This window comes from Rhinolophus hipposideros (assembly GCF_964194185.1).
Source record: "Rhinolophus hipposideros genome assembly, chromosome: 13".
NCBI classification, from domain to species: Eukaryota; Metazoa; Chordata; class Mammalia; order Chiroptera; family Rhinolophidae; genus Rhinolophus; species Rhinolophus hipposideros.
Genome location: NC_138059.1, coordinates 72,317,466 through 72,389,554, shown reverse-complemented (window position 1 = coordinate 72,389,554; position 72,089 = coordinate 72,317,466).

Here is a 72,089-nt window from a genome sequence, read left to right as displayed (position 1 = left end):
GGAACAGCCTCGCTTACACCACGTTACCCACCAACTGGACTGGACTTTGTGTCTCAGCTAGTCTCCTCCCTGATATCTCTATTATCCCAGGAGACACACCTGTCCCTCTCCCCAGCCTAGAATTTGCCACCGGGCGCCACAAGCGTGCTATTACAGCCATTCCCTTACTCGTAGGGCTAGGAATTACTGCTGGAATAGCCTCGGGTACCGCGGGAGTAGGTGTTGCAGTCCAGTCCTACAATAAACTATCACGCCAGCTGATAGATGATGTCCAAACACTTTCTGGGACCATCAATGATCTCCAAGATCAGATTGACTCTTTAGCTGAAGTAGTCTTACAAAACCGTCGAGGCCTAGATCTTCTCACTGCAGAACAGGGAGGTATCTGCTTAGCTTTACAGGAACGCTGCTGCTTCTATGCTAACAAGTCTGGGATCGTCCGAGACAAGATCAAAAAACTACAAGAGGACCTAGTAAAAAGACGCAAAGAACTCTTCGAAAACCCACTCTGGACGGGTCTCAACGGACTTCTCCCCTACCTGCTCCCCACCCTTGGCCCCCTCCTATGCATCCTTCTCTTAATAGCCTTCGGGCCATGGGCTTTTAGGCGCATTACTGACCTCATTAAAAACCAAATCGATGCTGTTTTGGCCAAACCAATCCAAATCCATTATCAGCGGCTAGCAACAGGGGACGGCCTCGAAGAAGGCTATCTTGGCTTCCTCCCCACGGGGACGACATAATACTAAGGGTATGTCTACTCCCCCCACGAGTTGGGGAGGGGTATGGGCACCGAGGTGAGTGCAAAGCAAAGCATTTGCAAGGAAAGGGCTCGACTCACAACGGTCGGCTCCCTTTAACTTTCCTGAGAACATACCTGGTTTGCATAGAGGTTGGTATCAAAAAATCTCTACCTCTCCTCCACAAAAGATACCCAAAACCATCCAATAACGAGCTCTGCTCGTTGGAGGAACCAGGCCTCTGTTCCCTCACTCGGTCAAGGCCCACCTCCTTAAAACAAACAAAAAGGGAGGAGATGTCGGAAGCCATAGAAATCCCCAGGCCTTGCCTAGGCAGAACTTCCTGGTCACAAAACCCAAAGCCCGCGCGCGCCAAACCCAGAGCCCGCGCGCGCCAAACCCAGAGCCCGCGCGCGCCAAACCCAGAGCCTGCCCATTTCCTTGTACCTCATATGGCATCGCCCTGTCCTAGCCTATCAGCCCGCGACAAGTACCTCGCCACCCTATGACATAGCATATCCCACCCCCATCTGACATAGCTATATATATAACCCGCCATCTTAATAAAATTTTGAGGCTTGATCAGATCCCTGTCTTGCCTCCATTCTTCGCGTCTCCTGTCTCCCCTTTTTTTTTCATCCTCAACAGGTTTCTTCCCCTCGTCCCACGTTGCATTGTCCTGCCGGTCGGGACAGGTATCTATATTCGAAGTGCATCTAGAAAAAGCGTGGAAGGACACCCACTCTTAACATGGTTGCCTCTTGGGTGTTGCACTAGGTTAATGGAGAAAGAAGACCTGAGTGGCTTCCTCCCTTTCCACAGGAATACTTCTCAATGGTGTCTGAATTACTCAGGCAAATATATATTACTTTGTAATTTAAAAGATATGTACTAGCAACATCCATAGCAAGACAATACAAATGACACCACAATCATCTAATCTATGTCACATTCCTTCAAGGTAAAGCTTGAATGATGGGAGTCCATTCATTATAGGACAGAACCAAATGTTTGACCAGAATTCCTTATACTAACAGAATATGTATGTTGAAGAAATAACAGATGATCAAATCATACCCCAGTTATAAGAAAACGAACAATTACATTATGTTTAGAAATGCATGTCTTTAAAAAAGTTAACATCCATTAATTTACATATAAAAGCAATTACTGACCACACAGGCATTGTACTCAGTCCCAGGAAGGCACTGACAATTCCAGATCTTTAAGCGAGGAGTAATTTCTTGGGGCGGAAGATGAACAGAAATACAGAGTCACAACCCAGTGCCATCACCCCACCGAAGCTGCACTGGTGTTATAGACACATACACGTGAGAACAACTAGCTCCGACCAGGGTCCCAGCTGGCTCTGCAGAGGAGCTTGTGCTGAACCCAGCCCTAACAGGTGCTGTGGCCATCTCCCCAAGGCCCATCCAGAGGGAACGGCCAGCAATGCCCATTTCTGTCCTGAAAGAAGTGTGCACACTTCTGAGCTGCTGCCCAAAGGCCCAGCGTCTGATGTAACCTACTCCCTACTCCCGCCAGGGGCTGGCTGCAATTCTTCCCAGACATGGGGGAGCTGGGAAGGGGGCACTGGGGCCATGCTCTCCCACTGGCTCACTCCTACAGCAAAGCGAGATCACTGGTCTCTTTGGGAGGACCTTCTACACTCCTGTGGTGCCCCAGCTCCTGGGCTGCCCCCGAGGGATGGGCACCCAGTCACCTGGCTCTGACAGTCAGGGGGCTTTCATTTGCAAGTCCCACACACTGGCAGCAAATGAAGCTGTAACTCTTAACGGGCACGCACAGGAGAGCAGTGGCTGTGGCTGCCCCCAGGGCTCAGGCGCAGCAGCAAACACCGACTGTCCCTCAGTATTTCCCTGACAGTCAGCGAGGTGTCTTCTGAATGCTATTGCCTGAGGTCAGGCTTCTCACTCAGCTCACATCCGCGCACTTTTACACGCCAGCCTAAAACCCTTTCCTGAAGACCCACTATGTGCTCACAAAGTATGTACCCGTCATATCTCCTATTAAGTCTTTGTGTATCTGCCACCACCTCTGGGCTGAAGTCAAGGACTCTCTGCATTCTTGGACCTGGCACAGCGGCACAAAGTTCTCCACAAATAGTGGTGGATTGAACAAATAAGCACTTCCCCGTTGGACGGCAAAACCTGATGGAATAAGGAGGCAAAGGACAGTGACATCTGAGGTGGTCCATGGTCTGAAATCTCACAGCCAGCACAAGCTCATTTCTCCTCCCACAATGTGAGAGCGACTTTTTCATAATCTTAGTTCCTTCCAGGACACTGATCACTTGGGAGACATTGTAAATCAAATAACATCGACTTAAAAAAAAAATTGGTTTCCTTTAATTTTCTAAGTATTTGTAAAAGGAAAGCATTGGACCTTCCGGTCAGATATATTTATTAGATTTCAGGGTGAATTCTCAAGCACAGTAAGAAAGGAGTCCATTCTAAATCATGAGGAGTCCTCCATTCCATGGCAATTGCGACAGTGTAGGTAGGTAGGTGTTACTTTGGTTAATGACCTCTGCTCTCCATGTTGGAGACTACAAAAAAATCATACTCTGCCTGTGTTTCAGTCACAGACCCATGGTGATTTTCTCATTTCTTGTGTACCAAATCAAAGGGTTTCCTGAACTATATAGTAGGGAAACAAATGGAAGTGATGGGAACATGGAGAGAGAATGGAAAAGAAAAGGAAAAACAAACAAGGGGGAAAAAGTGGGAAAAAGTAGGAGAGAAAGATGATATGGAAAAGAAGCAAAGGAAACAAAATACAATCAATAGAATAAAAGAGCACACTGGAAACAAAATATGGCAAAAAGTAAAGAAAGCCCTACAGAACTCATATCATATACGGTCTTGTTAAACCTACCCATCACTTGAACTTACTACTTTTTTTTCTTTTTTAAACCACTAAGCAGTATAGCATCACTGGATATAATTTTACTGTTTCTTATAAGCAATATATTGATCTCTGAATAGTCATTAATGTGGTCTAAAATAGAATAGAATACGCACTGATTTCCTCATTCAAAAATGTAAAACTGTTTGAAAACATATCAGTAAATGACCATCTTACTATGTCAGCAGTGATGATTATACTATTTTTTTGTGGTTGAAGAAACTGAGACTGAGACTGAGAGCAATGCTAACTTACTGTATTAATCGGGGTGGGCTACACACCTGTAAAATAGACTCTGAAAACATAGTCACTAAAAAGGATAGAATTTTACCACTTGCCCACATAACAACAGTTCAGGACACTCACTGCAGGTTTGCTTGTACCTCTGCTCCATATGGTGATTCAGAGACCTGGCTTCTTCCATTTTGGGCCAGTCAGACCTCTGGGACCGTGTCACCTTTTGCACTATATTTAAGAACAACAAGAGTGTGGCTGAGACATAGGAGTTCTCTTTAAAGCTGTGTCCTAGAAATTACTCATGTCCCTTGTGAAGAACGTAGCTAAATGGACACACCATTTTCTGTTTGTATTCTATTCACCCACTAGGGTCTCACTGTCATTTGTGTCTAGGAGGCAGAAGAGGAAGGAAGCACAAAGAAGACATATGCTCTCTCTTAAAGTCTTTGGCCTAGAAATGATTCCCAACAGATGTGCTCACGTTGTAATGAAGAGAACCAGGTCCACATCTACTGCATGGGAGGCGTGGGCAGTCTGTCCATCGAGCTACTACTACCCCATGAAATAGAAGAGGAAAACACGAGTTTTAGTAGAGAGCCAGCCATCACTGCCACCATGATCAATTAGAGTCCTGATTCTTAGACATTAAGAAGAAATACAAATCCAATGTCTTACTTTCCGTACTTGTAATAGTTTTGCTTAAAATAAGCATAGCACGAAATTCTAAATTTATAAAGCAAATGGACAAATAACTAAAATGTCAATCAGAGAGAAACTATAGAATAAGTTTAGGTATTGAAGTTCTCAGGAGGCAAATAGGCTAAAAATTATACTATTAAATTACCTCTTAAACTATCATCTTAAGAGTTATGGTAATAATTTGGAAACCATAGGAAGAAGGATGGGAACTAAATCCCAATTTTAATAATACATTGACTCAGAAATTAAAATAATTTAAAACATTCTGATAGGTGGATTTTCCATTTGTGGACTACAGTAGGCTACCTCTAATAACAAATTATGTTCACAGAAAACTGAGTGGTTCTTAAGACTCCCATAAATTATTGGTACTATATAATTTGTTTTCTAAATATGAACATGTAAGCTAGAGTCAAATAATACCTCCTTTTTAATTTAAAGAATTTTTCTTAGGCACAAAGTGGGTCGATTTGGGATATAAATAGAACTCAAGAAGTTTATGCTATTTTTCCCTTGTGTAGAGAGGAGACATTTCATTAGATCAAATGGAGAAAAGTAAATGTAAATGTATTTTATATCACTGCTACAGTGAGACTCTAGATGAGATTCTCTTCTATAAAGAATCCTCAGTGAAAATGTACGTATCGTTGAAAATCAGGCCTTCTGATGGAGGAAATGATGAAGCTATAATCACATCAGTGAACCCACGTTGTATTGAAGTTTGCAGGTTCATCTAACTTCATTAAGTTTCCCCCCCTTATTATTGCTGAAACAGAAAGATGGCAGGTGAATGTAGACATTAATCCATTAGAGTGAACATGTTTGCATTTCAAAGGATGTTAATTTCATTTCTACTTTGTCAGCTTTAATTTGTCACTGAACCTAAAATGGGATAATTGTGCCAGCGCTTAAGTTCTCATACGTAGTCAAGGTTTTTCTCAGTTTTATGAAATTACATTTAGATTCTGCTGACACTGCCTGATGTATTACAAGGTAACGTGTTGAGACTTGGCTCCCAACGTGCCAAGTTAAAGCAAAATATGAATACATTCAATGGCAACTCTGTGTTGATATTTGTTCATTATACTGTGAACAGGTAATATGTGGAATCCCTGCAATTTGACCTAAGATTATACAAAGTACCTTAATCATAAAAGCATCATTTGTTTTTAATACCTTGGATGTTCACTGTACCAAACCACAAGTACAGGATGCTTTATTTTTTGGAGAGGGGAGGGATAGCTATGCACAAATAGAGAAACAAAGACACCTGCTAAGTAGCAGGACTAATTTCAAGGATTCTGTCTTCTGCTAACTCACTTAGAACAGTCAAGATTGAATGAAACTGCTTTCACAATTAAGAGCATAGAAATGTTAATACTCAAAATATCTACTTTTCTTATAGCTCGATTTCTAAGTTGTTTCAACAAAAGACCCTTATTCTCATGAAGGATCTTTTTTCATCAGTCACACTTTAGTGTAAATGAATATATCTCACAGATAAAGCAGATTGTTATGATAAGCAGGAAAAGAAGGGAAATGAAACCAGAAGTGCTGTGATTGGAACACATAGATGTCTTTATAGAGAATGAATGAATGACAAGAAGAGTAAATAAATGCTAAGAGTTCAGAGTCCTATTCACCCTTTTCCCCTCCTATTATGTCATCCATCATATTAAACCATTTACTTAGAATAATTTAGTAATTACTTTCCATTAAAGAATATCATTGACCCCTCCCCCCAAACGCCAAGCCATTACCGAATTTAGGGGAAAAGAATCATCTACTTAATATCTAACAACAACAACAACAAATCTCTTGAAAATATTTTACACTATATAAATTTTTAGGGTATTTGCTTAAAACACATTTTAATGCACCTACTGTGTTTATATCCATGACTATAATTAAATACTAAATGTCTATAACATTCTATGGATCTTTATTTTCTTTCTAAATAGCTCATCAAAATAATACAAACTAATTAGATTTCCTTTATTACAGCTGTTACAATAAATTAGTACATTTTATTGACACTGATGTGTAAAATTTCAAGGTTATTGGAAAAAAGTATTCTTCTTCTAAATACATGTTTAGTTTCTCATACATGTACAGTTCTTCCCCTTTTTCATCCCTTGTAACAATTTATTTGTGACTTTCTTCTCATGCTTATTATTTTCCTTGATTAATTTGAGCTGGTTGTGTGTTTTATATTAGTTGTTTTAAAGATACAACTTTTGTTTTGATGTATTCATTTTACAGTATGTCTGCTTTCAATCTCATTAATGTTTGTCGATTATTTCAATTATTTTATAGTTTTTACTTTGGCTGTTGTTCTTTTTCTTACTCTTAAATTAAAGGCTTGGCTTATTATTTTTCAACCCTCATTTTTAATATGGCGATTCAATGTTATACATTTTCCCTAAAAATCACTTTGCTAGCAACACCCATATTTGATATGTGGTATTTTAACAATTGTCTACATTAACATCTTCTAATATAAGTTGTATTGTTTATCTCAAATTATTTTAAAAAGTTTTTTTTTTTCTCCAAATCATTTTCTTGTACTTTGTTTACTGTGGATTTCTAAATAAATTATTTTAAGCTCAGGAAATCTGAAATCTGTTAAAGCTAGCTTAATGATTTGGAATGTGTTCAGTTTTAATGAGAAGTGCCATGAGTGATTACATCAAATGAGAATTCTCCTAATTTTGACTGCAATGGTCTTTATGTGTCTATTATAAATACAAGCACAATTATTCATAAATGAAGATAAATTAACCTTTTTCTCACCAATTCATTATTTTTGAGTTCTTTCTCACCTGCAGATTAAAACAACCCTAATAAATGTAATCACAAAGTGATGATAATGGAAAAATAAAAAGGTATCTTTCTCTGTGGGTGGCACCAGAATTAATGATTCTACAATTTTACATAATATACAAGGTCTGACAATTCAGTCTGGAAACTTGTTGCAACCATGTTGCTAACCTTTTTTGATATCAGAGGGATTATTCATTATGAATGTGTACCAACTGGACAAACAGTTAACCAATAGTAACCAATATAATAGTAACCAAGGTTACTATTTAGAAGTGCTGAAAAGGCTGCATGAAAAAGTTAGATGCCCTGAACTTTTGGCCAACAATTCATGGCTCTTGCATCATGACAATGCACCAGCTCACAGGGCACTGTCTGTGATGGAGTTTTTAGCCAGTAAACAAATTACTGTGTTGGAACACCCTCCCAACTCACCTAATCTGGCCCCCAATGACTTCTTTCTTTACCAAAGATAAAGGAAATATTGAAAGGGAGACATTTTGATGACATGCAGGACAACAAGGATAATACGACAACAGGTCTGACGGCCATTCCAGAAGGAGAGTTCCAAAATTGCTTTGAAGGGTGGACTAGGTGCTGGCATTGGTGCACAGCTTCCCAAGGGGATTGCTTTGAAGGTGACTAGTGATATTCAGCAATGAGGTATGTAGTACTTTTCCTAGGATGAGTTCACGAATTTAACTGTCCTACCGTGTATAGTAAGAACCCTTCGTGTCAAAATTTTTCTATTGAGTTTCATTCTCTGCATATTTAAAATATTTTTATACTTCACTTAGGTCCAAAAGAGCAACTGTGTGTCAAGTTAAATGACAGCTGACATCTTTAAGATAAAATATGTGCTTCTCAAAACATGTCAGCTTTGTTAAACAAATGTGTTTAGCTAATATCAGTGACTGTTATTTTTTTATCATAATATTCTACTAGAAACACAGAGCTAGCATCCAAAGCCAAGTGTAATATTTGTAGAAATTATTCAAATACCTCTCATAAATTCATTTACACTTTGAGAACATTTGTTACCAAAACTGGTTTAAGTATTTGAAATGTATCGTATATTAAGTCTAACTCATGTTAGTTTCACTTTGAGTAGATACTATTACTAGAGATCAAATGGGTAACTACAAATACTTGTAATAGCAGAGTCCTCATAGAATGATTCGCACCATTTCTGTTACTGGTCAGTATTGTAGTTCGTTATGGTATGTAATCTACTGGATACTCAGTAAATAGCAATTATTCTCTTCATTCTGTTTACCAGACAGGCTAGTGATCAGGAAACCATGGTCCAAACAATTCAGAGTAATCATCTGTCATTACATACGAATTTATCAAAGGTCAAGAAAATTCACCTATGACTCCCATTTCTATATGGGCTTAGTCTTCACATGCTCACCAATGTTACAAGTGAAATCGACATAAAAAAATAAACAGGTTTGTTGGAACAATAGGAATAACTCATTTTGACAAGCCACTTTTTTTTCTTGTACATCTTATTGTGTATGACATACATGAGTCTCTCTGTGAGGGAAGGCAGAGAATAAGAGAAGCTGATTTTAATTAGATCATACAGAGCGACTATAAGGAATGGAGGCATATCATCTGGGACAAAGGTATTATTCTTGTAATTGTCACATGTATCAAAAAAGGCAGGGAATTCACAAAGAAATGTACTAGAAACAACTGGATATATTTTGTTAAGATTTTTCCCCACCTAAAGGAAACTACGTGTGCCATATACTATGCTGAGAAACTAAATATTGTAGCTCTTTCTCTGGTCTGTGTGTTTAACACACATGCATTTATATAACTCTCCCAGTGCACCTGGATTAGTTTTAAGCTCAGTTAATGTAGTAGATTGTATTATTTTTCAAAATATCTTCTACCTACTCTTGAGCTCTGGAAGTCAGTTTGGATGAAGTGAGTTTTCTAGGACAATAAAAGTGAATGGCATTTGTGAGTGTGTTCCCAGGAAACACTTTAGAAGTCATTGTGTGTCCATCGCACCCTTTACTCTTTCTTCTCAAGCTCAACCATGCCCAGGTAGAGACCAATCTATCTGCCTGAGTCCCAGAGGGAAAACTCACATTGCTGAGCTGCAGCTGGACCTCACTGGCTATGTAACCAGGAGGTGCGGGCAAGGCTCCTGCCATTCTTCCCTGTTTTAAAAGGAATATTTATTGCAGTTCCCCTTTCCCATTCAACATCATAAATTGAGTGCGTGGGTGACATAACTTGTCATTTTAGTTCAGAAATTTCTAGGTCAGGGCAATGAACATTGAAGACCAACGCAAAGCTCCTCCTGAGAACCTGGGCTTTACGTCTGGTGCTGTGATGGGTGAGACTTTGAAGTTATCACTCTCAGGAAGAAAGTATGGGTGTTTTGTATGCAGAAGGAAGGTAAAGGAATATAAATGATGTCAGGAATGAACTGAGGAAGGATACATTATTGTTCAATTTTACTAAACGTTGTCACCCCAATATATTTTAATAAAAAAATATGTATTTACTGTCCTTTCCTAGTGAAGGATCGATCACAGATTTGCTTCAGTCCCTGAAATGCGCACAAGTACACACACCACTTGCAAACAGAAGGGCAGACATCCATCACACAGTCCCATCATGCTCTCTGCTACTTCTGCCACAACAAGCATACTATCCCCCTTGGAGACTGATCCGTCAGCTCAGGGCCAGGAGAGAAGACATGTGTGGATGCCTGCATGACAGGTAGCGTGAGATCAAAACGTAACATGAGGGAAAAAGAAAGGTTTGCTGTTGGAAGCCATTAAGATTCGGGGGTCATTTATTATTTGCAGCACATTTTAAACTACGCTGAAGTGTGAGTACATGAAGTAATAAAAACCAGTGTTCTGGGAGGGAATACCCCTTGCTGGTGGAAACTGAGGGCTCAGCGTCAGGAAGAACACAGATAAGAATGTGAAGACGCTACAAAAAAAGTGACTGGTGAAAATCAGTTTTCACTAATCAGCAGCCATTTTTTAGTAGATACCTAAAAAGAGATTTCCTTGATGAATGTGTTTTTTGCTAACCTACGACTGGAATCCATTTAAACATAGTAACAGCATAGTTCCTAGAGGGATAATTTTAGGCTATCTTAATCAGCTAACACAGAGTAAGCTTCTAACAATCAGTAATGTTTACCTGTTAACCTAATTTATCCTAGTACATGACGATAGAGTTACATGTATGTCAGAAAATCACTTTTCATAAAAAGTCAGTGTTTACTACAGTTCTCTAAGTGTATAAATTATGGGGGGGGGAAGGTAAAATGCATTCTCCAGAGATTTCTTTTATTTCTCTCATCAAAAACTAGATTGTGAATTTAGGTTGTGTGGGACCCACCACTGTTAGAGGATCGAAATGGGAAGAGGCATAAGATACATTCTATTCTTAAGGAATCCTTCTGGTGGGTAAGACAAAGCATCTTCTAAGGGGAAAAACAAAGTTACAGCCTAACATCTGAACAGATTAAATGCCGAGTAAGTGGTGTGGATAGAAAGTTCTACAGATTTCAGAAGAGCAAAAAGTACAGCCGGAGCGAGTAGAGAGTTTTGGAGGAAATGGGATCAAGCTCTATTTGAAGACTGGGTAGGATGGAGGCAATGGAGTGAAGAGATAACAGTTTTTGTGAAAGAAAAACAAAATAGTAATAAAAGGACCCATGTTAGCCGTGACCAAGCATCTGTGAAGGGGAAGAATGAAAAATAAGGAGCCACCAACGGTTTTTTTTTAAAAGGGATGGCATCTAAAACAATGTGCCGACTAGATTAAAGGGTCGGGGAGCCTTATTTTGAAGATATTACAAAGGTGGGGTCAAGACGGATTGGAGACTGAAAGAAGGTACACTCGTTGATCACCCCCAGAGTGTAGTTTTTCCTCAACAGTAGTAAAATAATTACATAACAGGACTAATTTAAGAGGGTCAGTAGATTGGTGCAATGGAACTGGTGGAGGAAGAATGGTTATGAGTTCACGACAGTTTGAGTTTCAGGTTCTAGTGAATTGTTTAAATAAAAGTGTACTGCACAGTTTTGTATGTAGAGTAACTGGATAAGAGATCAGACTTTAAATATAGATTTGGGCATTACTATATAAAGTTGTGCTTCCGTAACAGCACCCCGGGAGGAGTGCATGGAAAGACAGAGTGCTGGGACCTGAAATGAAGACCAAGAGAGCCCATTAAAGAGACGGAAAAGAGACTGTGAAAAGGGGTAAGAGGAATGAGGAGACATCCTGACAAGAACATAAGGGAACACAATTTCCAAGAGTGAGTCATCCACAGCATCAGCACATTCTACCATTGCAGAGCAGGCAGGGGTAAAGACAAAAAAACGGCAATTGAGTGATGATGTACTTAGCAAATCAGTAACAGCTAGAAATCTGATGAGTAAGGTGCAGCCGGGATGATGGGTGGACTAAATAAACTGAGTATGAAGCTCCTTAGATTTGAAAGATTGCAAAATGGTTAGACGGTCCGTTATTCCCAATGGTAGTGGCCATCTGGCTATCATCAAAAAATACAGTGGAGCGCTGCTACCCTAATAAATTCCGTAACTGCAGAGTGTACATCTAAATTTATATTTGGAGCTTGTATCTGTTTATTAAACTAATTTATGAACTTGATTATGTAAAAACCAAATACGATTGTTAAAACTCAAATATAACATGATCCTGCCTCAAGCCTCCCCACACCGACCTCTTATAACTGCTTCTCTAGGTGATTACTCTCATATTTTTAAATAACATATTTATGTTGCTATTTCTTCCGTCATCATCTTAGTAAACGAGGTTGGATTATTTCGGTTCTGATGTATTCAAACAAACCCACTTTATAGCTTTTAGCTTCAACATTGTCCCACCACAAACTTCAGATGTTCTATCAACTTAGCTTTGGTACATTTAAATAATAGTACATATTGTTATTGTTTTGTATTTCTTACTCCACAACATAGATACAGTTGTACTGACATGAAATATTAAAACATCAGGTTATGGATATTATTACCCTTCTGATTTTCTTTCTTTTTTCTCTCTTCACTAATTCTGTCATGTATACTTTTACAGCCATATTGTCAAGATTGAGGCCATCAGTTCGGCAAAATTAGGCTCCCTGCTCTTTAACTGTAAATTGACTTTAAAATTTGAAAGAATGCATTTTTTATGTTATTAGGAGTATCAAAATATTGATTCCTGTCATGTTGAGAATTCTCCTATTATAATTCAATTCTTAGAAGGTTTCTTTCTGTTTTGTTTGTTTGTTGTTGTGGTTTTTTCTTGAAGTTTAATTGTCCCTAAGAAAAACTTAATCTATTTGCTTTTCCCATGGACACAGTATTTTCAAACTTATGCTATCAAAATCTATGGAGACCATTTTCCTGAGAATTTTCCTTTCTTCCCCAATCTTAACATTAAACCTATGTACCAGTTTCATTCTGGACTTGCTGTCATTGCTTTAATAATTTAAATCCACTTTTTTAGTTTTGTTTAATCCTTCATCTTGCTAAAGGACCTCTTAAAACTGCATGCTAAGATAGATTGCCTGATCAGTATGCATGCGGATTTCCTCTGACCCTCTCTGTTTCCCAGTCTCTGTGCTTTTCTCTGTAGGGCCTTACATCATGGTGAGTATCTGCTTATGTGTACCCCAGCCTCCCCTTTTAGACTATAAGACAGTGGGTCTAATAGGAGATGCATATTAAAATCAACTGCAGAGCTTGTAACAATTAAGCAAATCACCATCTCCTGGGATGGGCCCAGTATGATTTGAAAGCCCCCCAAGGGAGTTAGTGTGCACACAGGGTGGAAAACCCCTGCTGTCAGACCTCAAGGAGAGGAACAGATTTCCCTGGCCTTTGAAACTTCTGTCCCCAATACAGCCTAACACAGAGAGATTAAGATAGGAAAAGGAGAAATAGCAGCGCAACAAATTTCATTAATCACAAGTTAATGACTTCAAAGTATACTTTAAACTTCTAATATTGCAAAACATAGAAAATGAACATTATATTTTATCAAACAACTTGGGTTCATATTTGGAGAATACTTCTAAAGATTATTTAATAATGATCCACATAAGTTAATTCATGGAGAAAACATTATATGAAAATAAGTATACCTAAGTTCATATGCGTATATTGCTTTATGGGTAACTCTCGATACACAAAAACCAGACACACACACACACACACACACACACACACACACACACACACACACTGATAGAGCTAGAGGGGATATCACATTCTGGTATTTTGGGTTCTCAGTAATCAGGGACTAAAGTGATTTTCAGAAATTAAATAGGGCTGCCGTGAAACATAATTTTTAAAAAAGCTGATGGAAACTAAGTCGCTATTAGAGCATGCTGTCATCAGGGGATTAGTTATCTTTTTCCATCACATTGTTAAAATAAAAATATTGAAAAGGAGAGAAGAGAGACAGAAAGGAAATAAGTACCAAACAAAGTAAATCTCATCCTGCATTTAAAGCTAGAGAATAGCACTGCAGGTAGAAAAAGGTTTTGCCAAAGAAACCATTTAGATTCTATGCCTGACGCTGGCTTTGAAAGGAAAATACATCTGGGTAAACTGATGGACTGATAGCTTTATTTCATACAGAAAGCCACCTCCAGGAATAGATTCTAATTCAAAAAAAATGGGAAAGTGTTGTATTTCGTTTTTGTTGTTGCTGTCAGCACCCATTTCAAAGCTGTCTGGATAATAGAGATCATTATAAAATGTTTTAGGCTGTAAGATAAGCCTCTAGCACCCTAGCATATAGAATATTTTGTAAAAGTCCATTTGTAGTATATTTAGTCACAAATTCCATTTTAGAAAAAAAATGTATATATATAGATAGATAGATAGATAGATAGATAGATAGATAGATATAGATATATATATTTAATGTCGGTAAGCGCAGCATGACTCACTCACCTTAGCCCTCAGTACGATAACTTGACTGTGACAACAGTTTGTGACATAACCTAAGTGTCACGCGTGTGCACCCTCCTTTTAAAAAGGCAGCGATGTTTGTCCCCACCCACGTCTTCATAATGACACCTTGTTATGTGCTAGTTTAGCCAAGGGAAGACCCACTCTGTGTGTCCCGTTAAAAACAACAAAAGTCCTCAGAGGTGGCCCCTCCCACATCTGGGATGGGAGAGTAGCTTGGATCGGCTCATCTATAGGCTATTGTTACAACTGCAGCTCCCTCTGATCTTGTAGGGAAAAGAGGCATTTGGAAGTGTTTATAATATCAGGTATGCACATGCCATTTGCCAGCATGTAGGGCTATCTGGGCATGAGACGTGTCCAAGAAGAATTGCCCTGGAGAGCATTGAACAGACGGAATACGCCATTCAACATTATGGTGAGAAGGGAGAGAGACTGACTCGGTGCCACTGACATCAGACAGGAGGCCTTTTCAGCACTGGGTGAGCTAAAGTAAAGGCAGTGGGGATGGTTTCCTGGAGGCTGCTCATGGGATCAGACCAGCTGTGTTCATGAACTGTCCCTTCTCAGGGGCTCCTCCCTTCTCATGGAACCTGGGCAACGAGGGTGCTCGCTCCTTCAGTGACTACACTGCAAAGGGCTGCCAGGTGGTTGGGAAGCAAAGGACTGGATGGAGACTGACATCACAGAGGGGAGGGGAAAGACCGTGTCACTGAATCTTTTTTTTTCTTTTCTTTTTTTTCCTTTTTTTACTAAAATCAGTGCTCTAAGAAAAGGGAGGTCAGGGGCCTGCCGTCAGGAAGCAACTGTCTGAAGCTCAGTCAGGCTGAGGGGACCTTACAGGCCATCTTGGTTAGACTTGGTTGGCAGAAAGATTAGCTCTCAGGGTGCTGAGGGGTCTGTCATGGTCACGTACCATAAACAAGCATTTGCACTGTGACTCCACCACGTGTGGGGACTGCCTGGATTCAGTCGTTTGATCCTGTGAGAGCACGGGGGAAAATAAATAGATAAATAAATGAAAGGACAGATGGGCAGCATTTTTCTCCAAGGGAGAGCCTTGCGTTACTAAAACCAAGTGACTTGATGGATGATTAGAGATGGTAGATAAAGGCCAAGGTGGGCAGACGTTAACAAGAACCAATCGAAAACAAACATAGTTTGTATAATGAAATAAGACACATAGGATGTCTCCTTCACAGGACAGAGGGTGGGAGCAAAGTCCTGAAAGGGGGGAAAAGAAGCTAAATGGGTGGGAGATGGAGGCAGGTCCAGAGCCCCAGCAGGAGCCTGGAGCCTCAGAGAACTGAGCTCAGTGAGGGGGTGCTGGGCAAAGAGGACAGGGGACCCGAAGTCCAGGTAGGTCTCTCAGTGACCTTGAAACTGTTTGCAGGGCAGGAAGGAACCTCTTCTTAGCCTCTCCCTGGAGCCTACAGGAAATACCTGCTATTCACAGCTGTCCTATGAGGCGAGGCTTTGCGGAAAGCAGTGAGATGGAGGTAAAGAATGATCAGACTACAGGAAAGGAAAGAGAGAGGAAATTCAGTCCCAGTGGGGGTTTGGGAGCACAGGTGTCCTGATACCAACACAGCCCCCGCCCTCCCGGAAATACTGGAGACTGGAAATGATAAAATGGGATGTGAAGGCATAAAATTGACAATTAACTCAAAGGCAATAGCGAAAAGACAGTCGGGCGGTTGATGCGAGTTAGATGGAGACAGTAGCGGAATCTACAGGACAGGATTAATAGACAGTTTTATAAAGGTGATGCAGCAATATGACCCATCACTGCTATTACTAGCTACAGTAAGTGTGTAATTGGTGGAAACAAAGCAGGACCCATTCACGAGCTAGCTAGTCAAGATGGGGAATGCAAGCTCTTGAAGTAAAATCAGAAACGGGGTTTTTGTACATTTCTACAAAAGTTGGCAGTAGACATTTGAATTCCAATAGGACTCATGGAGGAATAGGCTAAGACTTTTGTAGACACACATGCACAGTGCAGTTTCTACCCTGGTAAGTAGATGTCGAAAGTCAATTCTTTACTCTCACTTTTTGTGAGAGTAACACATTAGGATAACACGTTAGGATATGTTCCAGTCAACGGCCAATATTCAGGAGTCACATATGTTATTATACCATAGTTCCTGCAGAGACAAAAGGAGCTCGGGCTCACTCCCGATTCTTCCTTTTGAACATTTTGGACTCTTGATTTTGCAGATGTTTTCAGCTGCCCTTAATGTAAGTAATGAGTACGGTACAGTTTATAGATTTCTTCATAATAAGCATTATGGGTACATCTACACATGTAATTTTGGATTAATTTACTCATCATCTCAATAAATAATTATTGAGAACTAACTGTATTAAATGGGGGCCGGGGGAGATAATATCAATCCTCAAGAAGTCTGTATTAGCAGGAAAAACTATCAAACAAATGATGTTTTTAAAATAGCATTTACTGTCTTTTGGGAAATATATATTTGTTTAGCTGTTTGTTTCCGAGGAAAATGTAAAATGCCTCTAGCTTTTCTCTCAGGAAGGCATCGATTCATATCTTGTTGCTGCTTCTGTCTTGAGAGAGTTTACCACTCTTTCTGGATTTTAAGGAACACTTCTCTCTCAGAGTAAGAGAACTCTTATGAACAACGTGGATACGTATTTTCAGGCCATAAAAATGAGTTACAAAAGCCATCATTTCACCCCATGAAATTCACTGTTGAGATCATTTAAAAGGCAAGCATTTTAGAAAAGATGAGGTGCCAGTTCCAAGAAGGTCCCAGCTAGTCAAGGAATAATTACGTACTTCCTGGTTTCCTCTGATTGATGGCCCACTACAATCTAAATTGACGAGGAAGTTCTGTACTGCTGAACTCCAGTAATTTTAATTTAGTGATAGTCATCGAACAAAATGAACACAAGGGGGCCCATATTTCAATTAAATGTTCACTGAAGACAGGGCCACTCCTCACTCCAGTGTGTGCCTTCTATTTGTTCTTATCTCAAGGTTCTGAACATAGGAGGTCTTGAATATTAATTTCTGTGAGTGAATACACACACACATGTAAGTGAGAAAGTTAATATTTTGCATACCAATTAGAGAGGTATTTTCCTTGCGAGGGAAAAAAAATTAAGTTTCTTTTTTGGACCTCTTGGTGAACGTCTGCGTTTGTTCAAGATGTCGTTAAATGAGTTGCCCTGTTTCTTGTGGCCTCTAGCTACTTGCCAGTGTTTGAGGAGAGAGTGTGTTTTAAGCTAAGCCCTGTTTCTTGTGGCCTCTAGCTACTTGCCAGTGTTTGAGGAGAGAGTGTGTTTTAAGCTAAATAGCACTAAGGTTAGCAGAGAATATGCTAAGGAAAGTGAATGCAGGAACACAGAAAAGCCATAAGGTGCAGAAGTGAAGATAAAACAGCTATCTCTTTCTGGGAAGAAAGGAAAAAAAAAAAAAAGGCAAACTAATTGAAAGGAGGACTAGGAGGGAGTAGAAACAGCAATCTCCAGATTAAAAATGAAGTGAATCGTGCATATAAATGTGTGGATAAAAGGGGGATGGCAGGACTCCCGAATGCTCCATCCTCAGAAACAGTGAAAAGGAAATGAAATGTTAAAAGGGAAGGAATAAGATAGTTTGCTTTATATCACTTAGTCATTTAAATTATCTGCTGGCTGTGTTCTCCAGCTCCAGGTTTTCTCGGGATATTACCTCTTTAAAAAATTATGAGGTCTCTAGCTCAGTCTGTTGTCCAGGATTTCCAGCATTTTTGAGAAAAGTTGCGAGACGGTTGAATCGAATTTTTTTGTTTGTTTTAATTATAGATATAGGCACATGAGTATGTGTGTGTTGAGGGTTTGTGTATGATAAGTTTCAAATTGCCCCGAAGAGACTCATTCTGAAGTATTTATACTTTTTAATTTTTAAAACAACTCTGTAAGACAGGTGCTTGTCTGCCTATTTTAAAAATTAAAAATCTCAGGAAGAGAACCATCAAGTAAATTGGTCAAGTTCAACAGCCAGCAGTTCACATCCAGGGACTGTCATCTGAATGCACATGTTCTGACTTCAGAACACCCCCTCTCTCATTCCTGCCTAAACAGACTCAAAGAAAAGACCAACAACAGTCTCTGCAAATCATTTTCAACATATGCATGGCTTGTCAATTTTATTGGATATTAAAACTTCAGTTAAATATTTTAAGTATTTTTCTCTCTTGCGAGATTCCTAAAAACATTTGCATGTTACTACTCCATTTTTTTGGTTAAAAGAAGCATTATTTCAAGAGTGCTTTACTCTATGTCAAAATATAATTAATATTGCAAATAATACATCAATGCTCCCTGCGTTCTATATAATCTCAGCAAAGGAATGTGAGAGTTTAAAATAGCTGTAAAATTCCAGTCACAGAATTGTCAATGTTCATATCTGAAGACACTTACGATCTCTTGAGATATAAAACTGAATTCATTACTCTGTGGACTATGAAATAATTTCTTATGATAATGAAACAGATTATCTCTTCATTGGAACCCATCAATAAAGCGAAACCTGGGCACTGACCCCTAAAGAGATTAAATCGTTAACTATAGAAAAATAAATTCGCTATGAAAAAAGAAATTGTATGCACTAGTGCAAATTGATAGCAATGCTTACATCCTGTTTAAAGCAAATATTCTTACTGAGAAACTTTGTTTCCCCTGGTGTTCATCATTCACTCAAAAGGGTACATCATTCATTCATAACAGGTGATTTGTAGCTGAAATGACTTTACTGAGAATGTGTTTTTTGGAGGGTACTGAGAAAGTACCCACATTTTGGAGACCCTTTGAAATGGCAAACTATAGCTAAAAGCGGAAAATATAAGTTTAGACTTTATCATGGGAAAAGAATATTCCAGGAAACAGCACACAACATGCAGTTAGTCAACCGCAGCCCATTACATCGGATATGAAATACACTGTTACTAAACAAGAAACGGGTGGTTTTAAATTCAGGGCTGACAACAATTGTGTCCAGTGGAAATTCAGTATTTTCTCTCCTTAAACTGAAACCCCACAAAGGACCATATATTTCTAATTCGATTCCGCATCTTACGTAATAAGAGGAAAACTATCGATGCTTTCTATATGCTAGGAACTGTGCACACGTATTATCTTATTCAGCCCTCAAAGAAATCCCATAAGGTAGGTGTTTTCAACATTACCCTTAAAAGAAGACTTGAACTTGTAGAGATATTATGCAACACAAACAAAAGCACTCAAGGGTGGGGGGGTGTAAATTACAGAGCTAGAGGTACAGCCTTGCGGAAAAGTCTGGCTCAGCCAAGATCAATTAGCATTGGGAAGTCAGTGGGTCCAGAGACACACTAACACCATCCATCCTAGTAAATGGTGGGAAATGTGTTCCTCAGGGTCCCTTAGACCTTTTACTAATTCTCTTTAGCGACCCTGATTTCTTAGACAGCACGGTCATTCCTGGTAAGACGATTAGCTTTACTGGAGGGTCGCTAAAGTACAGGGAGAATCTTGGTTTTGCTGAAATAATGAGGTAGTAGGTTCACTCATAAAACTCATCACAGATTGCTGGTGCGGGTCCACGTGGCAAACAGAGGGTATGGGTAAGCCTGTTGAATGTAATTATGCTCTGAGGTGTGCATGCCTCTTACTCATGGGGCATGTTATTGGCGCCCATTCTATTATGGGTAATGCCCATGGAACAAAAAATGGCACAGAGAACTTTCCTTCCATAAGTGGTGTGGTTTTGTTTTCAAATAAGAAAATCATAAGAGGAGCGTGAAAGGAAGATGTCTCCACTTCAAATTAGGAATCACATATTGCCCTTAAAAAGGAGGGTATAAAAACTGGTCTTTCATACTGAAAATTGGTTTATTTCTGGCCCAAAAATATGAAGTTGTTTGTGAGATTGTAGGATGTTTCACACAGTAAACAGAAGATTGTTTTTTGTTTCCTACTTTGTGACCTATGTGCCAATTGTAAAGGATTAACATTTTCAAATTTTACTGACATGCTTTAATTCTTTGTGACTCTCAAAGGAAAAGTCTGTTCAATAAATCGTAAATGACAGAAATGTTATGTGGTTACGAAAAAGAACACCGAAAACGAGTTAAGTATGTGTAAAATGGAAAGTATAATAGGAATTTTGTCTGAATAAAAACAATATAAATTCCATTACCTGTTACATTTAAGGATATGAAAAGATGCACTGTGATAAAAGAAATACAATTTAATTGTGCAGTGAGGTAGCAGAGTTTCTTCGTATGTAGTCAAATAGACAAATCAATAATAAAAAGCTGCTTAGGTCCTAAGGAATTAATCGGTAACTGATGAGAATGAAACCAGAGCATCTGTGCACAGTAGGACCACTGAATGAGTGTTGCAAGATTCTTTATAACCAAAAGGGCTGCTATTTCCTTAAATAAGCTTTACAAAGTGGGCAAGCAGAATCAAGCAGTACATGAAAACAGAGGAAATAAACAGATGCTGCCTCTAGGATTACTACAAATGGATAAGGCACTAGAGGAACAAGAGTCCATGTAAGCCATGGACTTACCTTTGGGATTTCACTTCATTTGAATACAGCATTGTCAGTCAGTGATTCCTACAAAGACAAGAAATAAAACACATCAAACATTAAAAAGAGAGGATGACACTCTACGTCAGCAGGGCCAGCCAATAACAGAGACAGGACTTACTTCCCAGGGGTGCATATAATAAATCAGTCTAAGGCGTTTTATCTTAAAATGAAACTTCTTCTAAAAATTGCCACTTAGATTTCATTAAGAGTGTTAAGCAACATAATGCAATTCTTTATAGTGTTACAATGCAACACATTATTTTTTCCAAGTAGGGAGACAGCAACTTGAGAACTGAGAACTACTTAAAATTATTAGCTTGTTAATATTTATCCGAATGTAAAATATACTTTGGCGTCATTTTATTGGTTTCTGTCACTAGGTAAGGACCCTTAGGGGGACAAGTGCCTTACTAATTAAGTCATAGTTTCTCAATTTTCCTTTTTATTGGAGCTTATTCCTAACATATTTTTCATCTGAAGAAAGGTAAAAGGTATTGCGTTTTAATTGGAAAAGAAATTCAGCTCATATAGAGTCAGCAGCTGAATGGTTTTACAAGTTACGGTTCTCTCCTCCTTAAGAAAATCGGTTATGGTTAAGCTTAAAGATAAAAAAAAAAAAAGAATCATATGAGACTGTTAAATAAAAGTTACAGGAAACGGGTCAGTTCAGTAGAAAAGTGATACCACCTCATTCAGTAAGTACACATTGTTTGCACTTTAGGAAAAAGAATCAAACTAACAATAAATATGTCATGTCATAGTGTTAATGACTGTACATATTGTTATAACCAAATTTGCAGCAGCCGAAATCATCAGCCAACTGAAACGACAGCTTGACAAATGTAAGCATCTGCACTAGGAAAAAACAAACCAAAAAAAATCATGGAAGCCAACCTTTTTCACAAGGTGGTTCAGTTTGAAGCAGAGCATGTGAGCTGCGGTGGAAAGCTCAGAGGCTGTGATGTTTTTCCTCGCTGGTGCAGTGAGCACAAAAACCGTCCAACAGCCATGGGAACAAGTGACAGCTCGCAGATTAGGAGGGAGTCTGCAACAGCTGGCTCATTTTACCTTCGGCTGCACTTGACTTCATGAGGTTTGGATTCAGAATAATATATTTTTATTAAATATTCTCCTTGTGGAAATGACTGTCATCCTAAAAGCTGAAGAAACGAATAAAAGGAAGATAGGATTTTGCCCTTCAAAAACTGTCAGGGTTTTAGAAGCACAGTGGTATCTGAGCAGGCAGAGTCAAAGTGAAAGTTAAGAAAACTGAAGGGAAACGGAAACATTCCAACAAGAATGAATTAGACTAAATGTCTCTATTGTCCAGAGAGATACATCTCCTCACACCTGGTAAATATAGGGTTTATTAGCCTTATTATATTTAATACACGTCCCATTAAAATTAAAACTTAAATGGTGCTCCAGATGTTTCAGTCACGCCTCCACATTAGACACATCATTTATTTTTCAGTAGTAGAAACAAGGTTTGGGGAAGCGCTTTTGAGGATTATTTTGGTACTAGTTGCCTATCCATGTGAGCAGAAATCTGAATACTGGGCTTTAGAACGTCAAGCTCTGGCCTCTCTCATACATGATGGGAAGATGGTATGAGGGGTTCCTGGAGGATGGTGCAGCAAAGTGGAACACCGCTCTGGTGAAACCAAAACAGTCGCCATGTGCTGCCATGCTGGTGCTTGCTACAGGTTTGCCCCCATGCAGGGGTGGCGCTAACTGGAAACAATCTTAGGCCTCAGTGTCCCGTGAATGATGAGTCTACTTTCAACACAAGAACAGCACAATGGGTTTCCTTCTTATACTCAGCTCGCACATCAACATTGCAAAGAGCCTATTTTATTCTCTGGTAAAGAATAGTCACTTGACGGATAGCAGAAATTAATAGAATTGTCTCACTTGTTTTTCTTCCCCACTGCACCATATTGGAACAGTAAGTTCCATTGCATGGACCGTGGTAAATGCTTAATAAGTATTCTTATGTAAAAGAGTGGTAACTGTGTTTGTTTTTTGTTTATATGACAAAGAAAATGAAGGAAGGGAGGATGGGAAGGAGGGAGGGAGGGTGATGGAGGTGGAGACGGGCATGGAGATAGAACGGGAAAAAAGGAAGGAAGGAGAGAAGGAAGGAAGGAAAGAAGGAAGGAAGGAAGGAAGTAAAGAAGGCAAGAAGGAAGGAAAGAAGAAACAAGGAAGGTAGGAAGGTTCACTTCCCAAAATACTAGTACTGTACACTGTCTGTGTAGTAAAGCTTATTCAAGTGGACAAGCGTAACAGCACTATGCTCAGGACTATACACGTGCTTCTCTTAAGGAAAAGACTTAGCTCCTCGCCCACAGAGCAGCTCCGCAGTGTACCAGAGTAATTACAGCAGCAAGGAGCAAAGTGTACAATTGCTCTGGGAGTCACGGGTGCCATCAGTGGGTTTAAACCTTCCAAACAAGAGGGGCTTAGCCTGATCTCGCTGGTCCCTCTGGGTCTAGCTGGAGGTGGGCTTTTTGTCTTTGGCACCATCTCTCTACTAGAGCAGAAGGATGTTAAATTAATTTTGTAGAGTAAATGTCATTTAGAGTGAATTGGTTTGCATGTGTGCCCTCAAAGGATTTCAGAGAAGGAACTTGTTTAATAAGTAGAAGTATAAGGAAATAAAATGAACAATTTCATTTCCACCCTTCAGCTAAGAATTTATACATCTGTCCCTAACTAGCCACAGAAATGAAATAATTAGCTCATTAATGAAGTACTGTGGTAACATAGATAAATTATAGATTAAGATAAGGTCCAATTACAACCATGTGGAAGCTTAATATTTAAAGCAATATGCATTAAATGTGTAAAAGACCCTGTACATTTCTGAAATTAACCAACATGTCATGAGTTATCCAAAGTAGGCCATTCGCCTGGGTCCTAAATGCACAGACATTTGAATAACACATACATAGATCAAAGTTAAAATAATATCTTATAAATTATTATTAATTGGATAACACCTTGAATTTTCAATATTCAAAATTATCATAATTTTCCTATGAACACTAGGTAAAACTACATCAAAGTTCCACGTTTTTATTTTAGCGTTATTAAATAAATACTTGTTTCAACAATGCTCTTAGTAATGTTGTTTGGAAACACACTGCAGTCACTGAAAAAAGATTTGAGTTGGCTGGATTTTTACCAGAAGTGAATATGCAAGCATTCTTTTTAAATGTAATTATACATTCTAAAGTGCAAAATAATAGCAACCAACCAAAAGCATACGAAGGCAAGTTTTTATTTAAACCTAAAGGGAAATTAACCGGAGCTTGTTCTGAGCCAAATTAAACAGAAACAAGGATTAGTGTGACCGAGAGTGGTTCGAAGGCTCAGAGCCATGAGATGGGTGTACAACCCAGTGACTGGTTGTCCCACCTCGGGGACAGAGGTCCGCGTGGGAGACGTGCTGCAGGAAGCTAAAGGGAGCTAGAAACAGGATCCTGCAACCTGGAACAAGAAAAACACTGGTCTTACAGAGGGAAGAAAAAGAAATGTTTTCTTTCTCTCTATTATAGATCTAGTAACACATATAGTCACCACCCCACCAATACTTTCACCTCATCCAAGTGGTGGTAACAAACAATTAACAGACAAAATCAGCTCTTCGCATTTTCCCAGTGGGTCAGGTTTAGTGGCTTAATTCCTCCAGTCTACAAATGACAATCAGTCAAAATTTCAGAACAATTCCCAATGTCCATTTCTCAAACCTAGTGAAATGCCAGTTTAGCTGGTCGGCCATACGTGTTCCCATCCCGACAGTTTGCTTCATAATAAACTTCTTGACAGTACAGCGTATTTTGAAAACACTTGATATTCCTTCAGTGAGTAGGATGAAAATCCCAGCACAACTGCATGACTTTAATGTAACCTTTTATTGATGAGTGTGCCTATTTTCTTTTCCTTACACATGCAAGTGACACCAGCATGACTCTGGAAACTTTAGGACAAATAAAGTAAAACATGCCTTTCCTTCCGGGGCAATGTAAGCCCCCATTTCTTTATCCATTCAGTTTCCCGTTAGGATACACTCAGCAGCTCCCAGCCTCACCCCAGGAGAACCTGAGACTAAAGGTAAAGGAGAGCAGAGGAAGGAGCCCCAGGAACCCTCAGTGTACAATGTCACACCCTCCTTTCTAGGCCCGTGACCTCACTCCCCGCAGCACGACTCCCCACTGAGCAAATTACATGTTTCTTTTTCATATTCCAGGCCTGTCAAAAATATGTAAGAGGTTGTTTTTTTTCTCTGAAATGTTATTAACTATGAGTCAAATGTGTGTGTACTAAATATGTATATACTATTCATACGTTGCTCATATTTTTTCAAAAGTGTAAAAACTGAAAAAACAAACGAGAGGGGGCCAGGTAAGAGGCCTTTATACTATTCCTCATTGTGGGTCACTCTTTCAAAATTTGCAAAGGCTGTGAGTTGGTGGGGTCAGGAGGGCAGGTGACACAGTGTGTGATGACCATAGCAGGGAAGGAAGAAGGCACAGCCAGAGCCAGTAAGCTCTACCTACCGGAAAGGTTATTGCCATAAAACGTTCACCTAGGAAAAGGTGTGCAAGCCAGCATGTATAGCACCTGAGCTCAATGGGAAGAAAAGCTGTTTGTCAGTCAATTAAATGTGAAATAGGAAACACTGAAGTCGCAGAAATTCCTGTGGCAGAAGCAGGACTCACCACTGAAGTACTGTCCCATGGGGCCTGCAGTGCCACTATGACGTCATTCAGAAAGCTGAGTCAGCTCTGCACGTAAAGGGACAAGTTTGTACAAACGTGCTCAGAAGCAGGCACAGATAAGAATGGATTGGAGCAGGAGGTGGCGTGTCCAGTGCAAAATTAAAACCGAGATGTCGATTGTAAAAATAACCAGTAGCCAAACAACAGGGAAATCAAGCAGAGACACAAATAGTCCAGAATCAGAGATCACAACTAAGATCATCTATCATTTTGCCACTAAGTAAACTGTTGACTAAGTTCTACAGAAAGGTGCACCTATGTTTCATTTATTATGATTTTTCTGAAACGTAACACAAGGCTGGGAACTCAGCAGGTGTTCAAGAGACGGGTCTTGGGTTGAAATCCCAAAGACAGTGAAATGGAGACGAATGCAGAAGTAGGAATAGCTGTGAGGACTAGAAATGCAGGTCCTGACAAGCCAGGGGCTCGGGAACGAAGCTGTAGGAACGGGATCTGAAGCTCACTACAAATATCAGAGCTGTCCCCAGGAAGGCCTTCCCAGCACTTCCTCACCATGCGTCCGACCTTCCTGATTTTCAGTGGAGCAGACTTTTCCAAGACTCTGTCATGACATTATTGTCCATGTGTGTCTCTGCACATCTTTTCTTCCAGGCTATCATTTCAAAGACGTTTGTGTAGCAACAAGCCTTGGAAAACAGAGATAAGCTTTCATTCTGGGCAATGGGCATATTTGTTTCCCAACCTGCTAATATAAATAATGTCATCCTCTGGGACAGAATTTGGGCAGATTTTCCAGGAGACCCTTCGTACGACCGGGGTTTCCCACGCACAGGGTTCCCCAGTGGTGAAACAGACCCACTATGTACACAGCATCTGTGTGGACCCACATGAGCATGTCCCATGGGATCTGAAGCCAGGGACCTGAGGACAGCTCATTCTCCCTGCTGCGCTGTGTGTAATAAAGTCGGCTGTCTTGTCCCCAGAGTCTCACATCTTCTAGAAAACTCTGGCAGGCTAAGGGTGAGCTTAGACCTAGGCTCAACCTCAGACACCTTACAATTTGGGGTGGAATCAAAACCGTACCACCCAGCCTCACCTTCAGCTAGGAAATGCCCCTGAGACTAACTTCTGACCAATGGGGCTGAAGCAAAAGTGTTTTAGTGGATACCACTTCCGTATGTCCTTATAATCAGGGAACCTCGGGCTCTCTCTGCTCTTCCTGCCGCATGAAATGTAAGTGGAAGTGTTGAGGCTTCGGCACCCATCCTGGAACGTGATTTGGTTTTAGCAATAAAACCCATGGAATACTGAGCGATACGGTATGTTCCGTAGTCTCTGACCCTGTATAGGATTTTATAAAATGCATTAATATAATTTTCTGGTTTTTGTAAGCACTCTTTGATGCCATCGCCTTGTTTAATAACTGCCACTTATTGACTCAAACACAAACAGAACTGTAGTCTTCCTATTGCACATGAAGCAACTTGATGGTCCCCAAAGATGAGAAGTTTGGCCACCGAGCGCACTACACACAGCCAGGACGTGGTATCCACTAGGACACGGCCCTCAATCGGAAGGCAGCAGGCTGGACGGCAAACAGTCAGCCTGCTGCTGTCAACACTGTCACCCGCTCCGCTCCACTGGGCGAGGCACACGCCTGTGTCTTCCACAACCACATACCTCGCACCTAGCGACACGCCTAATACAAACTAGGTAACCAGCAGTACGTAACTAATAAATATCCACTGAACGACTTAGGGAATTAAAGTCACTTGCTCACTCTCACCCTCAGTCCCCTCATACAGAAAATAAGAATTATAGAAATCCTGCAAACACGTTATTAGAATTAGACATACTACATGCATAGGTTGTCATATATCAAGTACCCAATTAATGGCGGTTGTAATTATTAAGCATATGTTAAGAAAAGTGGCAGCTGATTTACTCCATTGTGATCTCTAATGACCAATTTTGCTCCCAGGGATTAATTATGGTTAACCTGTAAAATCCAGAGAGAAACACTTTATGCACGTAGATGTGATATATAAATGTCCCAGCCACATGTTGCAACAAAAAGAGATGTTTCTAATTGATACAGGAAGTAAACAAAGGGTGAATGGGACTTTATTGTCCTTGTTTGTCTTGTGTTGCATATTGGGTGAAGATCCTTTAAACACCACCCAAGCCAGGAATTGTCTTCCCTGCAACAGATGACAACTGATTTAGCCCTTGCACGGAGGTGACGCTGAGACCCACAGACGTCCCCAGCAGTGGTGGCACACACAATTGACATGCACGCATGCTGGATGCCAATCTGCATCTTCCTAACCCCCAGCATTTCCTTGCGTCTGTTTTTAACAAGCACATAGAAATAATACACTGTTGCTAAATAAATACAATCAAAAGACACTCTAAGCCGGAATTTCTAAACGTTCAGCAATCAAAGCTGGACACAGTGAGGACTCCTGAGATAACCTATCAGATCTCAAGGAAGGAAAGGGTCATTCCAAGATGAACAGGACAGGTCAACGGGGGACAGGTCAACGGGGGACGTAAGACAAGACAAGGATGACACAGAGCCACCATGAGAAAGCAAGAGCAAGACCCCAATGGGAGCGGGACAGAGACATTGGATAAGGAAACAACTACTGTGTTTCCCCGAAAATAAGACCTAGTCAGACCATCAGCTCTAATGCATCTTTTGGAGCAAAAATTAATATAAGACCCGGTCTTATTTTTCAATATAATATAATATAATATAATATAATATAATATAATATAATATAATATAATATAATATAATATAATATAATATAATATATAATACATAATATAATATATAATACATAATACATAATATAATACATAATATATGATACATTACATATGATACATAAAATATGATACATAAAATACAATACATACAATACAATACATACAGTACAATACAATACAATACAATACAATACAATACAATACCGGGTCTTACATTAAGTTTTGCTCCAAAAGACGTATTACAGCTGATGGTCCGACTAAGTCTTATTTTCGGCAAAACACAGTAGTTGCCTAATGGGAAGGAACTGGGTGAATAACAAAATTCCTCTCGAACGATTTGTACAGTGAAGATTTTATGTTCACCGTACTGCAGCCCACCCAATAATGGGAGCTCAGCACTTCTCACAAAAGGAAAAAACAACAATAGTTTTGCCCCCATAGAGGTTTGTGGAATGGCCCTTTCAAGAGGTTCCCTAACAATGAGTAACTGACACTTGTTATTGTCATTACAATTCTATTAAGTTCTAGAGATCCAATGTACAACGTGCTGACTATAGTTAATAGTACTGTGTCGTACACCAGAACTTTGCTAAGAGAGTAGATCTAAGGAGCTCTCACCACACACACACACACACACACACACACACACACACACACACACAATTTCTCACATACACACACGGTAACTATGTGAAGAGATGGACATGTTAATCAGCTTGACTGTAGTCACTATTTCACTCTGTACATGTATATCAAAACACGTACACCTTGAATATATACAATTTTTAATTTAAAAATAAAATTTTAAAAAGAAGAGTCTACTAAATACATTGCAATGTACTATATTTAAAAAGCATCCTAATAAACGGTGACTAAAAGGCCCTGCTAAATTGAGAGTTCTCTTTCTTGGTGGAGATATGAGAGATTTCCGGTTCCAAACAGGAACACATAACAAAAGCGAGACCTAACTTATACATGCAAACAAATATTTGGGATTCATTATTTGGTATTTGTTTTTAAAAATCACTGTCTGGATAAGCAAACTGTATATCTATAGGCTATAGTCCTATAAAATTAATACTTTGAAAATAAGGGAACGATTTAGCAGTTCGTTAGTATAATATTGTAGGTCCAGTATTTCCTTACATAGCAGGTATCATACATCATTTCTGTCTCTATTTCGTGCTACAGACTTTATAACTATTTTGGGATATAGTCCTATTTCAGTCAGATTTAAACTCATTACTCCATGTGCTTGGTGGAAGAGAAATTATCTGTCATCTTCTATTTGACAGGATGTTCTCCCGGGCTGTATATTTTAGGTTCAAATATAGACCCTGCCTCCTCCTGTCGTTTTGAGTCTTGTCCCACTGGAATGAGTAACGAGGTGGAGAATGTTGGGTTTTTATGATGTCAATCCCATCCCTATTGCTAAGCTAACACAGTATTGACGTATTTTCTTTACGTCAATATGTTACATTTCCTCACTACTTTTCACACTAGCTTCAATTGGTACCTAAATCTTAAATGCACACTAATCTTGCTTAGGAAGTAGAATTCAGATGTGCCATATCACCATGAGAACTGGGCGTGAGAGCTGAGACAGCTATGTTTTGGACTGCACACCCCATGACTGGTTCTGATACTTTCGTGAGAGCTACTATTCCTGAAAGCATCGTATGAAAGAATGATCATTACATGGCAAAATGATGAAGTCATTTCAAACTACAAGGTAGGAAGAAAAAGTTATCTTCCCCCTGGAACCCAATTTACAATGAGGCAACTGAATCACTTTCGATCAAACAGCATAGTCTTAAATACTAGTAGGGTTGGTAATCATCACTACAGGCTTGGCTATAAAATCAAATCTGTTTCCTATTGTTTTGTTCTTAGCATTGCTTTTAATTTTAAAAAGAAATTCTATTATTAAAATTTGACATCTGTTCTTTGATCACATTATTCACCATTTGTTCTTAAATATTAAAGAAATTATAAAATTCACACCCTTTATTAATGAAACTTCTGACTTGCTCTATTATACCACTGTGGTATCTTTTTGTTTAATAATTATTGAGTTCTGCCATTTCTCAGACAGAAAATACCTATCTCTTATATTTTCCAGGACAATATCATAAAAACAAAAGAACCTGACCCTAGAATGATCAATTCATCTTCAAATCTGATTCAGATCATAATTATAAATTATTTTTTCAAATATATTACTTAGCAAACTATCTAATTATGTAGCATAAAAATATCTAAATATATCAATATATCTATATACATATAGACAGATATATCTAGATCTAGATAGATAGATAGATAGATATGTATATGGTGAAAATACAAAAATTTTAAAATGACAGCATCAAATCCAGATTAGTTTTTAAGGAAAAATATTTGCAAGGCTATTTTAAGATTATGGCAAGAATTGAAATAGTATCCAATCCAGGGCCACATATCACCAATATGTGTGGGTGTATTTCAAAATATGTACATATCTGTAAAGCTATACTTGCAATGCCAGTGTTTTTTCCTGGACGGTAATAAGGAAGAAATCTCTGCAAAGCTGTCAAACAGCATTACAAAGAGATAGGAAAATGACACTGGCTCAAAAGTTCTGGAAAGAAAAAAAATCTGTGGATAAATATTTAAGAAGTCAACTGTCAAGGAGAAATACAGTAAAATTGGGTATTGATTGAGTGGGAAGTTACTGATTGGAGGTTTCCGTTTCACTAGAGAGACCAAGTGAGTATTGTCCAAATGCAGCCACTGTTAACAATCACACACCAGCAACGAGGGCAAACGTAGACCGTCCCAGTGACCAGGGAAGCAGACCACCAAAGAGGATGGACAACCTGTAGAAATACCAGTGAAAAGTAGCAACTGGGAAAGGCTAGCCAGGCACTGTGTGTGTCCCTCTCCTGAGAGGAGAACACTTTTTAAGGAAGATAGAACCCATTCCAAAAATCAGTTAAAGATCTCACTCATTCTCAGTTAGAATGCATGTACTGATTTCAACTCCACGATACGTGGTTCCTGGATGTTCCCCTTCCATTTTCATCGACCCCTTCCTTCTCTCCACATGAAATGGCCAACGAGAAGCTAAGGAGAAAATATGGCTGAGAGAGACCGCCATAGTTCTGACTATCAATGTCACAACCAGAAAACAGAGACGCTACAGATTCACCGCTGGGGGTGCCACTCGGAGCATTCTAACAGTGTGACAATGGGGGGACTGTCTGGATCAAACACTTAAACACTAGCAGTTAATAATCACTCGTATTCATTAGTACTATTGGTAATAATAATTAACACAGAGAGTATGTACCAGAAACCCTTCTAAACACATCACATATGGAACGACTTCAAATCACATAATAACCTTAGGACGTAGATGACTATTACCCCGTTCGCAGATGAAAACACTGAAACACAGTAAGGTTATGAAGGTTGCAATGTCACACCACGGGTTGGTGCTTGATGTGAGATTGGATCTAGAATGCCTGCCATGAAATCCCAAACAACAGGATTATGGTTGTAGAGTCAGACTTATCCAAAGAGAATAAGCCTCCTCCAGACGTAGAGAAATTCCAGCAAGGAAAGATGTGAGCAGCAGTCTATCTATGAATAGACAGATGGGACAATGCTTTTATAGGGTGTTGTCATGGCCTCTAGGATTTGAGAGTTGCAAGAGACATTGCTCAACATTAAAGTAAATATATGTGTGTGTGTGTGTGTGTGTGTGTGTGTGTACATATGTATGTATATATATATATACACCATGTTTCCCCAAAAATAAGACCTAACTAGATAATCAGCTCTAACGCATCTTTTGGAGCAAAAATTAATATAAGACCAGGTCTTATATTATATATTATAAAAAACCCGGTCTTATAGTAAAATAAGATAGGGTATTATATCATATCATATCATATCATATCATATCATATCATATCATACCCAGTTTTATACTACATTAAAATAAGAGTGGGTCTTATATTAACTTTTGCTCCAAAAGACGTATTAGAGCTGGACCATCTTATTTTGGGGAAAACACGGTGTGTGTGTGTGTGTGTGTGTGTATGAAAATATTAATATTAGATATTCCTATACTTATACTACAGGTTAGGGACCAGAAGTTAGTTCTGATTATTAGCATTTTTCTTTTTCTGTCAAAATAGAAAACTATGCTGCAACCTTTACTTTTAGATGATATTGGCATATTTAAACTTAATTTTAGTTATTTAATACTGACCAGTTAAACAAATAATTTAATATTTCTGTTTCTAATTTCCTTATTTGTAAAATGAATACAATATCTCAACCTATCTCAAAGTAAAATTTCATATATAAAAAGTGCTACATTAACGTTTTTTAATATTCCTTTTGTGCTGTGGAACATAATATACATATAGTGAGGGCACAGAATATGAATGTGTAACTCAATGGAACCACCACCCAATTCAAGAAACAGAATATTCCAGCAGCTCAGAACCCTCCTTGCTCTCCACTCCCACTCACAGCCCTCTCACTGCCCAAACAGAACTGCCATCCCAACCTCTAACCACGGAGTTTACAGCCCGAGTTTGAACGTGATAGGAATGGCATTGTACAATATGGCTTCCTGGACTGCCTTCCTTGGTCAACAATGTCACCTAGCTTGCCTCCCTTTCTCGACCCTTTCCCACTGAATGAATACACCATAATTTATTTACCCATCATAATCTTCACAGACCTGTGGGTTTTTTTCTGGGACTTTATAAATAATGCCGCTATGAACATTCTTCTTCATATTCCTTTCTGTCCTTTGTACTAATTTAATTAGGAATCATTGGTCATAGTGCATCTGTTGTTCAAATTTAGGTGAGAATGCCAAATTCTAGAGAATTTTTGAATTCTTGGGGTAACTCTTTCAGTTTTAGATCCCACATGTGAGTGAAATCATATGGTTTTTGACTTTTTTTCTGTCTGACTTATTTTGTTTAGCATAATAATCTCAAGATCCATCCATGTTGTCATAAATGGCACTATTTCATCTTTTTTTATGGCAGAGTAGTAGTCCTCTGTGTATCTATACCACAACTTCTTTATCTATTCATCTATGTAAGGACACTTTGGTTGTTCCCATGTCTTGGCCACCATAAATAAAGCTGCAGTGAACATTGGAGCACACATGTCTTTACAGATAAATGTTTTCAGATATTTTTGGGTAGATACCCAGGAGGGATTGCTGGGTCATATGGTAATTCTATTCTATTTTTTTTTTTAGGAAACTCCATATTGTTTTCCATAGTAGCTGTACCAATTTACATTTGCACCAACAGTGTGTGAGGGTTCCTTTTTCTCTACAACCTCTCCACATGTGTTATTATTTGTCTTGTTTGATGATAGCCCTTCTAACAGGTGTGAGATAATATCTCATTGTGGTTTTGATTTGTATTTCCCTAATAGCTAGTGAGATTGAACAATCAATCACACTTAACTTTTAACATACTTTTCTTTAATTTCAGCAGAATGTTTATCCGAACCAGCCAGCATAACACTAAGAGAAGTGGGACTCTTGAAGAAATCATATTTACCGGCAGCAGTAATATTGAATATCAGAAGTAATATGGTAGAAAAAAATGTAAGCTATTGTATAAAGTGCTATGGTAGCCATTCAAAGAAACCAAAGAAAAAGTACAAAAACACAAAGCCAAAGTGACAAAAGACAGCTGAAAGAAAAGAAAAATGGAGAATCAATGCATGCTATGGATAGGCCAAGGTATCAGGCAATTGGAAATATACATATAGTTAAAATACAAACGTATCTGTGAAAGAAGCATGTGATTTTTATAGGCAGATGGAAATGGTGCGTCACACTCCAAAGTCAATCAATTACAAGAAATCTGCATCTATGCACATATTAGCATAGTCAATTATAGCTTGCTAATCACAATACGGAAAGCAATATGTTTAAAATACGTGCACTAAAGCTTGACATGAATAAAAGTTACACACAAAAAATCAGCTTCTTTCTTTCGAGTAACGTTGTAAGCCTCCCTAATGTTAAGTAGAAATCAAAAATGCAATTAGTCATTAACTCCCCCCCATGGCACCACATATAACAGCTGATGGCACATAACCAAAGACGGACTCAGAGGAGCGCTGCCTGCTCTGACATTAGCACAGCTGGCAGGGAACAACGAAAAGAAATTGTGCCTTCACTACAGGGAGACTATGATGGAAAAACAAGGCAACAGGAAGCGATGGAGAGTGAGCAATTCGAAAATCGAAAAGCAAAAGATAGGGTTAAAAAGCTACGATTACAGAAGTATTTGTAAGGGAGTTAACAGTAAAGCACGTCTTTTTTGGAAATACCAAATAATTCCTGCATTTGTGACCAACAAATGTACATTTAGTAGGTAACAAATCACAGGATAAACTCACAGAAGCCTCCTTTATGTGAAGGAGTGATACTGTTATTTTTGTTGTTGTTGTTTTCAGAATTAAGACTTTAAATTTAAAAAAATTAAATAAAAAGGGAGGTCTTCAAAAGCCCAACCATCTGGTAATCACATGTCTTCAGATAGTGAGTTCAAGAGGAAAACTGCATTTCAAAGGGACATTTTTTTTCTTTCCGGAGTCCTGATTCCAATCACAAGACCACAGGCAAGAGCAGGACTTAAAAGGCCATCTTAAAAGTCCCTTTCCAGAACACCCAGCAGGTGAGGTGGAAAGTACTCAATCGTACCTCGCCAATCCAGCATCCCGTGCCTATATAAAACACGCATGCATGGGGACAGCTCGTCCTAACACATCTTCTGTTTAAAAATACATAAAGTACAAAAAGGGATGAAATAAATGGTTTAAATCTCCCTCTGAAGGCACTTTTTCTGTTAAACGTTCTAAGGCAGCTGTTCGAACTGATTCAACTGGTTTCCTTTTCATTTTTCTTACATTTTAATTGGGTTTGTTTCATGAGCTTTTCCCCTGTAAAACCTGGCATACTTTTTCTGATGACTTCTATGTTGTTATCGATGTCATATGTTGGTGTCATTAAGAAATCAGTTGATAGAAAGGCAAAGTAAGGCATTCTTTAATTTAAAATTAAACTTGTCCACAAATATTTCCAGAGAAAAAAAGAAACACTTTTAAGAGATACATTATCTGTTTGAATAATGTGAAATCTATTGGTTAAAAATGGAAGAATAAGATACGATGAAGGGATTTATGGCTTCACCAATAAAAATGTACACGTGATTGGTGGTAAATTATAAAAATAGCTTATCAAACTTTGCAACCAATGAAACCTACATAATCTTAGTCTTATTTATTTATTTTTGAATATTATCATTGTTTCCTTAATAAAACAGAATGCCAAGCAGTGCAGATGATACACAAACCAGGGTTCAGAACTGGCACTGTCTTGATCTAGAAATCTGAATGTATCACTCATCTATAACAGATAAGCTTTGAGGAATTCATTAGTCAGATGATTGAATTTATACCCCGTTCCGTGGGCAGCTTCCAGAGAATACAGAAGTCATTTAATTAATTCAGCACATATTTATTGCTTTACTATTGTGTGTCTGCTAACACTGGGAAGTATTATTAAGAAATCCCCCCCTCTTAGTGGGTTTAGAGTTTACCAGCGGAGGCTAAGAAGAGAAATTTCAGCTCAATGTTATGACATACATAAGATTCATAAATCTTCCTCCTGATTGTGTCTATAAGAAGCGTAAGAGTTTCAGTAACAAATGAAATCAATATGAGAAATAAGTCTGATGGGCCATTCATACAGAACCAAACCTCCCCGAGGAATTGCGAACAGCAGAGTGGTCTCCAAATAAGGTGAGAGCTGATATGACTTTTCCAGGAATACATTGTACTGCTCCTTAATTATTATGTCCCATTGTATCCAAAGCTCCAGGGAAGGTGACCACAAACTGGAAGCAACATGACGTTGTTATGTGGACACCATGGTGACATCGTGTACCAAATCTAACTTTTTCGCTACTTTTAGGCATTTATGTGGTCCCCATTGCTTTTCCAATTCAATAAACATTCTCGTACTCGTATACCCATTTTCTTTTTTTTTTTTTCTTCTGCTATTTTCTTACAGCGAAACATTAGATGTGGATGTTCAGGTTAGAGAGAATGGAATTTTTAGGTCAGAGAGAAAATACTTGGAAAATTTGGAGTGAATGGCCAGACTTCTTAGAAAATTGTGACGTTTAACTCTTACTGATGATACATGGAAAAGCCTGTTTAACTACACCATCCAGTGTGGTAGCAACTAACCATAGGGGACAATTCAAATTTATACTTTAATTAATTAAATGTAAATAAAATTAAAATTTATTTTCTCAGTCACACTAGTCATATGTCTAATGCTCAAATGCCACATATGGCTAATGGCTAACATATTTGATATTAAAGCTGTAAAACATTCCCATCATCCGAAAATTTCTATGACTCAGCCCTGCTCAGTTGGAGAGTTCTGTTACTGTTTTTGAGCTCTTTTCTATCTGCTATAACAAAGTCATACTTTGTGTTACTGTTTTTTTTTTTAAACTAAAGTTAAACATATCTGTGCTTTTATATTATTTTTTTTTTACATTTTAAGAAATCTTTACATATCAGAGATATGAACATGTGTCTTTCAGGTGTTGGTGTTTTTTTCCTTAATTTCCAGAGAGAAATGATGGTTCTTGCTGTGAGGTAAAGGTGAGGATGGGGGTGTTGAAGTATGAAAAAATAACAAAGATTTCTTGTAATTTCTGAGTTTTGCATCTTACTTAAACTCTTTTTAAAACAAAAATTGTAAATTAAAAGACATATGTCGTTGATAGATTCCGAAATAGTCCACATGATATGAGGTAGGGCTCTTCTCTTTTAATTTACATATGGCAGATCCCCAGTCTATATAACTTGTATGGACTGATCCCATGGTTTTGAAAAACTTCCATTATAATTTCCTAAAATTTCAAATATCTCCATGTCTTTTCCTAAACATTTCTATTCACTTCCATTGGTGGACCTATTTTTTGTTGTTGTTTGTTTTATCTTGCTGATATTTTTTGTCAAATAATATAGTTTGAAAATGTTTCAAAATATAACATTTTCTGTTATTCTTTGTCTTAAACTTCCTAGGTATTTTCATATGTCTCTTTTTGTAGGTAATGTCTGGAATAATTTTTCCAAGTTCAAACAATTTTTATTATTTTGCAATTTATATTAAATTTTAGTGTAGGAATATGTATATTCATATATATACACACACACGTATACATGAATAATGTGGGAGTTTTTTTTTTAATATTGTATATTATCTTTGCGTGTCTCTTTTAGGATCCCCACCACCGCCACCACCGATTTTCATATAGAGGAAGAGTTTTTCTTATTCCATACAACTCCTGAAAGCACCATAGTCCCAGCCATGCACATGCCATAGATACCAAGAGCGTCTTCTGACATCAGCATTTTCCGGAGAGAGTCTGGAATATAAGCTTCTGTGAGCACCTTCATGGGAGACCAGACTGATAATCATAGTATCACTGTGTGATGCAGAATGAAGTGGAAACCAACGACTAAAGTTAGACTTACATCGTGTTTTAAAATATTGCATGTGGTTATTCCAAATGATAAAGATGCATCTGAATTCCTACTATTGCAAAAACACTGGCAAGCTCACCTGGTTCTTGCCCACACAAAAGCCAAATCAGCCAGAGAAGTGGCCAGTACAGCTTTCCCAGCTATTTTGGCTCAGAATCAAACACTGCCTCTACACTGGCCTTTCCATGATCGATTTCCATTGCAAAGGTACAAAAGTTTATGTGGACGTTCAGGCAAATACTCAAGTGATTAGGTAAGTATCAGTTGGGTGACATTATTAATAACCGTTATGATGCTTCTTCGTTCTATTTTTTATTGGATTAACTGGCTAATAGTTTTTTAATTAGACAATAATCTTAAAGTTTTGAGATTATTCTAAATATCATCTTTAAAAAGATGATTCCTTCCCTTCCTCCCCAAGGACCCGCAAAAAGAGAATAAATGCACTGGCATCCGTATTTACCACAATTATAATGCTGCTCCCAGCTATACCTTAGGCCATGAGGAAAATGATATGGAAAAGAAGAAAGCAGTTTACTTGTAAGTGTTAGGGTGTTTCCTTCATATGCTAGATTTCCATTATTATTATTACCTATGATTTCTCAGCATTTGAATGGAAACAACATCGGGACTTTTTTACAAGTGAACCATTAGTTTCCTTCATAGTTTGGAGTATCTCACCAAACATTAATAACATACAATATTATTAACTGCTATGAGTGCATTTGAATGCAGCCATTAGTGTTTGTTCTTTACTTATCACATATGGTGTAATACAAACAATATTTTAAAACCTTCCTAAATACCTTTGGAATTTAAGGAACTAAGATTGAAGCACTGTTGCTATTTGGCAGCAGGACTTTGCATGTGTTCTTCTGTCCAGCTGCCTTAAGATGCCTTTTGGGGTAGAAAACAGGGAAGCCTGGTAAGTGGCAGAACCGAAGGGTAGAGTGAGAACAAGGACACAGGTTTCTATCAGCATCGACTCCCAACGCAAAACATGCCTGGATGGGAAGTCTGGTTACATCTGTGCAACACAAATCTGTTCCACAGTTATCACTGGTCGATCAGAAAGTAACACACACACACACACACACACACACACACATAAACACAACGTATTGAAGCTGTACATCATAGACATAAGACAATCCAACTACAGATTTAGAGTCTATAATATGAAGACAATCTTAAAATATTTAAATTTTGAAATTCCAGGAAAGATCACACACCGTTTTGTTTTAATTTTATACATTCACAAAGCCCATTAGTGGATGGGCGGGAATCAGAACACAGGCGTTTGGACAGAGCTGTGCTTTCCACTACACGACACTCCTAAATACGCAGCAGGTCCCACTGGACTAACAACCTCTACACAATGACAGTCCTGTTCCACAGCCTGTACTCCAGATTTCAGAAGAGACATTGTTTTGAAATCTTCGTAACTATGGTGTATAGATTCTTCTGTTCATGAAGATAATGGAGTCATTGATTTTGCATTCCTTGTAAAATTGTACAAGGTCTCTCTAAAAACAAAATCAAAGAAAAGTGTATTTTCGTTCGGTCTCTACAGACCCTTGGGTGAATCCGTGTGGTATTAGAGTGTGATGCGGACTCTCCTCGCTGCGTCTGAGCCGGCCATAGCCCTGCAGATGTTTCAGATCATGCCAGTGTTTCCTCGGTGCTTTTGTTTGGGTCAATAATGTCAAATATCTTTGTTAACTAACACAATGAAAGGTCTCAGTGTTCTTGAATATATTTTCACTCTACACAGTATTTTGGAATAACGTGGTGTTTGTTCACTTCTGGATACTAAATGTTCATAAAAAATTATGTTGTTGCTTTTGACACTTAGTCACTGCCTATAAAAGAACTGGCCAAGATACGGCAAGCCACAAAACAGTACCATGTGGTAGTAAAGTGTATTCACTGTCCTTTCACCGAAGTCTGAGACTTGGCTGGTCACCATCCATGTTCCATAGTAATGTGTCACTCACTGCGTCAGCAAAGGCTTAGTGATGCTTAATGTAGTTTTCCTATGCTTTGAGAGGGAAGGTTACAAAAATCAGTGTCGTCAAATTCCTCATCATCTATTATAAGGCATTTTTGTCCAGAAGGTGCTGTGCCTAAATCCAGTTAAATACTGTGGGTTAAAAGAGAAAATACATATTTTTGTAACACTCCATAGTCCTCAATTTTATTTTAATATTATGTACGCCTACCCCACAAACTGCTCCTTGCTTTAGAACTCAAGAAAATAATGATATATTTCAATGGCCAAGTCTCTTTCCTGTGTTATGTACTGATTCTTTTCACGGATCTTAAAGTATCGTAACATTTCTTCATCTTGGTAGTACTAGAGCTCTAAAAAAAACAACTCTGATCTCAAATAGATGCATCAAATTCAGCTGTGCTACCTGTTCACACCCCTATGAGTCCTATAATTCTTATTTTCCCCCACTTTATAGTGGGAGTAACAATGCCTTTCTTTATTTACTGGTGACATGATCTTATATACATATAGAAAACATCTTAAGATCCCACTAAAAATCATTTTGAACTAATAGAGAAGGGATGCAGGATACAAGACCAATATACAAAAATCAACTGCATTTCTACACACTATCAATGAACCATCAAAACACGAACTCAAGATATAAGTCTGTCTATAATAGCATCAAAAAATAAAGGACTTAGAAATAAATATAACACAAGTGCAAAGGTTATAACCTGAAACCTAGAAGACATTACTGAAAGAAGTTAAAGAAAACTAAATAAATGGAAGAAGAAAGATAGAGGCAGAGGGAGAGGGAGAGGGAGAGGGAGAGGGAGAAGGAGAGGGAGAGGGAGAGGGAGAGGGAGAGGGAGAGGGACAGAAAGAAAGAATATTACAATAACATTAAAGAAGGAAAGAAAAAAAGAGAGAAACCAACCTCAGGTTGACGGATCACAAAACTTAACATTGCTAAGATAGCAATATCTCTCCAACTGATCTACAAAGCAAATACATTCTTTGGAAAATCTCAGCAGGCTTCTTTGCAGAGATTGAAAAGCTGACTCTAAGACCCACACAGAAATGCAAACAATCTGTATAAAGAGAGAATAATATTGAGAAAGAACAAAATGAAGGAGTCACACTTCTGAGTTTGAAAAGTTACAGCAAAGACACAGTAATCAAAACTGTGACCTTGGCATAAGGACAGACATCCGTATCAGTGGAATGGAACTAAGAGTTCAGAAATAAACTGGTACATTAACGGTCAGTTGAATTTTGAGAAGAATTTGAGACAATTCAATAGGAAAAACATGGTCTTCACAACAAATGGTGCTAGAACCAGATGTTCACGTGCAAAGCAATAAAGTTGGACCCTTTCCTCCTGCCTTACATAAAAATGAACTCAACATGAATCACAGACCTAAATATAAGGATGGAAACTGTAACAGTCTTAGAAGAAAATATAATACATTTTTGTGTTCTTGAGTCAAACAAACCCTTCTTAGATAACACTAAACGCAGAAGGAACAAATGAAGATAAGTTGGACTTCATCAAAGTTAAAAACTGTTGTGCTTCAAAGGATACCATCCACGAAGGGACAAGACAACCCAGAGGAATGGGAGAACATATTTTCAAATCATAACTCCAGCAAGACACTTGTATTTATAACAAAAATAATCTTCCAACTCAATAATGAAAAGATAGGTAACCGAAATAAAAAAAAAAAATGGATAAAGGATCTGAGTAGACATTTCTCCAAAGAAGATACACAAAGGACTAATAAGCACATAGAAAATATGCTCAATAACATTATTACGCTCTTGCAAATGAAAACCACCACAAGATACTGCTTCACACCCACTGGGGTTGCAAACAAATAGATAATAACAAATGTGAACAAGGCATGCAAAATGATATAGCCCATTTGGAAAAACGTGTCTGGCAGTTCCTCGATAGGTTAAACACGCAGATACTATAAGAAACAGCATTTGCTCTCCCAGGTACATTCCCAAGAGAAATAAAACCAAACCTGTACACCAATGTACGTAGCAGCATTATTCATACGGTAATAGTCAAAAAGTGGTGACAGACTAACCCATAGACTGATGAAAGAATTAATACAATATGGTGTTTTTATACAATGGAGTTTTAAGGGTGTTTACTAACTTAGTTCCAGGCAATAGAATATGGAAAAAGGAAAAAGGAAATAAATGGAGAAACCTGTAAATACTGCCACGTGATCAGGTTGAACATCGTAAGTTATAAATAATGTTCATAACACGTACTTCTGTTACGTTATGAGACGGTGCTTTGCTTCTATGGAATCCTTAACTAACTGCCTATAACCATGGGGAAAGCACCAAACAAACCCAAGTGAGGAACATGTTACAAAATGCCTGAGCCCTGGATATCTGCCTTTGCCGTAACTGTGGCTGAGGACCTGGCCAGTATTTGCCAACCCCACACATCTAAAGCATAAAGGATAGCCTTGGCAGAACTCCAGGTTTTCAGGTGAAACCAACACAGGACTCAACAGAGAATTAAGAGTGAAGTGGAAAAAGAAAATTGTTGATAGTAAGTTAAAATGTAGCAACCTAAAAGAGTACTATGCTTGACTCCTGATATTAAATCAATATTGGATAAAAAAAGGAATCTTCTAAAGGGAGATTTGACAATCTGTAAAATTGTTGGTACGTGTTACTGTCTCTTATTGAGCATAACCAGTAAGTTAATAAGTGATCAAACTTTAAAAGGATATGGAAGTTAATTCAATCTTGGTTAAGTAAACAGATATGATGAAAATAGGGTATAATCGTAATTAGTTTCCTGCAACTTGACTTTAGATTCAGTAAAATTTCTCCTTTACCCAGAAATACCACCTCAGGGCATTTCCAGTGACACAGCTGGGATTGCTGGGATTAGAGAAAGGTACTTCATCTCACTGAGCTCCTGTTAAATGGCAATCTGGAGATTTTTTTAAGCCTTACTCTAGGAACAGGCAGCTACTGGAAATCTGAAGTTTAGGACTTTGATAAGCCAGTAACTGTACATTTTAGGGCCATATGCTGACGGCAGTGGAAGGACATGAGACCTTCCTCCCAGCAGTGAGCAGACGTTTCCAATCGGAAGGTGCATCTTCTAACCCAGTGTGCCCAGGTGAGGTCCTTGGAGTGTGAGTGGGGTCAGAAGGCTCCCTCCCGTGGCTTTCCTTACAAGTTTGGGAACATCTAGGGTGAGGCTTTACTTTGCAAAGCCCCATGTTTTCTGCTAAGTACTTTACTGTTCTGTTCACTAGGAATCGTTCTGAGGCCTCACATGGTGGCAGCCATGGTGCTTTGAGTTGGGACCTTTCCCGCAAAACTTCAGACCACCAGATACTGAGGAAAAGAGGAATAAACCTTCATTAAGTAGAAGACAATTGTGTCCTGAAGGCAAATTCAAAAATGTGTCAAATGCTTTGGCATGAGTGGGACTCAATTCTGGGAAGGAGCGTAAGGAATTATAGTTCCTGGGTACTGCTGTAAATTATTTAGAGTTTCTTGTGACATAAAGACTTCAGTGCATATTCACTGAGGTCAGTCACAGACTGAATTAAAAGAAAAGAGGACGTTTAGTCCAGAAAGCCAAAAAGCATCTTGCAAATAAATGACTGAATAAAAACATGCCACTAGTTCAGGAAAAAAAAAATGGAAAAAAATTGTTTCTTATTGTTTATTAACAAATGAAATTTAATTGATGATGCAAAAATTAATTTTAACGAGACATCAAAACATCAAAATCAATAAAAGAATCGTACGATCATGATGTAAAAATAGCTCATGTTCTGTATAATTTTAACATTTTTATTGTCGGCTGTGCTGAAAACTGTTGTGCTGACTGGTTAAGATGAAGCGTTGTATAAATGTTCAAGTAACGAAGCTCTAATTCTGAAAAACCTAGAGTATGTGATTGCCAATATTCAGCGAAGCTTCCTGGTGCAAATGCAGCGTGCACGTGTGTCCGTGTGTAGCAGTGACACTGCGCCATATGTTCAATACCGAGAGTGACAGTCACCCCTAAACTTTAAAAATGTTGTGATTTTTTTAAAAGAATTAAAAAATTAAAAGTCACTATAATCCTCATATATATATATATATATATATATATATATATATATATATATATATATTTTTTTATTGCCTTGGAATGACTGTCAGGAAAACATAGTTTACTCTTCTAGAAAGTGTTTCTAATTATAGACGAAAGTGGTGAATTCCGTTCTTACTGCACCTGATGTCATTTTGCCCTAGAACTTACACTGTGTCATTAGGGGATTGCTATGATTGTTATCCTGACCTCGTTTAATTGGGAAAAGAACTATCTTTTGGGGCAATGTCATTTTATAAACAATTTCAAACACTGGCAGCTAATCGCACTGATGGTTCAGAAAATCGCTCCATTTCTTAAGAGCCCAGATTAAATCAAGGTACAAATTAAAGGGGAGGGGACAATCAGATAGCAATCCAGAACAGTTTGAAAATGATTATGTCTTAAGTGTCTTAAGGAAAAAAAAAAACAAACTGAAAATGAGTTCTGCCTCCCGAGGAGAGGCTGTACTCCTGGCCCTGCATGGGGTCAGCTGCTTGTGGCAGCTTGTGTGCCCTTCTCTGGCTGTCCTGCCTGGAGGCTAATGCGGGCCTCGCGGGGGCATGTTTCAGATGTAGGACCTATATCGCCTTATGCCCAAGCACTGTGGAGCTCCCGCTTTATTAGAAAATGACTAAAACGTTCAAAATTAGGTGGGAGCGAGGCCAACCTTCCCATGGTACTTAATGGGTGATGATTTGATCACATTTATAACCACGGACACGTTATAGAGCAAGATACCCAAAAGATGCACTTACAATCTCTGTAAAAATAAATCCTAAGTGTAATTACATGCATAAAAAGTTTCTATACCTTGAAAGCCTTCCTTTGAAATGGGAAACTAATTAAAAAACAAACTTAATACAAGACAACGGAATGTACGTATTTAGCTCCAGTATGGTTGAATTTGAGATTTTTGTTGTTGTTGTTGGTGATTTGCCACAAATATTTCACACATTTTTCTAAAGTAAAGAAAATTGATAATTCTTTTGATAGACAGAATGATATGAGAATTTAATTTTAAACTGAAATCAGAGGGAGGAAATTCTAATGTACCTAATACAAACAAATGTGTATTGATTGTTAAAATAATATCATATAAAATGTTAATCACAACCTGTATTCTTTGAAGTTTCCCAGCCTGTTGCTGTGCTTCCTTCCATATATTCTTAATAACGTTCCATGTGTGAGTGAGTATTATTGTTAAGGAAGTCAATAATTTTGTTCCCCAGTTTCTCCTCTTGTTTTTGTTTACTTCTCATTGGCCTCGGTCAAATCCAAAAGACCCTGCCTTTTGACAAAGATGATAACATGTACAGAATATAAAATTTTAAATATTAGAAGGACATCAAATATATTTAATTAAATGATGATACTTCCCCCACCATCACCATAACCACAGGATAGTCTTAAAGATTATACAACTATGAACCAGTGTTTTAAAACAGATGTTAAAGTTACAGATAACTATCTGGCACTGTCTATAACTCATTCTTTATGAACTTTGAGGAGTTATGGATAATAAAAGACTTGCTAAAAAATTGGAATTTAATCAACATCTTTACCAAAGAATACAGATCTGTTGACATGATGTGAGGGCCTGAATATGTTACGCGATGCTGCTAAATTCATTTTGTCCTTTGCATAGTTTCTAATCAAATTGTTAGAGTGAAGAGACGAGAGTCTATGACCACTGGTCAGTAACCAGCACAACTCAGAGCGATTCTGTGCTCACCCCTATGTGTGCGCGCGCATGTGCTGAACCCCAGTACCATGTGAGCTTTGCTATTATCACAGAGATTTTCAAATTTCCCAAATTTAATTCAAACAATCTTCTCTGATTTGAAATAATTGGTAAAGAAAAAGAGTGGCTGCTTATTTTTAAGTTTAGAAATCTTTTCCCATGTAATTGACTACATATAAGGACAAAGTATATATATAATTGTGGACAAAGACCAGATTTTGATGTTGGAGATATCCATCATGATGGAAAAACAAATATCAGATATGCAAGAATGATTTAATGAATTGAATGAATGAACCATCACGCTTGACCAAAACAGTTTAGTTTTCTAGGGGTAAGATACGAGATGGAGATAAGGGTTAAGAAGTGTTTAGCATAAAACTGGAGTTTGATAGAGTAGTTTAGTGTTCTCATGCTATATTTGTAAAAATCATATGGAGGAGTACAGACAAGGAAATTGTGTTGATTAGTAACTCGTTAAACAATCTTGTAGCAAGAAGATGAAGATTAATTAATACAATTTTTCATCCCAGAGGAGAGGTCTTTCGATTGATAACCTTAATACTCTTTTCTTGATCCTGTCCAGTTCAATCCTTTTTTATGAAAAAGAAGGATTTCTGGTTTCCAGTTCCATGACTAAGGAGCACAGAAGTCACCACTCCACCCTAACGACGTGCAAAAACCTGAACAGACTGAAAAGTCAGTAAGTCTTCTTGGATCCTGAACAGAGGGGATGGCAGAGGGCAACCCCCTGCCCCCCAGGATCGGATGGAGAGACAGACAAGTAAATACAGGGGTTTACCAAAGCTGAGATTCCTGAGCTCAAACTGCACTGGGAATCAGTGCAGGCGTCCATACAGCAGACGTGTAACTGACCAGTGGCTGGAGGCTCAGTGTGGACAAGGCTGAGAGTGAAAAACCCCAGGGGACTCAATCATAGAGGAGCGGAGGTCCCCATGAGATGTTGAGATTTACCTCCAGGAGTTAGAAGAGATTCCCAAAGGAAACACCAGAGAAAACTCTCCTTGTGTTTTCAGCTCGCATAAAAGGAAAGTTACCTTGTGAAGTTCACCAGAGCACACTGTGTTTCTAAGCCAAGGCCTGCTTGCAGGGGGAGCTAGTTAGCCAGAGTCTAATATACTGGGGTAGTATCACAGCCTAACTGACCTGGGAAAAAGGAAATAGCCAATCCCACCCCCCTGCAGCCATCCTGTCCCACCTCGAAGGAGAGAAAAACACTGAGAAGGCCTCATGAAGTTCCCAGTCCAGAAGCGGGCTTACTGGAGTCTGACTATGGAATGTGTCCCTGTCCCCACAGCTCACCGCCTCTAAAGGCCCGTTGGCGGCAGCTCTTTCACCCACTATGACATGCTTGGAGATTAAGAAACAATTACAGGACATACCAAGAGACAAAAAACACAAGTGGAGGAGGTGGAGAAAGCATCAGAACCAGACATGGCAGGGATGTTGGAATATTCAGACCAGGTAATTAAAATGACTACGAATTATATGCTAACGGCTCTCTCGATAAAGGGAACAGTTTCCAGTTCTCTAGTTTCTCAGACAGAACAGCACCCAGTATCCAGGGAGGTATACACGTCTTGTATCCTTACTCTTCTTTCTAGAATGTTTAACTCATTCTTCCACGGTGGCAGCCCGGTACCTAGTCGTTTCCCTTTTGCTCCAGTCTTGGTTTTTTTTCCTTTGATGTACGGTACAAAGAAAAGCTAATAGTTTGTGAATTTTACTTCACACTATCTACTTTAGTCATTTTCACGTCACGATAATAATGTGGAGTCAGTATTACTGAGCACATGTCATGGCTGCGAAAACAAAGTTCAAAATTAAGGTCGAACAAATATTGAGAGTTTTCTCTGAATCAGGCACTGAGCATGGTGCCGGGATGATGGAGAACAGAATGTATGCTATTTACGTCCGAAGAGCTAATGCGAGATTTAGGGAGACAGACAGGAAGTCCAGTAATTCCAATACCACGAGGACCCTGCTGTGATAGAAATATGCACAGCATATTTTATTATAGCAAAATGCAGAACACACCATCTAAACTGCCTGCAGGAGGTTAGCAAAGGTGCTTCTTATGTTTCACTGAAGGCTGAGTAGGACTAAATCAAGCAAATGAACAAAAATATCCTCCTACCTTTTCTCAAAGAAAAGACAGTATTGGAAGCACAATATTTGAAACGCCATTGTGTGTGTGCATGTGTGTGTGTGTATACACATATATGCATATACGGTACTATTTATATCGTACCCCAAAAAAGTATACACATTTTAAGAAAGGAAAACTGTATTAAAATTGTAATACTCAATATATACCGATAACAAAAGATGAACACACGTCACGTTTGACTTCTGCAATTACAAGACGTTCTCAAAGTGGTTCCCATCAGTGTCCAGACACTTCTGATAACAGCGAATTACTACTTGGGCAACACTGACCAAAGTGTCCACTTGTCTACATTTTTGGGCACCCCTGGTATGTATGTATGTATATATTTACATAGTTCAATAATTCTCATGTAGAAATGTCATGGACATGAACATGAAGACCTGATATGGAGACAGTAAGGGTGGGTGGGTGGTCATGGGTCAAATCGAAGGGTCTGTGCATCATGCTAATGGATTACATTTTATTTTATAGATGAAGTGAGAGACAGAGACTTAGTCAAAATTTTAATTTGGTTATATTACCAAGCAGTAAAAATTCGAGGAGGCCTGAGAGTAAAGCCAGTGAAAACAGTCAACAGGTTATTGTTAATTGTCCAGGCATGAGAGGTCAAGGTCTGAGTGAGAAGCAGCAGTGATGGGAAGAGAGGGAGAGACTCAGGAAATACTTAATGGTTAGACTTGCACTGGGAAATGAATTAGATGAGGGTGTTGAGGAAAATCAGGACTTGAGAATGACCCACAGGTGTTGGGGTTGGGTGACTGGGTGGGTTGTGGGGCCAACACATCCATTAGAAAGCACATGGTATAGTTCAGTTTTTAGAGGTTTTGAATTAGAGGTAATTGTGAGACATTATATTATTGATATTAATTGAAATTTGGATTTATGGCTTCGTGACCCCCAAGAGAGGTTAGAGCTGAAAAATAAATGTGTGGATCATACACATAAAAAATATAGTTACAACACTGAAAGGTTATTCGGGGATAGTTGAAAATGAGAAGAGAAATTAGCAACAGCATGAATTCTGGTGTCTCACTTCTTTATTGCTATGTGTAAAACCATTCCAAAACTTAATGGATTAAAACAAAAAATGACAAGGTACTTTTCAAATCTCTGGGAGTCGATTATTTTTTTTTTTTTTTTCTCCTGGCAGTCTTGCCTGAGCTCACTTGTGTCGCTATATTTAACTTCCAGATCACCTGGAAGCTGGCCTCAGGTGAGAGCCGTGGGCTGACTGGGCTCTATCTCTATGCCTTTTTTTCCCAGCATGCTTTTCAACATCCCGAGAGAGCAAGATAGCAAAGGCTGAGCCTCTAGGCTCCAGATATCAACAACATCACTTCTACCACATTCTGCTGGTGTAAGCAAGACCCGAGGCCAGCTCAGACTGGGGAGTGGAGAGACACTCCACCGCCCATGGGAAGGAGCTGCCAAATATTGTGGTCATATTTTCCAACCCACCACATCTGGAAAGAGATGAAGGGAAAGACATAGATGAGGCTGGAAAAAAAAAAGTGAGACACAATTATAGTAAGTGTAGAAAACCCAGAAGAGAGTTATGTCATGAAAGCGAGAGGAAGAGAGAACAGGAAAAAGAAAAGATTAACAGGGTCAAATTTTCTAGAGAGTTCAAGTACCATTTGAGCAAATCCGTAGGTATAACTATTAGACTGCATGTATTTTCATGTGGGATATCAAACAATGGTTTGAAAGCCAAAATCAGAAAGGGAAGAATGTAGGTGGTTAAGTCCCTTGCTTACTCTCACACAATTGTTACACCCTCAGCAGCAGGCCAGCACCCACGGCCGGGCTCAGTGAGCCCTGAAGAACAATGGCCATTATCACTATTATCAATAATGACCAGAGCCAACACCGAGACACAGCTTTTCCAAATATACCAAGAAGTTTCCTTTCCCACCTTGGAACTAACCCCAGCATGACTGGCTAACGATAAAGATTGAACTTCTGCCCTCAGCTCAGCAAGTGGCTGAGAGCTGTTGACATACGATCTTGTGTGTGTCTACAACACTCTTAACGCAGGAATCTTGGGATGGATGGAGGATGGAGACAGCCCAGCTCTCCCCAGGAAGCCCTTTCTCCCTGCCCTCTCCCTTACTGCCACTGTCACAACCACAGTGACCTCAGGGCGGCACCTCTGATCGCAGTCTCACCTGGGTGAACACAGGCCAGCAGGAATAGTATCTTCTATAAGCTGGGGCACTCGTTACCTCCGATCTCAGAGTGTGATCAGTGGTCCACGAGCCCGGCATGCATCAGCGTCTTGGGGGGACTTAGGGGGTCTTGAGTTCTGACACTAGTGAGGACACCCATGCTCACCCCCAGTATGCTCCTCGGGAGAGCACATCCTCATGTCAACAGCCTGCATGGGTCTGAGCAGCAACGAGGAAAGACACGCCATACCTTCATGCTTTGCAAACATGCAAATCGACAGACGACCTGAAAATGGTGGTTACTGAAAATAAAAAATGGTCCTTTTCCTGAAAAGCATTCTTTCAGTACATTGGACATTGGAAGTGGGGATCCATGTGTATGAAAAGCCCCGGTGAGGCTCATGATAGAGCTGGGAAAGCTCTGCATGAATATCCTGGGCTCAGATTGTCCCCTCCTTGGCCAGTAACCTTCATGGTTCCCCAAGACATGCTAGAATTTCAGAAATTCAGAATGTTGCCCCACCCTCCACTAGCGAATTAGAATGTGCATTTTAGTAAAACTACCAACAAATTAACAGGAACTTCGTGAGAGGTGGAGGTTGAGAGCCTCCTGCCTAGAAGCTGTGCAGACACATGCTCCATCAATATTTGACATAACCAAACTAAGAAGTGTCCCTGGACGGCTGAAGGAGGGATCAGAGAGTGACTGGGAGATGTACTTCAGAGGAAACCCCAAGGAATAGGCTAGAAGATCTGGCAGCGTGCTGACGAAGTTTCTGGAAGCTAATATAAGGTTGAAAGTTCTTACTTGGAAAAGCCCTGACAGTCATGACATCTGATGCTTATAAATATAAATATGTAATAGTTTTCATATCTGAGGACAATAAAGGTTGTCCTTCATATCCTTTTTTATTTTCCCAAGTGTGTGCTACATTTGTCTGTGCAATGTTATGTTTACATGTACGCGATAATCAAGTGTGTTTGAACATCAGTCACCGAACTAACACGTCCTCATTCATGGCGGTGCCTGTCAGCCGTTACTGTGTGAGCGTCCCTTTTGACCTTCCAAGAGGAAGACACAGAATGAAGTGTGATTATTGGACCATAGATTACTTGTTTTTACAGAACTTCTCATAAATGTCTATTCTGTGGAACACAACTTGGGAAATAAAAATGCATAAAGTGAGTGTTGGAATGTATGAAATCCAGTCAGTCGTGCTGGGTGTTTTCTACCCCACATAACATCTACAAGCTCTGCCTCCTTACATGGGAAAATGATTCTGCAAATAAACATATGTCACCACAGCCATGGAGTCAGTGACATTTTAACTTCCACATCTTTCAAAATATAAGGTGCTCCTCCAGTTCTATTAATAATCTTACTATTTCTTCAGCCAAGCTTCACTGCATTTGACATGCTTGAAACACTGTAAAATGATAAAACATCAGCATTCTCTCCTGTTTTATTTCCAAAATGGAATTATTTGGGATATATAAACATGTTTTTAGTTGTTGCCATAGGACCATATGGTATTATCTGATTTGATTTTAATCTGGTAAGGCTGCATGTTTATTGATGGGCATTAAACAGTTATCAAAACTGTAGACAAAAAAAACGGACTTCAGGTTTAGAATCTTCCTGGAGATGACTGGACTGATTCATTCACATCTGAAAAAAATCTCCCTGTTTCTCAAATTCTGCTGTTGGTATAATAGTTCACCATAAATCGGTTGCTTGGCCAAAACTCAGATTATCCCACTGACCTGACAGCAAATCAACTACGTAATGTGTAAATACATACACACCGTCTCACACACACACAGACAGGCCTGCACACACACACGTCACCCAGACGTGGTGTCACCAACCCCATCACCCGGCTGCCCCAGTGCCAGTGGTCAGTTGCACCATTCCCCAGCAGCAGCCATTGTATCCACGACCGAGCTGGCTAAGATGGTCACGTGGGTTTCCTTGTGTTCTGGGCACCCCAGGTTCACAGCTCAGCCTTTGCAAAGCCATTTTAAATAGATTTGAAAGAGAAGCATTTCTTAAATCAGGCTACATGACAAGCCTCATGTTCCATACTGATGCAATAAAATTATTGTCATTTTCCCCTTTTGCACCTCAAGAATGAAATATAAACATTGTGATATTGTCATAATTTATCATCTGGAAAAAATCATATCCAAATATTACTCTGAAAGAGATGGAGAACTGCCAATGTCAGCAGTCAGAGAGAATTCTCACTCTGCTGCCTTAGATGCACGAGGCCAGTTGGTGTTTTTTGGTCCACATTTTACAGTGTAAACATACACTTAAAATGGTTGGGATGAAAAACCAAAATATATAATTTTGAATGATCAACACATCATGTGTTGTTTTTTCTTTTCAATCTATTTCTAACTTGAAAAATCTATTGGGAAGAAATTTTCGACATTCCTTTAAAATGAATTAGCTGAAATAATGTCAGTAGCAAAATAGTAATTTAGAAATTTCTTCTGATAACCATTGAATACTTGTTAAGTCCACTGTGCAGTTCTTGGGAAACAATCATAGTTCAAATAACAAGAAGTATAGGAAAGCTGAGTTACATCTGAGGGGAAAAAAAAAAGAAAAAAAATACACACACACACACTATTTACGACACCAACGTTTGGTACATTGAGTGGTAGTGTCTGTACATAAGCTATGCATATTGATAAGTTTACCTTTTATTAATCATGTCTGTGGCATGGATCCAGCCCTTTCTGTTACCCAGAGATAAAAGTAAGTCAATAGAACATCAGTTGCCTGAAAATGGCCCTAAGTTGCCCGCCTACTGTACCTTTCTCTTTCCCATACCTAGTGCCTTGACCTGTGTGAATGTCTAGATAAGATTGGATTTTTACCCCATACTTTCTCCTGTTTCCTCAGGTCCAACCTTGTGCTTCTAAGCAGAGAACTAATTATCAATATAGGATAATACCTGGGGCTGAACAGCTATGTCCCCTCAAAACTCACACGCTGCAGCACTAACGCTCAATGCAACAATATTTGGAGGTGGGTGCTTTAGGGTATAGTTAGGCTTAACTGAGGTCTTGAGGGTGGGGCCATCACGATGTCAGCTGTGCTCTCATCAGAAGAAACACCAGAGAGTTGTTGTCTCTCTCCCTCCCTCCCTCCTCCTCCCCCCTCCCTCCTCCTCCTCCTCCTTTTTCCTCTCTCTCTCTCTCTCTCTCTCTCTCTCTCTCTCTCTCTCTCTCTCTCTCTCTCTCTCCCCTCCCCCAAACACTCTCACCAAGAATGATACCAGCCAGCACCTTGATCTTGGACTTCCCAGAATTGTGACAAATGCATTTCTGTTGTGCAAGCCACCCAGCGTGCAGTATTTTGCTATAGTGGCCCTGAGCTAAGACAGATAGTGAGGAGGCGAAAACATGAGCTTTGAGCTCAACAGCCCCAACTTTAACTTAGCTGGTCCACGTGCTCTTCTGCCATTCACAGCCTGCTTTATTCTGCTCAACCTCAGCTGCTGTGTTTGTAAAATATTAATAATAGCTGGCAAGGCAGTTGTGAGAATCAAGATAAATAAATCACCCAACACATATGAAGGGCTCAGATGTGGCAGTTGCCTTCAGGATGGTTTTGCTATTTGTTTTTCTTTATCTAATAATGTTTTAACTGTCTTGTATTTATAATTTTATGCATTATATTTTTGTAGTATCTCTCCAAGCAGCTTTAGTTGGATGTTTTAAAAATCAATATAAAATGTTTTGCCTTCTAAAATAAGAAATGCATCATTTAAACATACTGATAAATGTATCTTATTGACCCAAATCCTGCCATCATTTTATTATTTGCAAATTATACATCTTGCTTTCATTATCTATGTTTTCAAAATAGACTATGCTTTCTTTACCGATTTGTTTGCCAGTGTTTTAAGTCCCTTATATTTTAAATCACTTTTCGTTATTATCAGGTGTTCAGCAATATATTCACAGTATTAAGTATAGAATATCACCAAACAAAATACTACAGTATGTTAAAACCAGACTTCATTCCAGGAGAGGAGAATTCTGCTTTAGAAAATCAATACTGGATGTCACTGCTTTAGAGTTTTAAGGAACAATAAATTATATAGACATCTCGATGATGCAATCAACATTTTTAGACAAAAAAATGAACACCTTTCCTTGGTAGGAGAAAACTTAAAGAATTTGAAAAAGGAGGGGATATCTTTAACTTGATTAAGGCTTCTATTAGAGAATTATGGCAAATATTATAGTTAATATAAAGCAATTCCTTAAAAATAAGGAGCAAAATGAAAGCAACCACTAGTTCATAATGATCTTAAAAGTTCAACCTAATGTCATAAGGCAAGAAAAGTAGCAGATGGTATGAATACAGGAAAAAAAAGAAAAAAACACCACTATCATGTGCAAATGATATATCTGTGCATGTAGGAAATCAAAGACAACTAACTGGAAATTATTAGAAGTAGTAAGAAAGTGAAAATGGCTTCCTTTAAGATCAATGTGAAAAATAAGTTATTTTCTGCTATCAGTAAAATAGAGATAAGCAATTACAAAATGTAATGGGTAAAAGGTCAAATTTACAATGAGAAATAAGACAGTGAAAAACTTCAATAGTCCTTACTTATATAAAGTTATTAAAAGTTAGGCTAAAGAATGCATGAATAAATGGAAATACCGTGATCCTGCTTGAGAAGACTCAATGCATCAAATCATAAAGAAATGTCAACCCCAAACTATATAGAAATGTCAACCAAAATGTTCAAGGTGCATAGCCTTTGCTCCAGCTCACCCCTTCTAAGACTAATCAGAACAACATTTGCATATCTACATACCAGAGCATTCAATTCTATGAACCAATGTTACCCCAATAACTTTAATTAAAAAAAGAAATTCTTGCCTATCTCAGAGATGTATCCTCTGTCACTGTGGAAGACACTGCTGTTAGATGACTGGTCTGACCCAAGTACGGACCATCACTACATAGAGGATATTTAGATGTTTTTCACTTACATACACAGAGAGAAAACAAACCAGAGGGAACAGGTGGAGTGTGTGACCCCAGAGGAGGTCACTGAGGGAGGAATTGAACCTCACACACTGAGATCCTTTAAGAGAATCTCAGCCTTGTGGGACCAGGAAGCATCAGCCAAGACAGGACACAGGGGAAGGATGGATGCAGGGAAGGGTGGACACAGGGGAAGTGTGTCGCAGGACTCTGGCCCCTACTCTGTGCCTCTGTGACCCCACAATTGTACTTTTAAAAAATATTTATTAAATTGATTGGGTGACAATGGTTAGTAAAGTTACATGGGTTTCAGGTGTACAATTCTGTAATACATCATCTATATATCATATTGTATGCTCACCACCCAGAGTCAGTTCTTTTTTACAGCCACCGGTCGGTGGCCACCTGGGAGGACATTAATGATTCTCCTGGAAAGAGATGATTTTCTGCCTCTACAACCATAAAAATATATCCGAGAGATAGCTGAATATTTTTAGAAGAAATATGTGTCCAATTTACATTTTGCTGTGGAAATTTATAAGTCCACATTACTAGTGACTAGTAAATAAAAATTCATCCAGAAGTAAATTTGCTAAGCCTAACATGTTCTTTGGGAATTATAGTATTTTTTACTTTTTTGTTGTTGTTGTTGTTCCAAATGCTAACACATTACAGCACACCCATAATGCAGTGTAGTATTAGGCAGCTTGACTTATAAAAAGCAGTGTGCTTTTTTTTTTTTCCATTTTAAAAAACTCACTCGCTTCCCTTTTCTTAGAAAATGCCCTTTATGAGTCGTAATGAACCACAGCCACCTCTAAATTATTAAGTGTAATTGTCTGCTTTGTGGAGCAGCTGACCCATTGTATCGCCTTCTGATTCCTCAGGATATCTTCCATTTTGGCAAATTTCACTACTCATTCAAAACTACCCCAGTGGGTAAGCAGAGAAATAAAAAGATAAAATAGCCGTGATTTAATTAGCTCCTTTTTCACAGTATAGGAACAGTTTGATGGGGCTTGAATAGAGTTGTTAAAATGAGGTTTAAAGCCATCTATGAGCAACACAACACTTTCTATATTCAAATGCATTACAACACGTGATTCAGGTTCGCCTATACTGAATTATGATTAGGTTTCTGCTTTAAATCAGGACTTTCTCATACATCATTCTTATCCTGAATTGTTTAAAACTCTGATAGTCTCCAAATATGGACCTAACACCTTTATCTTTTAGGCACTAAAGAGTTGTCCCCAAATCAGTCATTTATTTTTGCAAATTTACTAGTAATCAAACCAAGAAAGAAATCAATTCTCTCAGGACTGATACATGTGTTCTGTGTTCACTGAAAACAGTCCAGGGCATATTCTGTTTTGTTCCTCCTTATTTTGGAATAACTCAACACTTCTCCCCAAGGAATATTTTTATTTTCCTAAAACTAGCACCCTTCACTTTTAAAAATTTACTAATATGGAACTGAAATTTGTTTTAAAGTCAACTCCCACTCTGCTACATAACGCCTAAAAACTGCTATTAAAAATGGCCTACTCTAAGAATACGGAAATTTGTAGTCAGCAGCCATTGCCTTCTGTCTCGTTGTTTCAGGAAACTATGCATATTCAGTTATTTTAATTTTTCTTCTTAACTCAACCCCTCCAGCTACTTTGCATGTATTGCTCTTTTCTGATTCCCATCCGAGTTTTTCTTTTCTTTCAGAAACAAGAAGTCAGCGGGAATATTATAAGAATCTCCCTGAAGCTGTTCAAAAAGGCTCCCTGACCTTCCTGTTCTTTCCCGAAGTGATAGCTCCCCACCACTTCCTATCAGGGCCTTTAATAAAGCACTGAGAATTCAATAGAAACTCATTCTAGATGAGAAAACAAAGAGGGAATGGGGCAAAAGGCAATTTATTTCAAAACAGTCATTGAGAACTTCTATTTCCCCCAAAGAATTGCAAATGTGAGAAACAATCTGATCTATTGGGAAATATCACTGAAGAAAAGCATTAAGAAATATTTCTAAGACTTTTGTGCAAAGTTACTAAATTTGTTCTTAGGATGAAAAATGGTCTCTATTCCTTTCTTCATCTTTACCTAAAATAAAGTATTTAACAATTTTTTCTAGTTAAGATAATATCTAAAGATACAGTGTATGTAATTGTGGCTGGAGTTGGCGAACTCCTTTGAAAGTCTGTCTTTTTATTGACGTCATCATCACAGCTGCAATACCTTTTTACCCTTGTCCTACCTCACAGTACCCCCCCACACACACACACACTTCCATCATTTATCTCCAATGCAAACTATGAGTGAGCTCCCTGATAATAAAGACTTTTTATTCAGAGTTGTAGTCCTTAAACCCAAATAGTTATGTAAAAATATGCTTGTTGAGTCAACTAATTAATTAGGAAGTGAAAATAAGATAAATCCGGTGTGAGAGTATAGATGACCAATACAAGGAAAGGAAGAAAACTATAAAGTATTTTTTAAAAAGTCAACATGCATGTTCAAAGCTCACATCTAGAAAACAGCATTTCTCATTGTCTTTTTTTTCCTTCATTTTTATTCTGAAAAACATGAAACCCAAAAATTTACATATAATTATAGTCTTCTGTCTTTAAAGAGCCCCTGGCCCCCTTCATTTAACCTCTGAAATGTTGACATCTTAGCTGCTCAAAGCAACACAAAAAGAAGTTAGTTATTGAAAGCTTATTGTAGAACATGTCATTTTCCTCCCTAAGTAGCACCTGGACTGTGTCATTTGTTGTGAACAGTCTGATAATCCTCTCGAGTGTGGAAAAAAACCTGGCAACCTAGAATTAAAATAAAATACACTATCAAAATGTTCTAGAGGCTTAATTGAAAAAAATGATTAAATCTCTCCTATGTAGGAGATGACTGAATGATCCATTTAAACAGTGATATCTATAAAACAGGAGATGATGGATTTCTCAGAATAAAATGAATTTCTTTTGCAAACCCTCATTCGTGCAGACCTTCACCATCTTTCAGTGTTTTAATAAGAAAATTCATTCCTTTTACCTCTCTGATTATCCTCCTGTATAAAACATTCAGAGTGCTACAATTAATTGTCATCAAACTCAAGTGACTATATATCTTGGACGAATTTATGGATGTATTTCTTCGAAATTTTGGACACTGATTCCCAACCTATACCAGATAATGAGTTTTTTATATAATTACGTAACGATCCCCTATGGTTCCTAAATGCTTTCTCTTGTAATTGGGCAAACTCCTATTCTTGAGCCTGCAGGCCTTCCCATGGCACATTTCTCTCTCACTTTCCATCCTTTGTCAGACCCGCTCAATGCCCAAAGCTTCCTTGGCCCTTGTTTCAGGTATAACTTGCAGTGTACATTTCATGCAGACTGGGATTTTCTGTCTTTTAAACGTTCAAACCACAGAGTTTTAATTAAATCCCATAATTTTGTCCCCCAAAAAGCCCTCCTGCTTATGGTAAAGAGGGGTACACAGTTCCCCTTCTGGTCCTAGACTCTTGACTTGGGAAGTCAAAAGAGTACAATGTAGGGAATAGATCAGTGGTCCTGTAACAGCGTTATAGGACTTCAGAGGAGTAGTAGATGCGGGGAGGGAGGTTATCACTTTGTGAGGGGGTAAGTGTCTAACTAGTACATTGCTTTGTACACCTGAAACCAGTAAAAATAAAAAGTGAAGCAGGAGAAACTCCAGGCTTTGCGGCTTGACTCTGAGCTGAAATGGGCTCGATGTGGTGACACCAGTCAGAGAGGGGGCAATGATGAGTGTGCCCGCTGGCCAGGACCTGCACGTGGATTTCAATGCAGACACCGGGATGAAGTCAGCTAAGAAAGCTCATGGGATCACAAGATTTGTGGACTGACTTTTTAAATACGTGTTGTTTCCCCAGGTTAATAAGTATTAAATTACAACCTTGTACGTGTATTTTACATTTTTAGTAATGGAAAATGAAATAGATGCATGTAAAATAGGTTATGATTTACTGTAAAATATTATAAGTATCAAATTAATGAGAGTGTAATAAATATCACAGATTTTTCTTACATTTTTCGAAAAGCAAAAAGCTAGGTGATAGGAAGATGTCCCTTGATAATACATCTCTTCCCATTTCCTGAGATTACGCTTTGAATGAAAGCTAAGATATTTATCCATTGGTGTCTGTGGGGGTTTGGTACAAGTACCACCCCACCCAAATCCACAGATGCTCAACTCCCTTACTCTAAAACGTCATGGAATAACACATACAGTCGGCCCTCCATATGGGCGGGAGGGAACCCACAGATCGAACATACTGTTTTCCATTACAGGTTGGTTGAACCTGCAGATGCAAAGGGCCAACTGTATATTTACTGAAAGAAATTCCTTCTAAGTTGATACACACAGTTCACTCCGGTTTTGCTCAAGAGTTAACTGTAATTATGACACTATACTTCATGAAAAAAGGAAACAAGGACTAGAGAATGGGAGCAACTCACAATTACTTACTGGAACAACTTAAATATGGACGGACAAAATAAAATTGTAATATCATGGCTATTGGCAAATAGCTAATATTTAAATGTACAAAATGATTTCTGGTACGTATGACAACCAGACCATGTTGAACAAGTGGCATCACCATCATTATTGGCTCTCGTGAGAAAAGACCTAATATTAAGATTGGAAACCCCTGTGGTTCCCACACGGCGTATCGCTACCCATACTCCTTATACCTAGTACACTAAGGAGTTTGCAATCTTCAAATTATTTTTGGCAAGAAAATATATGAAATGATTTCAAACTGTATGCTTCGCCTCAGCGAATATAAAATGATCAACTTGAATCTGAGCTGAAATTTATATCTATGATGTTAATCAAAACAATTCAACCTAATTTACCAATTATATAACTTATGTTTTGTGCTTCAGAGGCACCATGTTGATAAAGATTTTATCTGTCCGTTGACACACTATGGAAATATTGATGATAATACTTAGAGGCAACCATTCTAAATGTGTAAGAACACAATTAGAATTTACTCCGTGTGTTATATGATCTCGACTACATTCAACATCAATGTTTTATTTCATTGCCTAATAGTTCTTATTTGTATCAGTAGCAAAAAAATTATATTAAGCATTCAAAAAGGAGCTTATGGAAAAATAAACCAAAAAAAGAAGGAGGAAACAAACAAACAACAAAAAAATGGTTAATTTCCAATCTACGAATTAGTTGATAATATCCATACGAAAAAAAGAAAAACATATAGGACATAAAATAAAAAAATGCTTCTGTTAGAACATATTGCATTTTTAGCATATGTATTTCATGGAAATTATGTCAAAATGTCATTTTTTCCTATTTTATAATTAGAAACTTAAGAATATATAATTCAGAATTATTTAGCCCATACAGCAGTTGCCCCTTATCTGCAGTTTCACTCTGCAGTTTCAGTTACCCAAGGTCACCTGCAGTCCAAAAATATTAAATGGAAAATTCCAGAAATAAACAACTCATCAGTTTTAAATCGTGTGTCACTCTGAGTATCGTGATGAAATCTCACGTCACCCCGCTCCATCTGACCTGGGACGTGAATCAGCTCTTTGTCCTGTGGACCCACACTGTATCCACCACTCACCCATTAGTCACTTACCAGCCAGCTGGGTTTATAGAGCGACTCTCATGGTATTACGGTGCTTACGTTCAAGTAACTCTTATTTTACTTAATAATGCCACATTCACATAACTTTTATGACAGAATATAATCTCTTATTGTGTCTAATTTATACACTAAACTTTAGCCTACGTATGTATATGATATGTATAGGAAAAAACATGGTACATACGGAGATCAGTACTATCCACTGGGGGTCTTGGAATGTCTCCTGAGTACATAAGGGGTGGCTACTGTATACATAAAAATGTATGAGTGGTACTATTAACCTGCTATCTTATTAAGTCTTTTAATACTTAAAATTATTTCTTACATTGACAGAAAAATTATATTGCTATAGATTTTTGGTATGCTGCCCTAGTAAATTTTGATTGCTTCCTCTGTCCATTCATGTATGACAATTTTATTCATTAGTTGGATGATTCTCTGTTGAAATTCTTGTTTAGTTTTACCCAATATTCCATTTAAAATTTTGTCCTAGCACACGTGTATATAAATGTGCTGAAAGCTCCGCAGGAAGGAAATACTCTTATTTCTGTGTGCCTGAAGCTCTAATTGTTTTTCACCAGGAACTGTTGAGCAATCATATGAAGTCTTAGACCCCAGTGGTGTGTCACTGCCACACAATTCTCAATGCATCTACCTAGAAATTGCAGAAGGTCACTGCTGTCATGGGGATCCCTTTCACACGCTGTAAGTCGGCAAAACCCAAAGGTAGAAGAGACACCCTTGTTTTCTGTCTCCCTTATTTGGACGGTGGAAATTTTCACAAAGGTCCACAACATAATTCTCATATCTTATTGACTAAAGTAGTTCACATACTCATTACTCTACCCCCACGTTCCTAAGGCTGGTGGGGTTGGTGGTGGAGAAGGGGACATGGGGTGGAGGCAAGGCATGGGGACACCTTTCTAAGGCAGGCTTCCACTGAGCAGGAAGAAGTGAGGAGAGATGCAGGTAGACGACGGGTCTGGCAAATATGTGAGCATATCGCTTTGCAGTCATAGTGCCTACAGACATATCCTGCATTTGCTCAGAGCTCAGGAAGTGTTACTAATACTGACGCTGCTGAGGTTGAATGTTTGAAATAATACACAAGTTCCAGTTAGCCCCAGAATGTCCCATTCTTCATTTTGTAGAATATTTGATATTATTCTAATTAGACATCGATTTTTTTAACTTAACTGTATCAGATTCCTTACAAAAAGCATGAATCTTTAGAGAGCTTCTTTCTTACAAATTAAATATGCTGTTAAAAAAAGAGACGGCGAGAACTACACAGTACTAGCGAACAATACAGATTTATGGTTTACGGCCTCCATTTCATCTCAAGCCACTATGGTTCCTTTGTGCCACTCCTTCCTTCGCCATTACACATAAAACATACAATCTTCAATTCATTAACTGATTGATTTGATTTTATACACATTTCAAAGTTGAGAGGAAAAGTTACCCAAAGGGAAAAATAGTTTTCTCGTTCATACCTTTCCCCAAACAATGGGCAGCCCTTCTTCCCCCCTTCATTCCTGTTAGTGAGAAGCTAGTGAAGTCCAAGGGGAATGTGCTCCCCTTATATTCCAGTCATTTCACTCTTCCCAACAGAGAGCTCGGCATGGAGCTTTATGCCTTCCTCTGATCCTTTTCCATTGGTAGTATTTTTAGTAGAAATTCCTGGGGAAAATGCTATATACCAGGCAATGTACCACTGGCTGTGAGAAATGTAAATGTGGTATGATACATACTCCTGGTTATTAAGCAGATTACAGTGTTATCACGGAAGCATCATGGATATACATATAAGCAACTTAGAAAACATTTATGAGCATATATAATATTGTATTAAATAGATGATACCAAATGTACACCTCCTGAGAGTCCAAAAAGGTAGAAATGATTGTGATTTATACAAACTGGAAGAGGTGGGAACCAAAATCCATTGCTCTAATATTTTTAGCCCTTAAATTATTTCATATGAACTAATACAAACTGAAATAAGTACTGCAATAAGATTTTTCGATTTTCATAATTCATTGGGTTACATGAAAGAACCACATTATATGACTCATTTCCTAAAAGGTATCGGGTTGGACAGTCCAACCTGAGACTAAATTAATACAATATTAAAATGATGATTAAGAATGAATCCGGAGGTGTTGAATTTAAATGATTAACAATTACCCGTGCTAATGAGACTCGGGAATAAGCAAAGATGATGCAAAAATAGACATCAAAGTTAAATATAGTACTTTGAAATCCCCAAATCCACTAAAATCATCAATTATCTTTATTTGGCAAAGGAAAACAGTAACAGTAAAATGAGTAGTAGCACCAACTGTGATGTGGAATTTAAAGCCCGAAAACCCCATCAAAACCAGCCTGGTAACGATGGACCATATGTGCTGATCTGCCATTGCCCGAGGAGCCCCAACCTGTGGCTTTTTTTCTTTCTGTCACAGTACCTTGTTAAATAAGAATGAGCTGAGAGTGTTTGCTAAGCATTTGTAAGATGGTACATAATAGAAAGGCTGACAGTTTTCGCAATGTGTATTTTTTTCTTCTGGCTTTATGATATACATTCTATATCTGTTTGCCATATATGCTTGTTCCAAAGTAAATTTTCACTACAATGTAACAAAAGCTATTCATGTGCAGTGAGACAAATTAGTCATTCTGACTACAAATGTAGGTATGCCTTCTGGTAAGGGAACTGGTTTAAGCTGATGAGTAGGAGGCCGATTTGTCAAAGCACTGATCAGAAGTCATAAAGAAAACGATCCATATTTCATCACCGTCCCCCAAGGCAGTGAGCTCTCTACAGTTCACATTTATAAATAATTCAGCGTCTATTCTCTTTTCCATACACCCGCATCTCTTTCATTAACGCCTGTGAACGTTGAGATTGTGTACCCCATGTAGGGAAACTTTCGGCTGTAACTGAACGCCTCTATTTTTCAGCTCAGAGAAATTATTAATAAATAATCTCTGTGTCTATGAGATAAGTAAAATAACACTTTATTTACATGTTCCTGACAAATGGGTTGTTCACATTATTTTGCCTTTCCAGCCTTACAGCTTTGTCCTTACCACCGTGTTTCCCCGAAAATAAGACCTAACCAGACCATCAGCTCTAATGCATCTTTTAGAGCAAAAATTAACATAAGACCCAGTCTTATTTTACTATAAGACCAAGTATTATAATATAATATAACATAACATAACATAACATAACATAACATAACATAACATAACATGACATAATATAATACTGGGTCTTCTATTAATTTTTGCTCCAAAAGACGCATTAGAGCCGATGGTCCAGTTAGGTCTTATTTTCGGGAAAACACAGTAATAGATACAGATGCTGTCACCAGAATTTCACAGAAGGAGAGAACTTTCTCTGAAGTAATCACACAGCTACACATGAAATTTTTAAGGCTGCACGTATGAAATTTCATCCCCACCAAGTTGACTGACCAATCATCCGTATTATAAAATACGTTACACATTTTCAGGAGTTTGGCACTGCTTACTTTCAGAATTAATCCATTACAATTCTCTGCTATCAGTGATGTAATCATAAAAACCTTAAATTGTATTACTTGACATTAAAAGTCAAATATTCTGTTCTTACATGAATCAATCTCTCTCTCTCTCTCTCTCTCTCTTTCTCTCTCTCTCTCTCTCTCTCTCTCTCTCCCCCACCCTTCTTCCTTTGAGAAAATAAAGGCATTCAGTTATATATTTAGAATCTCATGCTTGTGTAAGAGGAAAAGGGATTTGAATCAATACAGACCTCCTCCCACTTCCTACCCACCTGTTCGCTCAGTCCCCCATTAATTTTTGCATTTCTGAAAGGACCAAGGTGGGAGCTAATGAATGTTCACTTACAATCACTTGAGGGAAAACAAACGCTTGTTTTTGTTATTATTTGCATACACGATAATGTATCATACAAGTCAACACATTTTTTCTGTAGAGGACCAGCTAGTAACCATTTTCCACTTCCTGAGCCATACACTTTCTGTTGTCCCAAGTTATTTCTGTCATTTTAGCAGAAACGCACTCTTAACTTGAGGAAATTAATATCTAAAAAATATCTAAAAATATTAAAACCAGTCTTAGCTCTTTGTACCCAGATAGGTGGCTGGCCAGATCTGGTTCCCCTGGTGGATAATTCCTGATATATAATAGCACATATAATGGCTTCTACTTACCTTATAATTAAGGTGAAGAACAATGAGTGCACATAAAATAATATTGTTCAATTCTCAAAATGTTTTCATTGATCCTCAAAATACATAGGTATATGCAAAGTCGAATATCTTATTTCCACGTCCTTTATATTGTCTCTTAAGGAAATCACTGTTTCTGTGTGTGTGCGTGTGTGTGTGTGTGTGTTCCTTTCTGATATTATAATTAAAACGCGATTATATTAGTATTTTTTCAAACCATAATCATCTTGGATGTATCAACTTTGCCAAGACATCTACAATCAGTCATATACTTTGTAAATAACTTGGAAATGTTCTTGGAACAAAATTGAAACAATCCCTGAAAATTCCCTCATCCCTAGCTCCTGACCTTTCTCTGTGAAAGTACAGATTCTATTAATCGTGTGCATTTAGAGGTGCTGGCATTGTTATATGCCCAAACCAGTCCATTTGTCTGCCCCACCTACAGATCCTAGAAAGGCTGGACAACTATCTTGCGATTTTTCCTGCCTGGACACAAGCAAAGGACCACCGCCGGACATATGACCTCATTAGAAATGTTTCCTCAATGATTTTTTAAAAGCAAACTTACAGCCAAGAGTAAAATTCCTTTTAAAGAGTTTGTTTTACACTTGCAAATAAGCTAACTTACTTTGGGGGTTCAGGTTATATATTTGAACCACCATTTCTTGTTTCTGGCTTTGAATTTTTTTCCCATTTATTTAAAATGTATGTAGTTTTCAAAAATGTATTCATTAAGAGTCAAAGAAGCAGCAATCTTTAGGATATTGTTTTTTTGGGGGAACATGATTGGTATATGTTATAGAATTTTTGCTCCCAAACACCCAAAAGATGACATATATGAAGATATTATTCAAAGCAATGCTTTGTGGGGGTATGGGAACAGTTTCAGTTATGTCATGTGACCTCGGTATTTTAGAACAGAATAAATAGGCTTAATTTACTGTGTGGCCTGATTTCTATATATTTTAGGTCAGCAATAGTTTCGACAAGGGCAAACATCTACGACTAAACTTAGGATGGTAGCTACATATAATCAAACAATGAGGAATAAGTTCTCTCCCAGACTTTGACAAGCACTGTTCTTTTTATAGGTTGGTTTGATTATAATATCAAGCCAGAGCACGGACAATTTATAACTGCTTCAAAAAATACACAGAGTTTTTGCTTAACACAGATTTGGCCTCAGGCACATGCTATCTGGGTGCCTCTCGCCAGTCATGTAGTAAAGTAACTTTTAATTGAACCTCACAACTGACGGCCGTTCTATTCTGGAAAGAATATGACTGACATTACTATAGAGAAATGGAAGTATTTGTTTTATTATACAGGCTGATCTGAAGTAAATGCATCTTCTACCTAAATTTCTAGGTGGTTCAATAGTATTCCCACTACTAATTTGTTTTCTTTCAGATGACATCAGAATGCTCTTTTCTTTATGTTTTGTGAGATGTTTATGATGTTTTGAAATATAACCAGCGGGAAAAGTGCCATTGGCCATGACGTTAGTACACATGAAATAAGGCATCTTTGAGCAGAAATGCACATGAAACAAGGGTACATAAGTATCGATGGGTTGGTGAAAACGTTGCCTGAGGCTCCCAGGAGTCTAGCCCCTCACTTCCCTGCCTTTCCCTGGGAACGGTGACTCAGTGATGACTAACTCAGTGTTTGGGGTGACTGTGAAACATGACCGCCACACAAAAAAGTCATCCACAGTGCAAGTCAGGACCCAGGTAATCCTCTGATGCATGAAAATCATATGCTCACTGAGGTTGCTGCATGTTTCAGAAATGCTGAATGACCAGAAAAGGCTCTCTTATCCCAAATGGTATGCAGTTAGTATGCAGAGGGCAGAAGGGAGAGAGGCACTAAAGAAACCCAACTGAAGAAGAGTGTGGCTGGGTATGACTTTCCAGGTCTCCTTCCAGCACTATTTCCATATGATTCCTGACCAACAAGTCCCTCATATTCCCCTCAGCCTGACTGAACTTTAGACGGGTTTCTTCCTGACCACAGGCCCTGGACCGCCCATTTCTTAGAACACTGACTCTGAAAAGATTGCACTTGTAACTTTTCTTCTGGCCCCTTTGAGATATAAATCTTGTCACAGCCTCTTACCAGTTTTACAACCCAGGAATATCTTTCTTCAGGCCCTGGGAACCATCCTGGTCAAACGGAATAAGCAGGAGAGATAGCACCTCTATCTCCCAGGCTCTGTGAGAAGGTAAGAGTCTAACTTCTATCAAGATCTTACCATTTGCAACAATATGGATGAAGCTAGAGAAAGTTATGCTAAGTGAAATAAGTCAGATGGAGAAAGACAAATACCATATGATCTCATACGTGGAATCTAAAGAAAAGAATAAATGAATGAACTACTCATAAACAGTCTAAGAGACAGAGGAAAAATTGAGGATTGCTAGATGGGAGGGGGTATGGATGAGGGAGAAGGTGAGGGGATTAGAAAACACAATCGGTAACCACAAGATTGCCACAGGGATATGAAAGTTAATTTGGGGAATGTAATCAATAATGTTGTACAGATTTTATAGGGTATCTGATGGACACTTGTCTTATTAGGGAGACCACTTCAGGGATGAGGTAGATGCCTGATCACTGCACTGTACACCTGAAGCTGAGCAATAATGAATGCCAACTACAAGTATATTTACAAGAAGCAGAGTACGGCATTAGGAATAGAGACAGTGGAAATGTAATGGCTGTGTGCGATGTCAGAGGGATAGTGGATGGGGGAGGGGCGTTATCACTGTGTGAGGGATATAAATGATAAATGTCTAACTATTACGTTGTTTTGTACACTTGAAACCAATAAAAAATTAAAATTAAAAGGCCAGAAACATTAAAAGATATTTTAAAAATTAAAAATAAATAAATTAAGTTAAATTAAAAAAAGATCAAAGCCAATTAGCAACTATCCACCCTCATCACACTGACCAACCTCCCCAATCACGTCTCCACCACCTTTCCAATAGCTCACAGCACTTAAAAATTCTCCCATCTTTTGTTTCAGCAGATTTGAGTCCAATCCCTCTCCCTCATTTAAATAGTGTTGAAGAAAATCTGTCTTGTCTCTTAATTTGTTTTGTGCAAATTTTCTTAACACCCCTGCATCTGATTTACCCGAAGTAAATACGAGTGTTTACAGTGGCAGCTGCGTACATGCACACACGTGCACACATGTGCGCGCACACACGGTAGGAGTTGTACAGTAATAAATCACTCCTTGATAGAACACAGGTGCTATTAAAGCTATTCCTTGTTACTTTATCCTCCCCCCACCCCCCGAAAAAACAACAAAATACATCGATGATTTCAAAGATAAGTGGATTTGGTGGATAAAGACCAGGACCATCCATGCAATCAGATCTACAATATTTCGGTGTCCTCCCCATAGGCAATGCCCCATGATTCCATTTGGAAATACCTGCTGGTGTGTGTATTTTGCTTCTTACTGCCCCAGGCAGGTGCACCATTTATCTATTGACATAATAATGTCCAGTGACAAAAGGAAAATGCATCAGCAGCGTGAACAGTACACACACATTTGACTCAAGAGTTGACAGAATTCAGCTGATTTGTACCGGGCTCAGCCAATCTGGGCTGCTCCCATTCACGCTTCTGTACTGTCAACAGCAGCTCGAAGGGCCTTGTCTGGCTCATTTACAAAACTCAGGATATGCGAAGGATGTGCTGGGCTGAACACTCGGACCATTTGGCTCTGTGCCACCTATCTGTCTCCCCCCAGTAGACTAACGCAGACACGTTCTCTGGCGAAGGAACAAAAGGCAGGTGAAAAAACACAAATGCAATTCCAAGTCCCTATTTGTGTCCCACCTACTGGAATGACACCTGGTAACACCAAGCAGAGCAAGGCCCAGGCTACTCCTGGTTCACGGTGGTGGCGGTGTGAGGGCAGGGAAGATAGTGGGAGGCCCTGAAAGTCAGTTGGGAAAGAGAGGTGGAGAACGCGGTGGTTAATACTTGATGGGCTGTAGTAGAAGTTTGCTGTCTCGTGCACACCTCTGCATTTCTTTTTACATGCATAGTGGCCTACTTGATCCCCAGTGTTTGGAAGAAAACAACTAATCATTTTGCAAATATATTTACACGTGTGGTTTCCATGTAAGTTCTATTATCCAAACTATGTGCTATGTGATATGGCAAAATGCTACTCATACATTTCCAGTATATAATCATGAGTTTGGGAACAATGAGTTCTTTCAGACTTGGCTGAAACTTTTCAATGGGCTAGGAATCTTCACTAGAAGAAGGGAGTTAAATATTAATAAACTTCTCCTTTTGAAGCAATTTAATTAAATGTTGGGTGGTTTTACATTTCACTTTTTCCTCTTGCATTATCTCATGATTTGGGGGAACATTAATGAAAAGGGCACACTGTTCATGTTTTATTAAAAGGTGGAGGCAAACTTGGTTGAAATACATGGGCAACTTTGCAGCACTGTTACGTGAGTATAGAGTACAGAAGCTTGAAGCCAGCTCCCACTTTTGATAAACGCACCAGCTCATCTCATTTTAGGCACGGCTCTGCTTTTTTCTGTGTTCACAAACAAAGACACTGCAGTCTTGTTCCTGGAGCAGCTAAAATTATGCAGATGTTTGATTCATTGTACTCCCTGATTTTCTTTACCATCTTGTATTCTTGAGGGACCAGCTAGGGGGTAATGCTTCCTAATTGTAATCTTCCTAGGCAGCCATAAGCAGCTGGTGGGGGGAAAAAAAACATCATTTTGGAATCTTTGCATTTCTCACTTTTAGTTCAGTTTACTTCAAAGAACAGTGCCGGTCATGCTAATAGGAGAACTTGCATGAAACAGGCAGTTTCCCCAAAACGTCTGGTGCATGACTAGGAAGGTAAAAATGTAAACACTCCACAGTTCAAAATATACACTAATCTATATTTTATTTTTTCTCTAAGAAAGGACTTGCAAAGAATCAATTTACATGTTATCAAGGGGAAGTGCATGTGGCCGTCACTCAGGATTTTCAAATACTTCTGCATTTCTGCCGAAAGGAGCCACTTGGTCCACTAATTCAATAATTACATCTCCTGAAAAGAGATGTACTGAAAAGAGATACTTTGGGGGTTTGGGAAGAGACAGTCTTGCTTTCCTATCATCACCTGTTATACGATAGGGTAGAAGTCTGTCTCTGAGTCCCAGTCTATCCCTAAAGTAAGCCCTATCTCCCAGGGTGCTGTCAGGTTACAGGGAAAGAGCACGCAGGTCCCAACTCAGTGCACGACACACTATTAGCATAATTATCATCATTATTAGACTGTTCAGAGGTCAAGAATATCTGTTCGACACTAACAACAAATCCAACTCGCTAATTACTGAAAGGTAAGCTGTGCAATGGCTCGTCCGAGATTCCACTTTCCCTGTGCAGTGGGCTGGGTGTTTGGGGGGCTGAAATGGGTGTATATAAGTCATTTGATAAATTAATAATCTGGATAATTTACACAAATAAATAGCCAGGCCTAATTAAATGGTGGTTGAAAATTGTCAGCTTTAATAAAACTGATAAAATGACTAGAGAATGGCCTTAGAATCTGCCCCATAGAAAAGCATTCGGTTTAAACCCGAGTTCTCTATGGCGAAAGTCCTTTGCAGCCTGAAATTTTCACTAACAAAGCTAATTTTCGTTATTTTCACAATGACATTTCAAGACATATGAAGTTTGTATAGACTCAAGTTGATGGAAAATGGTATGTCCTGATGAATGCGGAAAACATTGAACCATTTTGTCTAGTCAAACATTTACTGTTCATAAGGAAAACCATAATATTAAATTATATAGTACAGTGACAGATCTGGCACCAGTTTTTATTACTGGGCTGTACACAATGTGAAAAAATATCAATTGTTTTTGCATGTTTGTGGGGTAGTTATAAAATCTTGTAGAATTTGGAATTGTGTTTAAGTACAGTAATATGAAGTTGGACAATTAAATACGTGAACTTTCCACAGTGTAAGTGCATGGTGGAAAGTTCACAAACTTAATGGTCTGACCGGGGCATATGACAGTTGTAAATATAATGTAATCCCCTCTATTCAGGAGGTACTATGACAGGTACACCTTCACACACATTCTCTCCTGGGTGGGACGGTGAGGCTACTCTGTGAGTTGACCAAAACAAACAAACAAACAAACAAAAAACACAGTTTCTATCGGTAATATCTTTGTTGCACAGCAGGATTTTTCGAATCAGTATGGCAGAGCAGCTCACTTGCTGTTGAGTTTTTATTTGCAAATATTCAATAGATATGCATAGAACTGAAGAGGCATTTAATAAAATGCAGTACACCCATAAGAGAGAATTCTGTGTAAACAACAAAATGGGAGTGTAATACAGTCATGAAAAGATGGTTTTAACCAATTTTTAAGTAAAAAAAACATTACAAAACCGCACAGTAAGAACAATCTACTTTTTGTTGTTTTTGTCTAAAATAGACAATTGAATATGCAATGAAAACGTTAGGAAAAGCAAATTTCAACACTCTAAAGAAAATTATTTTTCATTATCATTATATGTTATACATATTTTAGCTCTTTTTACCAAATGTTCCTACTACATGTAGGTACTTTAATTTTCTATCTATCCATTTTACATGTATATAAAGGTGAAGACAGTGAATTAAAAAGATTGTTCTAAGTAAAAGATATACTTGACGGCAGTAATTATTTTGCAGACACAGACACAGGCAGCAAACTCAAATAATGTTACTAAGATGCAGGTTCCTTCTGTGAATACCTATGTGATGTGAATGAACCC